We start from the raw sequence: 72,089 nt of genomic DNA, 5'->3' as shown, positions 1-72,089 counted from the left end.
TCCCTGTGATAGCAGAAATACCAATGGCCTGGATCCTTCAGGAATGAAAGTTTGGGTCACATCTTCAAGTAAAGAAACACAACCAGCCGAGGCACTTGTTGGACACAAAATAATACAGAATAGGTAGTAGAAGAAGGTAGTTACAAATTCCAGCTATGATCATATGACAAGTTTTGGATACAAAGGCAATAATTATCAGGAGTATCTTCCTGTTTTGTTAAAATATGTGTGTTTGTGTATATAAATGTGCAATCTTTGTTTTTTGCCCTCTTTTATTCCTTTATCATGTAACATAAGCTGTATTGACTTCATATCACAGTACTTACTGATTTACATGGTAGTATTTAAGTTACAAGATGTCAAGAAGAATAAATGTCACTCAACAACTTTACCCACTATCCTGATGGGAAGATTATTGCACTTTCAGTGGTATGCAGGATATTCATACCATTTAGAAGAAATAATGACCTTTTTTTCATTTGGACACTAAGTATGGTTTAAGGAAGTACTTATGGGTGCCAGCTAGATGGAAAAAGGACATGTAATATTTTATTTTGTGTGTCAACTTGACTGGGTCACCTGGTGCCCAGATATTTGGTTAAACATTATTCTGTGTGTGTCTATGACAGTGATTCTGGATAAGATGAACAATTGGTAGCTTGAGTAAAGCAAATTACCCTCCCCCAAGTGGGTCCACCTCATGTAATTAGTTGAAGGCCTGATTAGAACAAAACAACAAAAAGGCTGAGGAAGAAAAAATTCTCTCTTTCTGTCTCACTGTGCTGGAACAAGAATGTTAGTCGTCTGCCTTCAGACTTAAACTTGAACTGCAACTGTATCATCAGCTCTCCTGGGTCTCCAGCTTGCCACCTGTACATCTTGGGATTTACTCAGTCTCCATAATTGCATGAGCCAATTTCTTTTAATAATTAATTTGGCTGGATGCAGTGGCTCATGCCTGTAATTCTAGCACTTTGGGAGGCTGAGGAGGGTGGATCACGAGGTCATCAAGACCATACTGATCAACATTATGAAACCCCATTGCTACTAAAAATAAAAAGAATAGCTGGGTGTGGTGGCACCTGCCTGTAATCCCAGCTACTCGAAAGGCTGAGGCAGGAGAATTGCTTGAACCACGGAGTCAGAAGTTGCAGTGAGTCAAGATCGCACCATTGAACTCCAGCTTGGCAACAGAGTGAGACTCTCAAAAATACATACATAAATAAATACATTTATAAATATATCTACTATTGGTTTTGTTTTTCCAGATAACCCAAATGAATTCAAATAGCTTGATACAATGGCAGGAAACTGGGTTATAGAGGCAGATGGACGAAAGTCCCAGTTCTTTGCCTATTCATGTCAATTTGCAACTTGTTTTTTCTTAACCTCCCTGACTTAAATTTTCTTATACATAATATATAGATATAATATTGTCCACCTCATGGTATCTTTTTGTAGATTAAATTTAAAAAAATACAGTAAATACTTGAAACAGGGGTAAAGCTGATTGCCCTCCCCCGAGTGGGTGGGCCTCATCTAACTGGTTGGAGGCCTGATTAGAACAAAAGAACATACTCTTCTTTACTCCATTGTGGAGTAGTTGTCTATTTCATTTGGTAGTCAACATTAATCACCCCAGCCAGCATAGCAACTCCCACCTTTCTTGTTGATTCAGAACATTGGTATATAATTAATAAACACTAGGACATCCTTCTCCAAAAACAACAACAATAACAATAAAACACCTCGTTGTAACCCAGTCTGATGTTTTTGTGTTTGGATTTGAAGCTAGCCTTGTGTAAGTGCTAATAGGATTGAATTTGACTATATATTTGCCATAAATGTTACAACCATGCAAGGTGCACTGGCTTGTAAACCTAAGTTCCACGATGTGGATACCTCATAACAACAAAAAGTGGACCAGACCTGTCTTGCATATAGAGGCATAACTTTAGATTAGCTTCACCAACGTGTAAACATACTGCCAGCCTACTTCCCAAACATCACTCCTCCCACAAGTATATTAGTGTTTACCCTCTACATCCTCATGATATTCTATTTCCATAGAGTCACCTATTTACAGAAGTCTATATATACTGAAGCAACAGATTTACAAAAATATCATTGAAATATTTTTTCACCAATATAGTTACCATGGAGGTTCTTGTATAGCTCTTAAGCCAGCTGTTATTCAAGTGTAGTATTGCATGTGTTTAAAAAACATAGACCAGTTGATAAGGATGCAAATATTGAGTTTTTCTTCAGAAAATGTAGATTGCCACAGAAACACACTGCAGAGAATATTATATTTTAAAGGGTCTCTACACATCCAGCCAGAGAATGTGACTTCACTAACTCACGTGGTCGCTGGAATTACATTGACAATGAAAACACTACGTACACTCATGGGTAGGCCTGGCTTGAGTAATTTGATGTGATGATTTTCAGAATGAATGTATCAAAGCCTGGAAGAAAATGGGTAGAATTCTTTTAAAGCCCAACCTCACCCTGAAAGAGAAAACAAAATGGGGGTAGAGCGAGAATGCAAGTGGCTATAAAATGATTACAGAGATAACTTTTGTAATGGATAAATGTATGCTAAATGACTACTCATTTTTAATTCTTCAATCCTTGTAAAACAAGTAATGTATTGGTGATTTCTATGAAAAATTATATCTCTTCTCTTTTCTCTGAAAGCATCTTCCCATTTAGAGAGAGTCCTTAGGTTTGAATTTTAGGCTATTGACCTAGAGCTCCCTCCTGCCAGAGTATTCCTACTGAATAACCTAATCTGAGTCACTCAAGCAGCCAGGCAAATATGCCAATGTTAGTTCTCATAGCCCATTTCATTTCAGGCCATGTAAGCAATCAATACAGAATATACAATAATAAGAGCATACTTGGATACTTATCTCTGTATGCCTGAGTTACCACCTCCCAAACAACCTCAAATGGTGATGACGAGTCCACAATGACAAAATCATGACTCCTTACTATGCCTATTTAGAAAGTTGTCTTTAGTTTTCTTGGATCTCAGTCCTATAGAGATCCACTAATAACCTGTATAGAGCATAATCCCAAGTTTGCAGAACTGGTATGTATTATTATAAATTATTTTCTTATTGATTATTGAATATGGATATATTTATTATAAATAGTTATAAAATAAAAACATACCAATTTAGTAAAACATAAATTGATTTTAAATATATTTGTAAAATATGTATGCATTAATTTTTATTAAAACTGCAAATTTTAACTTAAGCCTTAGATGGTTTCCGGTTTAGAATCAGTCTAATCTAGTGGTTTTGAGACATGTGAAAAGTGTTGTGAAGAGTCCTGCTGATTCTAACTTCTGTTTTGATTGCAGTGTGGGCAATCATCTTTTGATCTTTTGTTTTTATCTAAGACATAAACTCTTTTAATTATACTAAACTTGAGATGATATGCCAGCAATAAAACCACTTGAAATATCTTATAGAATGAAAAAGTCTTATAAATACCCATGTATTCCAAAATCACTCATTGGAATTTCCTTGGTAAACAAAAGCTGGAGTTCGACTACAAAGAATAAAATAAAGAACTGCTCTAAGTCACTTTAAAGCTCTTAGGAGATCGCTATATGTGCAAACTTCTGCATAGTGTTAAAATTCTGTGTGGATGTGTGCTTGTCTCAATACTCTGTGTATGGTTTGTATGGAAATACTAGAGCATGACAATTGTAGTGTTAAGTGTTCAGTTTCTTATTTTTACTCTGTATCAGTTTTAACATATTAGATAAAACATTTAGCACTTACTGCCTTCATCAGTAAAATTACAGTATTTTTTCTTTTCATTCTGATATCTCTCAGAATTATTTATGTTACTCAATTAAATTTCAGATTCAAAGCTCTCAAACTACTATACAAATGCCAACTCAAATTCTTCATTTACTGACATGTTTCCCCATCTACAGTGATTGAGATCCCCACCATTGTATATAAATTTTATTTAAATGTCTATTAGGACATTCCTTTTAGTTAAAAATTTTAGTTGTCACATATTTTCTTCTATTCAGCTCTGAAATTGATGAGTAAAGCAAAACCCCGTGTTGGAGGTATGTTTTAACTCTATGTTCAGTAGATCATCTTTTAAGATATTTTTTTCTAACAAATTAGGTGAGTGTAAGTTAAGAAGAGAAATAGAAAAAGTTAACATATGGATGTTCTGAGCACCTACTCATTTTAATATAGATAAGAATCGTCATAACAAGAGGTAAATTCAGTTTTCTTAACTAATGAGATGTGCATAAACATTTCTATTTACAAGAAATATATGAGCATATTCATGACTTCTTCAAATGACCCTCATATTTGAAACTTGTAAGTGAGTTGCTATATTCTAAAGTTGGTAGGTTAATGTAGTTTAAAATGTCTTGCATTTTTTAGGATTGGTAAAAACTCATGCTGATACTGATCAATTCTGCTGCTGGAGATGGTGGATAAATAAGTCACACTTCATTACACTAGTAAATTCAATATCAATACTAACCTTAAATGTAAATGGGCTAAATGCTCCCACTTGAATAAAAATATAAGGCCTCACCATCTGCTGTCTTCCAGAGACCCATCTTAGATTTGGCAACACCAGCAGGCTCAAAATATGCTCTAGCATTCTGTGGTGTACATATACCATCTTTTCTTTATCAACTCATTGGTTGATGGGCACTTAGGTTGGTTCCATATTTTTGCAATTGTGAACTGTGCTGCTGTAAACATGCTTGTGCATGTGTCTTTATACAATGAATTTTTTTTTCCTTTAGGTAGATCCCCCAGTGGTGGGATTGCTGGATCAAATGGTAGGTCTATGTTTAGTTCTTTAAGGAATCTCCATACTGTTTTACATAGTGGTTGTACTAGTTTACATTCCCACCAGCAGTGTAAAAGTGTTCCCTTTTCACCACATCTATGGCAACATCTATTATCTTTTAACCTTTCAATTCCTGACTGCTATGAATAAAACTACTATGAATAAATAGTCTTATATAAGTGTTTTGTAAACATGTTCTTATTTCTATTTGGTAAACACCTAGAAGTGGGAATGCTAGGTTACAGGGAAAGAATACAATCGCCTCCTAGCATACCTGAAATTCATTGCAGGACCCTTGCATATACCAAAAATCCCCACACATTCGAGTCCACAGTTGGTCCTGCATATATTGTCCCTCCATATACACGGGTTTCACATTCTGTTGATACTGTATTTTCAATCCATTTGATTGAAAAACATTCACATATAAGTGCAACCTTGCGTTTAAAACCCATGTTGTTCAAGGGTAAACTGTATGTTTATTTCTGTTATAAACCTTCAGACCTTTCTAAAATAACTGTATCATTTTACCATTTTACCAAATATGTACACACATTTATATTATTTCATATTCTTCTCAACATTTAGTGTTATCAACTTCTTAAACTTTAGTCATTCTGATGAATGGGTGGTGGAAACACATTTTTTTACATTTGTGTTTTCTGGTCAGGTGCAGTGCTTCACACCTGTAATCCCAGAACTTTGGGAGGATGAGGCGGGTGGATCACCTGAAGTCAGGTGTTCAAGACCAGCCTGGCCAACATGGTGAAACCCCATCTCTACTAAAAATACAAAAAATTAGCTGGGTGTGGTGGCACATACCTGTAATCCCAGCTACTCTGGAGGCTGAGGCAGCAGAACCATATGAATTTGGCAGCTGAAGGTGGCAGTGAGCCAAGATTGCTTCATTGAGATCCAGCCTGCTGGGAGACAGAGTGAAACTCCATCTCAAAAATATATTTATATTTTCTTCATGACTGATACATTGAATATTTTTTAGCCAAATAATCATTTGCCTTTATGGACATGTTTGTTTATATTGTATCATGCAAATTATATACAAGCACCTTTCTGTCTGTGAGAACAAATCATTAAAATGGAAATAGCAAGAAAGAAAAGCAATATTTTTCCCCCTTTTACCTCATGTATACATAGGAGTAAATATACGGTAAATAAAGCATTTTAAGTATAGGAAAATAAAATGAAAAGACAAAGTACAGTCATAATTCTGTTTATATTTAATATACAAACAAAATTATTTATGATATGAGTGGGACAAGATACAATCTTGTAGGTTTTCTAGCTTTCTTTTTATTAAAGCTTTATTTAAAAATTAACATTTAGTGAAAAATGTCAGCTTCATTTATGTTATGTAGATCTGTTTTAAAAAATGATTTTGAAATTACTCTCCAAATTTGAAATGTTGGTATAGAAAAGTTTAATCAGAATATATTTCTATGTATTTGCGGTAATGAGTAAAAATATTTTTATTTTTGTTTTTATTTGATTTTTATTCATTCACGAAAAGTAAATAGATTAATTTCTTTAAAAAAAAAGCAATTACAATTTTACCTCATGTATCTTTTGGTTTTTGTTGTGTTTGTTTGTTTGTTTAAGACAAGGTCTCGCTCTTGTCATAGCTTGGAGTGCAATGGCTCACTGCAGCCTCAACCTCCTAGGCCCAAGTGATCCTCCCACCTCAGCCTTCTGAGTTCCTGGGACCATAGGGACGTGCCACTATACCTGCCTAAGTTTTAATTTTTTGTTTTTGTAGTGATGGGATCTTCCTATGTTGCCCAGACTGGTCTGGAACTTCTGGGCTCACCCTATAATCCTCAATTGGTTTCCTTAAGTGCTGGGATTACAGATGTGAGCCACCACACCCAGTCATTGATAATTTTTCTACCACTTCAATCATTCATCTTTTATTCATTAAGTATAGTCCTGCTGCATAACAACGTGCTAAAAAGCTATTAGATGTTAGGATTATTTAAATATAAAAAATTCTGCTCTCTTCTTTAAAAATAGTATTTAAGGGCATTTTTCGACTGAATTATCCATGCGATTCAATTTTCCTTTTTCTATTTTATATGTAGATGAAAAGAATTAACCAGAAAGACAGCTGTGATATTCTTTTCCCTTGAAAATGAGTAGTAAAGTTCATTTTATGGTTTTTATGTTATGTTGCAAATATCTCTCCATATTCTGATCACAGAACATTGTCAATTGATAGAACTTCAGAACTTCGAAATAGCCTCAGGCATCACCTAATTCAGTATTATTCAACACATGGTTCACAGAAAATCTATTTTAGAATTTGGATCACTCAAGTGTTTGTTAAAAATGAAGATAACTTTGCTGTGTAGAAGCTTTTTAATTTGATGTAATCTCATTTGTTTGTTTTTGTTTTTGTTGCCTGAGAGTTAAAATTATTATCCAAAAAAAATTTCTTCCCTATTCTAATGTTATTAAACATTTCCCATATGTTTTTTTCTAGTCGTTTCACAGTTTCTGGTCATGTATTTAAGTCTTTAATTCATTTTGAGTTGGTTTTCATATATGTTTAGAAAAAAAGAGTCCAATTTTATTTTTCTGAATGTGGATATTAATTTTTCCCAACACCATATACTGAAAAGATCGTCCTTTTCCCAGTGTGTGTTCTGGCACCTTTGTCAAAAATCAATTGGCTATAAATGTGTGGCTGTATTTCAGGGATCTCTGCTCTGTTCCATTGGTCTATGTGTCTGTTTTTATGTCGGTATCATCTGATTTGGTTACTAATGCTTTAAAGTATGTTTTGAAGTCGGGTTATGTTAATACCTCCAGCTTTGTTCTTTTTGATTAAGACTGATGTGGCTATTTGTGATTTTTGTGATTCCATATAAATTTTAGAATTTGCTTTCCTATTTCCATGAAGAATGTCACTGGTATTTTGATAGGGATTAGATTGAATCTATAAGATCACTTTGGGTAGCACAGGCATTTTAACAATACTAATTTTTCAATCCATGAAGACAATGTATCTTTCCATTTATTTGTATCCTTTTTCATTTCTTTCATCGGTGTTTTATAGCTTTCCTTGTGGAGATATCTCATTTTTTTTGTTGTTAAATGAATTCCTAGAGGTTTTATTTTTAAAAGATGTTGTAAATGAGATTGTTTTCTTAATTTCTTTCTTTCTTTCTTTCTTTCTTTTTTTTTTTTGAGACGGAGTTTCGCTCTTGTTACCCAGGCTGGAGTGCAATGGCGCGATCTCGGCTCACCGCAACCTCCGCCTCCTGGGCTCAGGCAATTCTCCTGCCTCAGCCTCCCACCATGCCCAGCTGATTTTTTTTATTTTTAGTAGAGACGGGGTTTCACCATGTTGACCAGCATGGTCTCCATCTCTTGACCTCGTGATCCACCCGCCTTGGCCTCCCAAAGTGCTGGGATTACAGGCGTGAGCCACCACGCCGGGCCCTTAATTTCTTTTTCAAATATTTCACCCTAGAGAAATTTCACTGCTTTCTGTATGTTGGATTTGTATCCTGCTACTTTACAGAATTTGTTAGTTTTTCATTTGTTTGTTTGTTTGAGACAGAGTCTTGCCCAGGTTGGAGTAAAGTGGCATGATCTCGGCTCCTTGTAACCTCCACCTCCGGGTTCCAGCAACTCTCCTGCCTCAGCCTCCTGAGTAGCTGGGATTACAAGTGCAGGCCACCACTCCTAGATAATATTTGTATTTTTAGTAGAGATGGGGTTTCACCATGTTGCTCAGGCTGGTCTCAAACTCCAGCCTCAAACTTGTGATCCATCTGCCTTGGCTTCCCAAAGTGCTGGGATTACAGGAATAAGCCACTTTGCCTTGCCTGAATGTATTAGTTCTAATAGTTTTTGGCAGAGTCATTATGGTTTTCTGTATATAAGATTATGTCGTCTGCAATAATGACAGAGACAATTCAACTTCCTCCTTTCAATTGTGATGCCTTTTATTTCTTTCTCTTGCCTCATTGCTCTGTTGCTCTGACTAGAACTACCAGTACTACGCTGAATATAATCCATAGAAATTGGCATTCTTGTCTTATGCCAAACTTAGAGAAATCTTTTAACATTTCCCTGTTCAGTATGACATTAACTTTTTGATGATCTTACATGGTTTCTATTGTGTTGAGGTACATTCCTTCTGCACAACAAAAAACAGAGTCAACAGAATTAAGAGAAAGTCTACAGATTGGGAGAAAATATTTGTGAATTATACATTTGACAAGGACTTAGTATCCAAATCATATAAGGAACTCAAACATCGATAAAAGAAAAATTAAATAACTTAATTTCAACAGAGACAAAGGGTCTGAATAGACATTTCTCAAAAGAAGACATACAAATGACCAATAAATATAGAGAAGAAATGCTCAACCTCACTAAACATCAGGGAACTGCAAATCACACCTGCAATGAGAAATCACCTCACCCCGGTTAAAATAGTTATTATCGAAAAGGCAAAAGAGAAGCGTTTGTGACGATGTGGAGAAAAGGGAACACTGACACAGTGTTCTGTTGGTGGGAATGGAAATTAGTATAGCCATTAAGGAAAACAGTATGGCAGTTACTTAATTTTTTTGTTTTTTTTTTAGGACCGAGTCTGACTTTGTTGCCCAGGCTGGAGTGCAGTGCCACAATCTTGGCTCACTGCAGGCTCCACCTCCCAGGTTCAAGTGATTCTCCTGTCCCAGCTTCCTGAGTAGCTGGGATTACAGGCCTGTGCTATGATGTCAGGCTAATTTTTGTATTTTTAGTAAAGACTAGATTTCACCATTTTGGCCAGGCTGGTCTTGAACTCCTCATCTCAAGTGATCCACCCAACTCAGGAAGTTTCTTTAAAAATTAAAAATAGGCTGGCGCAGTGGCTCAAGCCTATAATCCCAGCACTTTGGGAGGCCGAGACGGGTGGATCACGAGGTCAAGAGATCAAGACCATCCTGGTCAACATGGTGAAACCCCGTCTCTTCTAAAACTACAAAAAAAAAAAAAAAAAAAAAAAATTAGCTGGGCACGGTGGCGCGTGCCTGTAATCCCAGCTACTCGGGAGGCTGAGGCAGGAGAATTGCCTGAACCCAGGAGGCGGAGGTTGCAGTGAGCCGAGATCGTGCCATTGCACTCCAGCCTGGGTAACAAGAGCGAAACTCCGTCTCAAAAAAAAAAAAAAAAAAAAAAAAAAATTAAAAATAGAACTACCATACAATCCAGCAATTTCACTTCTGGGTATATATCCAGAGGAAATAAAATGAATATACCAAAGAGATATCTACAATTTCATGTTTATTGTAGTACTGTTCACAGTAGCCAATCTATAGAATTAACCTGTGTTCCTCGAAAGATAAATAGATAAAGAAAATGTGGTATAAATACACAATGGGATACTATTCAGCCACACACACACACACAAAGAAATCCTGTCATTTGTGACAACATAAATTAACCTGAAGGACATCATATTAACAGAAATAAGCCAGGCACAGTAAGTCAAATACTATATGATATCACCTATATGTGGGAGCCAAAACAGTAGAAGTAGAAGGAGAGTATAATAGTAGTTACCAGAGACTAATGGTTACAGGGAAGAGACATTATGGGGAGATGTTTGTTAAAAAATGCATAATTACAGTTTATAGAAGGAATTGATTTCAAGAGATATATTGTAAAGCAAGGCGACTATAGTAAAGGAATATATATTATATTGTTGAAAAATGTAAAAAAGTGGATGTTACATGCTGTCACCACAAAAATTTTAACTATGTGAGGTAATGTATTTGGTAATTAGCTAGATGTAACTATTCCACTATACACATAGGTATTTAAAGTATATATATTTACATATATATTTAAAGCATGTGTATGTGTATATATATTTAAAGTATACATATATATATATACATTAAAACATCATGTTGTACTCCCCCTAAATGTACCACGTTCATATATTCCACTGAAATTTGCCATGTCAACTTTTAAAAAACTAAAATGAAAAGGTAATTAAAGCACTTATTGAATTTTTAAAATGAAAGCATATAATCTATACTTTAGACATGATAAATGAGAATCTTATAAAACATATTAGTGGCAAAGCTCGGAAAAAAATTAGGGTTTTCAACTTTTATTACTATTATTTCCTTTACACTTTTCTACTACAAATAATGTATTCACATTTTGTGATATAAAATTTTTAAGTTGTCAATTTTTTTTTTTATCAAAATAAAAATATGGGTTGTGTAGATAGGATCAAAATATTTCTGAAACTATATTAATTTAATCTTTTTCACACTCTTGGATTTAGCATAATTCCTCTAAGTAGCAAGATTTGAGTACAAGGGTATATCCAACCTTTTTAATATTTATTATGATTTTTACTAAGCTTTTCTTTCTAGTTTATACCTAGGTCAAAATGAAAGCATTTGATTAAATTATTTATATTATTTAAGTGCATTTAATCTGTTAAAATTGCTAATTAAATATTTTAGCATCCTTGTGATAAAACTCATAACCAAATACATTTTATACACAAATAGAAGTGTTTCCAGCAAACAAGATACGCAGGGGATGTTACATTTTAAAGTCATCTCCTTGTTTATTAAATGAACATTGATATTAATAATTTTATTTTCAAAAATATGAATTCTTGACAGCCTAATGAATCATCATACAGCATCTTTAAAGAGAAAACTTCAAGTGCTTAAGAAATAAAGACTTTTTATTTTTCTTCATTTTTAAATTAAATTAATTCCTTTTTTTTTTTTTTGAGACAGAGTCTCCCTCTGTCATCCTGGTTGGTGTCCAGTGGTGAAATCACAGCTCACTGCAGCACCAACCTCCCATGCTCATGCAATCCTCCCATCTAAGCCTCCCTAGTAGCTGGGACTACAGACATGTATTACCACATTTGGCTAATTTTTGTATATTTTGTGGAGCTAGGGTCCCACAATATGCCCAGGCAAGTCTTGGACTCCTGGGCTCAAGTGATCTGCCCTCCTCAGCCTTCCAAAGTGCTGGGATTACAGGTGTGAGATACTGGCCAAGACTTTTTAAAGAAACACTGGAAACTCTGTCATTAACAATCAAAATTTAAAAATTTCAAAGTTAGAATGGCATATAAAAATTCTTAAATATTCAAACATATATTTAAATGATTCTTATAGAACACATATTTTCTCCTGTTGTAAATATTTATAAGTAGATAGATGAATAAAATAATGTTTTCTGCTTTGATCATGTAATGTTTTTAATGTACTAAACTATTTTGATTCGTATCATTTGTTCAGTTTCTTTCCTAATGAGTTTAGTCTTGCTGCACAAATTGTTCAAAGAAATATAAATGCTCAATTCCTATGTGTCTTTTTGAGCTATACCCTCATTGAATGTTTATAATTATTTTATAAATTCCTCTGTCCTAAAGGGATGAAAAATGCAGATGTTAAATTAGCTGTACTGTAAATACTCAAGGATTCAAAGTGTGTTAGGAAGTCAAAATGAATTTTATTTAGGAGAAGTGAACATAAAACTGATACAAAAAATAAAATAGCTCAAAACCTACCAGTCTTTAAAATAAGTTCTGAGAGATAGACATGCATAATAAACATTTCTTTAACTGATTTAAACTATATTATGTAACATACTATGGGAATACTTAAATCAGAAATATTTTTGAAGTATAATTTTAACCATATAATATTACAACTAAGTGAGGAAACTGAAGTCAGTGTTGACAATGATTCCAGAGCTAATAACAAAGGACTAAATTCCAAGTCTGTATATTTTAAAGACAATTCTTCATTCACTGTCTACCCGCCCGCTCCTTAAGAACAGGATAATGCACAAGGCATTTGCAACACTTATGAAATGAAACCATGTAGAACTCCATCACATAAAATTTTAAGACCTAAATACGTAGAAAAATAAGCATCCAGAATCAATCTTTTTTCAAATATTTTATAACTAACCATTCTAAATATGTATTTTAAACCAATGAATATTACACATGGATCAATTTCGGTATGCCCATATGTGTAACACTGCCTTTCCTCTAGCTAGCCCTTTAAATTATTTTCTCTATTGAGTTGTTAAAAGAAATTTTAAAGCAAGCTAATATCCAAAACTCATAACAATTGACCTTCCAATATGGATCTTGATATTGGATCTTTTTCCTTTGGTTTCAAAATCTTGCTTGAACACCCTTCAGGCCCTTTGTAGATCTTGCCCTGTTTTCTGATCTAGCCCCCATATTATCATTTCTTGTTTATCTCTGTACTCAAAGTTCAGCATCTTCCATTGTGGATGAGACTCTAATACTCCAGTCCACCATGACCCAACTCTAGCCGCATTTTATCTGTTGATAACTCTATCCCTACTCTTACTCTTTTAATGAGGAAGGACCATACTGATAAAACATCATCCATAAGGGCTTTCAGTACATACAGATATGAGCTGTATTTAGCTACAGAAGTAATTTTGCAAGTGCCTTCCTGGTGTTTTCAACTCAAGAACTACAAGCATTTAAATTCAAATTAATACATTTTATCAAGTACTTTTTACATTAAAGCCAATATAGGTGATAGGCAATTGTATGGTATGGTCCCTCCAAGATTATATTTTAATATAACATGGCAATATATACATAAATATACAAAATGCATATAACTTTATTTCTATATATAACTTTCCATATTCTTTATCTATATGTAAATTCTTTGTGTGTGTGTGTGTGTGTGTGTGTGTGTTTCAGCTGTAACACACACACACAAACACAAACATTCATGTTTAAAAATGTTATCTATAAGCCTTGTGATTCAAGGTCACAAATAAAGTGTATACATGGATCTACTTTATGCAAAGATACAAATAAGATGACAATGAAAGGTTTTTAAAGTTATAAACTCTTGGCAATAAAGACCAAGGGGAATCATAAAATGAAATATTTCAAATATTTTCTGGAAGGTGAATATAAATGGAAGTACAGTGACTAAAGAAGCAAATTAAAATTTCACAAGTGAGAATGCGTGCAGGAAGATTTTAACCAAAGAGGGAATTCCTCTCCTTGAAAGAATTCCAGACAAGTTTAAGGATGAAGGACAGGATAGGATGCAAGCATAAGATGTAGGACTAAACATTAGGGATTCCATTGCAGCAGTATTCAAGAATCCCTTGTCTGCATGGTCTATATCCAGACAGGCAACCAACATTCAATATCAACTGTAGCAGAAAACAGTCTGTCTCTAAGCACTAATCTTGAACAAAGAAAAAACAAAATTAGTTATTTTAAAAATAAATTCAATACACTATTTTAGGAGAAACAGAGCAATTCATGTAAGTGAAGTTTTCTTAATTGTGTTCTTTATGTAAACACCAGCCTAATGGCTTGTTAGCTGTTCAGTTGCCCTAGACCAATGTTACAGGTAAGTAAGCTTTGCCTTGCACTGAGTGCATTACCATTCTTCCCAATGATTCACTTTAGATAGAAATAAAAACCATGAATCAATATATATATGATATATCTTCTAAAAAAGGAATTATAATAATAAACAAATTTTAAAAAAACAAGAAAAAAAGAAAATCTTGAGATGAGAATTTAAATATCTTAAAATTTCATTTTGAAAACATCAATAAAATGTATATCTACAAAAAACATGTTAATATGAGAAAGAAAAAGAAAGTATTTTAAAGGATTAGAAATTTATATAATATTTTAATGAAATATACATACAAAAACTGCTTAAATCAAGCCATACACCTCTATGATGTTAGCAAAGTGAATATATCCTTGTAATAAGATAAAGATCAAAATATCAACACCACAGATGCATTTGTCATCTTCATTTCCAGCTTCTTTCCCTTTTGCAAGCCAGCAAATAAATTACTATATTAAAAAAAAAAAAAAACCTTACAACTTTACATGTACTTATACAGTAGGAACTCTTTTGTGATTGGCTTCTTTTGCTCAACACTTTGTTTTTGTGATTATTCCCTGTTATGTTGCTCAGTGATAGTTGTGTTCAGTTTCACTCTGAGTAATAGGTGTATTTATTAATTCTCCTTATGTTTACATTGTTTTCAGTTTGGGGCTATTATAAATAATGCTGTTATAAACATAATCTAACTTGTCTTTCAGTGTACATGGGTACGCATTTCTGTTACATTTACACCTGGGAGGAGATTTGCTGCTTCAAACAGTATGCAGATGCTAAACATCAGCAGATATTGCCAAACTATTTTCCAAAATGTTTCTAATCATTTATATTCTCACCTTCAGTTGTTCCACACCTTTGTCAACACTTGGTGTCAGCCTTTTTCATTTTTACAATATGAATGAGTCTGGAGTAGTATTACATTGGGACTTTAATTTGCACCTCCTTAGTGATTAATTAAATTTAGCATTAGTTGATATGTTTATTGGTCATTTAAATGCTGTCTTTGTAATAAATTTAGTCAAGACATTTGCCATGTTTCTTTGGAATTTTCTTATCAATAAATATACAGGATATGAGTTCTTTGTCAGATAGAAGCATTGTAAACATCTTCTCCCAAGGTGTGGCTTGAATTTCTATTCTTCAATTATGTCTTTGGAGGAACAGAAGCACTTGATGTTTAATGTTGATAAAGTTCATCTCCTATAAGTATTTTTTGTGTGCTTATAAATAGGTCTTTATATAATCTAATGCCATTAAGATATTTTCCTTGATTTTCTTATAGAAACTCTAAGAATTAAAGAAAGAATAGAAACATGAAGGGTGGCTTTACAGTTAACACAGACAGGTTTATTTTAAACAAAGCTGAGAGGGGCTGCTGGCTGAGTTAGGTTTTTTACAGACTAAGAGATTTTAAGGATTTAGGGTGGGAGAGTTGAGGATTGAACTGCTTTTGTGTCTTTGTTGTGTTTATCTGAGAGGGAGAGGTGCATGTTTGTTCCCATATATCTTTCTGCAGCTGCATGAATATCCCCTGAGTTTGCTTTTAGCTTTCCTACCTTAGTGCACCTGAAGGGAAAGGAATGTGCTTATTAAGACCCACTGTTTTACTGGAGCCCTGAATGCACGTGAAGTTTGGCAGTAACCCAAGAGACTTTCCTCCTACTTCCCTCTGGCTTGAGCTGTCTTATCTGTGTTTCACTTTCTGCTTGTAGTTAGAGAAGAAGTGATTTCCTTGAAATGCATGAAGCTAGAAAGAGAGCTGGAACTTAAAGTGGCACTGTTTGTCAGAGATGATTGTGCTCCTGGTCTGTCATTAAAAATTATAGTTTATTTGATCAATTTTTATTTGCAATATTTCTGTATCTGTTTTTGTATGTTGTATTAAGTAAGGTCATGATTTTATTTCATATTTTCAGCAATAATTATCAGCAAAACTGTTATTTTTCCATCACACTACAGTGTCACCTTTGTCATAAGTCAAGAGACACATATGTATGTCTTTTTTCGAATCTCAGTTATGATTTATTGGTCTTTTCTATGTTGGTATATACACTATATTCATTATTGTATCTTTATACTAGGTTTTAATCTCTAACACTATGAATGCACCAGGTTTGCTTTTCTTCAAGATTGAATTGACTTTTAACAAATTTAAAATATAACTTCCAGAATAATTTTTTAAATCAGTAGAAGCCTTTGAAGTTAAAAGAAAAGGAATATGGCACAGTGGATAATTTAAAAATAAAACATAAAAAGTGAAACAAAATATACCAAATACCCTGGTGCTAATTCCCTAAAATATAAATTTATGGAAAAAATAAGAGATGAGGGAGGCAGTTGGCAATCATAGAATAATTTTTTAGAACAATTAATGGTATTTTAGTGAAAATTCTAGGGAGCTCCACTTTCAGCTCAAACTTCATTCCCATCTTTAGTGCCTTGAAATAAGACCAGCTCAACCAACACTCATCTTGCTATTCTAAGTATCTGAGATTAAAAATAATTTTTAAAGCTAAAGTAATAGCTCATTCTCCTATGGATTAAGTGAAGAGATATATGACAAAAAACTATTTGATTTAGGATAAAGATATATCTTTATTCAAAGACGTAAGTATATCAACACTTTAAAACTCAGGGTTTTAAAGTTTTGTAGTATTTTAACACATGAGATTTCACTTCACTTACAAACTGTGCTTCCTGTCATGTATTAAATTGCTCTCCTGAAATATAGACATAACATGAAGAATCAAGTTGCTAAAGTATGTATTCAAAATGTGCAGAAAATTAAATACGTTCTATGAGTGGATACTTTGCCCAATTCTTCTTATATGACTTTATATAATTTAAAGTAAGTCAGCTTCACTGTAGCAAGCAAGCAAAGATAATATTTTTGAAATCTTGATTGTTTTTGTGGTTTGTATGTTTATTATATTTCTCTTAATAAAAAGCCTCATATGACATAGACAGTGCTTTAATAAAATCTGTTTGAAAGTTCAAACTAACTTCTACATGCTTGTGTTAACAAATTAACAGATATGTGAAAACCTTTAAGGTTCATTGCACTGCCCTCAGTTGATGCCACAGGGCTTCACATTTGAATTATGCCCTTGTCAAGGAGTCTGGACTATTTGATCTGAGGTGTGATTGTAATGTAGTTTTTCAATTAATGTGTACTAGTTTCATGACATAACTCTCTCTTTCAATGTTAAGACTTCAACCTCATTAAAATATAATGTTATATAAGTAACTATTGTTAGCCATAATATTAATTTTCGGTTCTCAAGTACTTGAACCTAATAGCACTGGCACAGAAAGAATTACTAGTTTAATTTAGGTTATTTGTTAGTGAACATCTTATGCAAAGTACAATATAAACTACCTTGAATTGACCTAAGATGAATACAAAAAATGTTATATTAAAATAAGAGATCATTTCCTTGGAAAATGTTGATATTATAATTGTTGATATAATTGTTCAAATTATAGGGGTAGTGCTAATATGCTTTTTCACAATTACTATCAATACATTATATATTCAGACTGCTTTAAGTATGAAATCTTTGAAGTTGGCATTTGTACTTTATCCTTTTGTACAACTTTCTTCTTAGTTAAGCTAAAACTGGGTTCTTGTCACATGATCGAAAATGATTAGGCTCGTGGACACATAGAAAGATGAGGAACGAAATTTACTGGGCACATAGAAAGACGAGGAACAAAGTTTATCAGGTGAAAAGGAAAAAGGAAAAAATAATTCAGCCAAGTGAGATGGAGTCCTGCTAATAGGCTCTCCATCTCACAGATTGAATCCCAGGTCACCACACAAGAATGGAAGAGGCCAGGTTTCTCCCTGCAGCAAATGGCATGAACTTCTGGAGGCTCCACCCTATCCTCCCAGGGTGCAGGTGGGCAATAGTTACAAAGCATCAGTAGGGAAAGTGAGGGCTTCATTCAGGAGCAGCAGTTTAATTTTTTAGTCTTCAGGCTGTTTTAAGCTAGAAGGCAGGGTTTTGCAGGAGACCCTTGGCTGTCTCCTGTCTGTATCAATCCTACTTGCTCTAGACTACAGATGTTATGAAGGAATATGGAGAAAAGAAGTCTAAACAGGAGAGATTCTAACAGATTTATCCAAATTTTAAACGATTCTTACATTTTGGATAGAATAGAACTGTACCATGCATTTGATATTGGTTAAGAGAGCAAGGAGTCAGAGGAGATATAGAAGAAAACAAAACAGTATTATTTGTTGAGAACTTATTATATGTGATATGCCAAAGTTACAGAGATTGCCTGTCTCATTTAATGGGCATGAAAACCCTGGAAGATAAATATTACTATTCCTGCTTTATAGTTAGAGAAACTGAGAGCTACAGTGCTAAGTAACTAGTTCAGGGGCACATTGCAATTGGGTTGTATGTGTACATGTTGTTTTTGCCAGTCTTGCATCTTTTCCTTCTATCTTTCGATAGTTATTAACTAGTTTTCTTCTAGTGACCATGGCACTTTGGCTTAAACTCAGAGGATCTCAGTGAACTTCAGGGAGACTCGACTTCTATCCCTGATAGTTTTTGAGGTATACACATGAATTAGGTTTGGCCAATTTCAAACCCTGGCCATAGTAATTGGGTCAGATATAGGGCCATGACCTAAGACATAAGAATTAGTCTTTTATTTGATGTATCAAAAATATGTTCTTTCTAATCATAGTGAACTGGAAAATTAACTGGGACCTGTTAGCTCTTATCTAATGCAGCTTGCCAGAGAATTGCACCCAATGGATAAAAAGTAAGTGATCACAAGGAGAAAACAATATTTAAATATACCACTTGATCACCTTGGTTGCTGTGTCTAAAGTTTGACCACTAATAAAGTTCCTCTCATTTTATTTTTTACATTTCTGCTTAAACCAATTTGGGTTAGATTTTCTGTAAATGACAAGCTAAAGAGTCCTCATTAGTCCACAAAGTTAGGATTCAAACCCAACTCTGTGTACTATATGTGTGTACTTGCTACAATTGACCATGTTAAGTAACTTTAATTCCTACACACTAAGTAAATCTAATTATCACAAGTTGAATTAAAAGCAAGTGAATATTTTCAGTTAAAAAAAAGTTATATTTTTCTCATTCAGTAAATATCACAAAAAAGTTTAGTGAGACATTTCACAATAAATAAACATAAAGCATGGTTCATATTTTAGAGCTTTGAGTTTACTATCTACTTAGAAGGATATAAAATTTCCTAGATTCATGGATTAGTGTTAAGAGGTCTCTTCTGAAATTATATGCCAAAAATTATGTGTGTGTGTGTGTGTATAGGTATATATATGCATTTCCCTGGGTTGAAATTAGTAGCTATTATTTAAACAATTCTTAAAAGGGTTCATACTCCTCAACAAATTTAAAGACCATTAAATCAAAGCCTAGCTCATATTGGTGATAATCAAGGAAGAGCTACTGATTACCTGAGCTGCTGATGTTGGCCTAATTCCAGAAAAGAAATGGAATAGCTTTTGTACCTACCACTGCTAACTGAGACATTACTGAAATCCACATTAGCAAAAGTTCAAAAAAAAACCCACAAAAAGTTACATAATATTTTGATAGCAATAATTTTAAATATTATATCTAGATACTTTATATGAAAATAAAAGCTTTTATTATATAAAATATATGTTTATCCATGTTATTCATGGGGCCAAGGGGGCTGACATCTTCCTCTCTTGAACTGCCAAAGCCTCAGCCACGTGCAGTTACATAAAACAATATCAGCTCTAACTTTGCCTCCCTAGGGTCCATGAGTGTAAATTATGCAGCTTGTGATTACCACATGCTTAGTCAGGGCATGGGGAGATTATTTTCATTTTCATTGCTGATTCTTGACCATGTAATCCCATCATCTTTCATTACATTTTCGATAGAAAACAAAATCATTTCTATCTCTTTCCCAACCTCTCATTCTTGCACCTCCATTATTGCTACTATTGAAAGATGTATGAGAATCTTTTTTTCTGGTGAAACTGAGCACAAAATTTGGCATTATTTACTAGTTTTATTTGGCCTCATTGACTGGTCTACCTTCCTGATTTATTTAATTAAAGACCACAATGGGCACATTGAAATTCTAGCATTGAACATGCATTGAATAAATATTTATGAGGTGAAAGGTTTATACTAATAGAATGCCATGAAAGTGTTTCACTGTCACTCATCTCTATATTATTCACTTTAGTTTTGCAAATATTTATATATTCATTAATTCTTCCAAAAAATGTATATTGAGTGCTTACTATGTGTTAAGCAGTGCTCTAGGCATGAGCTATAAAACATTAAAGTTAAATAGAGTTCTAGCCCTCATAATGTTTATATTCTAGGAAACACAAGAGGAAATTAGACTTGTAAAACACAATGCAATTTCTGGTAATCAACAGAGAAAAGGAACTTATAATGAAAAATGTGTGGATGAAATTTCAACTAATAAGAAAGGCCAAAGTCAAAGATTTGAGCCTATTCTGAATCTCAGCCTATTCAGAAATTATCTACTATGCTAGTAGTTACACATATTTTTCACCAGGAAAGAAAGTGAGACTCATATAAATTGTATGACCTTGCTCAAGACCACACATTTTGTTGGTAAGACGCCTAGAATCAGAGCTAATATTGGTGACGGGTAACTCACAGCTCATGCAATGAAGATGGTCCTTTCTAATGAAAAGGACACTCAGTGAGGCTCTATGACGGAAAATTTGGCAGTGACATAGTAAATAAATACAGGCTAGGGACATACACTGTCTTTCCAATATCTCCTTAAGACAAAAGGGTTAATTTTATGCATTTTAAAAATTTATATGCATTAGGGCAATGTCTACTAAAAAGCAATTAATATAAAGCAAGATGGCTTTTAAGTCTGAGATTTGGAGTTTGGCATCCTGTGTTCAAGGACATATCACTTCATAACAAAACACTCTTGGTAAATCACATTGTTTTCCTGAGTCTTTATTTCCTTGAAAAAAATAACATATACTTGTAATAATTAAATAATATGGTGCATATGAAAAATTTTTATTAAATATCATATTCAAGGCATATATCATAACTATTAAACTATTATACTTTCACAGATAGCAGTGCCTAAGAGCATAAGAAAAACACCCATATTGTCAATGCTAAAGTATAAACCCAACTGGGCATGATGAATATAATCCAAACTGGGCATGGTGAGTCATCACTAAGTAGTGAATATTTGATAAGTCATCAATAAGTAGCCTATATTTTGAAGCACTTGAGAATAATGCAGGCTGTGTCTTTGGGAATATTAAGGAATTCTCCCATTAAACATAAATATATGTGGTAACATCAGGGTAAAGAATAATAGAGAAGACAATAAAAATGAAAAGTAGAAAATTTAGAAAATTCACAAGTTCCTACATACATACAACATACCAAGACTGAACCAGAATAAATCCAAAACCTGGACAGACCAATAACATGTAATGAGATTGAAGCCATAATAAAAAGTCTCCCAGTAAAGATAAGCCCAGGACCTGATGACTTCAGTGTTAAATTCTGCCAAACATTAAAGGAAGAACTAATAATACCAATTTTATTCAAGCTCTTCTGAAAAATAAAGAAAGGAATACTTTCAAACCTATTATATAATGCCCATATCTGATACCAAAAGTAAAGATGCATTAAAAAAAAAAAGAAAAGAAAAACTAGGGGCCATATCTCTGATTGTTGCAAAAATCCTCAACAAAATACTAGCAAACCAATATGTTAGAAAGATCATTCATCATGACCAAAGGAGATATATCCCTGGGATACAAGTATGATTCAAAATATGCAAATCAATGAATGTCATACATCACATAAACAAAATGAAGGACAAAAATCATGACCATTTCAATTACTGCTGAAAAAGCATTTGATAAAGTTCAACATTCCTTCATAATAAGAAAGACCCTCAAAAATCTGGGTATAGAAGAAACATAACTCAAGGTAATAAAAGCCATATCTGACAGATCTACAATAAGCATCACACTGAAGAGAGAAAAACTCAAATCCTTTCCTCTAAGATCTGGAGCAGGACAAAAATGCCCACTTACATTACTGCTAATCAACACAATACTGGCCACAGCATTCAGACTAGAGAAAAAAATAAAGGGAAGTCAAATTGGAATGGAAGAACTCAAATTATCTTTGCTTGCAGTTGATATAATCTTATGTTTAGAAAAGCCTAAAGACTACACACACACACTTTACTGAATTGTATCAATTAGAGTTGATACACAAATTCAGTAAAGTTTCAGGATACAAAATCGACATACAAAAATCAGTACCAACTCTATATGCCAATAGTAAACAATATGAAAAAGACATTTAAAGAGTAATCCCATTTAGAATAGCCACACATAAAATTAAGTACCTAGGAATTCACTTAGCTAAAAAAGAGAAAGATCTCTACAAAAAAACTATAAAATACTAATGAAAGAAATTGAAGAGGACACACAAAAAATGGAAAGATATTTCATATTGATAGATTGAAAGAATCAATATTGTTAAAATGCCCATACTACCTACAGTAGTCTACAGATTCAATGCAATTTCTATTAATATACCAAGGACATTGTTCACAGAAATACTAAGAAACAATTCTTAAACTTACACGGAACCACAAAAGCCCAGAACAATCAAATCTATCCTAAGCAAAAAGAAGAAAACTGGAGGAATCACATTACCTGACTTTTAATTATTATACAGAGCTATTACAAAGAAAACAGGATAGTACTGGCATAAAAACAGACACATTAACTAATGGTCAGAATAAAGAACACAGAAACAAATACACACACCTACAGTGAACTCATTCTTGACAAAAGTACCAAAGAACATATACTGGGGAAAAGATAGTCTCTTCAATAAATGATGCTAGGAAAACTGGATATCCATATGCTGGAGAATAAATCTAGACCCCTAACTCTTTGTATATACAAAAGCCAAATCAAAATGGATTAAAGACTTATATCTAGGACCTCAAGCTCTGAAGCTACTATAAGAAAACATTAGGGAAAATCTCCAGGACATTTAGTTGGGGCAAAACTTCCTTGAGCAATACCCTGCAAGCATAGGACACCAAAACAAAATGGACAAATGGGATTATATCAAGTTAAAAAGCTTCTGCACAGCAAAAGGTATGATCATAAAGTGAAGAGAAAACACACAGAATGGGAAAACAATATTTGCAAACTACTCCTCTGACAAAGGATTAATATCCAGAATATATAGAAAGTTCAAACAACTATATAGCAAAATAATCTAATAATCTAATTAAAAATGGGAAAAATCTTGGGGCGTGGTGGCTCATGCCTGTAATCCCAGCACTTTGGCAGGCCAAAGTGGTTGAATCACAAGTTCAAGCATTTGAGACCAGCCTGGCCAACATGGTGAAACCCTGTCTCTACTAAAAATACAAAAATAAGCTGGGCGTGGTGGTGCACACCTGTAATCCCATCTACTCAGGAGGCTGAGGCAGGATAATTGCTTGAATCCAGGAGGCAGAGGTTACAATTAGCTGAGATCGCACCACTGCACTCCAGCCTGGGTGGCAGAGCAAGACCTGTCTCAAAAAAAGGCAAAATTTTGAATAGACATTTTTCTAAAGAAGACAAACAAATGGCAAACAGGCATATGAAAAGGTGCTCAACATCACTGATCATCAGAGAAACAAATCAAAACTACAGTGAGATATCTCTCCCCAGCTAAAATGACATATCTAAAATACAGGCAATAACCAATGCTTGCAAGGATGTGGAGAAAAGGAAACCCTTGTACACTGTTAGTGGGATTGTAAATTAGTACAACCAGTGTGGAGAACAGTTTGGAGGTTCCTCAAAAAACTAACCATAGAAATACTGTATGAGTTAACAATCCCACTATTGGGTATATGCCCAAAAGAAAGGAAATCATATTTAAGAGATATCCACACACATGTTTCTTGGAGCACTAGCCAGGATTTGGAAGCAAACTAAGGGTCCCTCAACGATTAATGGATAAAGAAAATGTGGTACATATACACAGTGGAGTACTCTTTAGCCATCAAATCAGAATGAAGTCCTGTCATTTGCAACAACATGGAGGGAACTGGAGATCATTATGCTAAATGAAATAAGCCAGGCACAGAAAGACAAACATTTCATGTTCTCAATTATTCGTGGTATCTGGAAATCAAAACATTTGAATTCATGGATAATAGAGAGTAGAATGATACTTACCACAAGCTCAAAGGGTAGTTGGGGGGCTGCAGGCAAAGGAAGTGCAGACAGTTAATGGTTGCAAAATAATAAAAAGATTGAATAAGACCTACTTTTTGATAGCACAACAGGGTTACTATAGTCAGTGATAACTCAATCGTACATTATAAAATAACTAAAAGGATATGATAGGATTGTTTGTAACACAAAGGATACATGCTTGAGGGGATGGATGCCACATTCCCCATGATGTGATTATTATGCATTACACATCTGAATTAAAATGTCCCATGTAACCCATAAATATATGCACTTACTATGTACCACAAAAGTTAAAAATTAAAAAACCTAAAATTATAAAATAAAAAATTATTAGAAGTAAACAATGATTATAAAGATCTCAGCCTAGAGAAACCCAGATTTATTGTTAAAATGTTGTTTTAATAAACTGCCCGTGGCATGCTTCAGTTATTCTAGATAAAAATATGAGTCGTCTTAGGCACATAGAGAAGATAATAAGAGCCTACTGGTGACTGGTGATTTAAAACAATGACTGCAGTATCATAGACCAATAGAACCTGATGATTTTAAAAATACTATTGGAGAAATTCAATAGTAAACTATGAAACCAAATGCACAGTTTTTTTTTTTAAACAGATAAAAGCTGTATTACTTTGGTGGAGTAACCTATAGAAATTAGCTTGGCTGAAGCACTACAGTGAGAATCTATGTTTGGTTAACTTTGGATTATATCCTATGTGCAAGCTGACTTGTTTAGTCATGGATGCTGGCAGAGGGTATGAGGCTCTTGGGTCAGTGACAAAGGATCTTCTTATTCTCATGACATAGCAGTAGTTTAAGCTTTAGATTTACTTTGTCTTGCTCTGTTTATCCCCAAGCACCATTAACATAATCAGAGTGGCCAAATGCAGGGAGCTTGTGTTATATAGTCAAGGAACCCTGAATCTGAGAAACGTCAACTTTGCCCCGGAAAGAGACATTGTCTTTATGATTCTCAACAACAAACAAACCTGTTTTTGCTCCAAATGGAAATCCAGCCTTTATTATCTGTCAAGAATTTCTGCTATACAAATATCTTTGAAAAGATAATCTAGAACGAAAGCTGTCAATGCTTCTGCTCAGAAAACATATGGAAACTCAAGATTCTTAAAGAGTTGTCTCCAACAGGTAAGCTAAGAAAAATTCATGCAGTCCTTCAACGGTTTTAAAGGTTAGACCTAATTAATGATCTGTAAAAATTTAAGATTTTAAGTTGCTATTTGGCATAAAGAGGAGGAAGAATGTTTTATTTTAGCTTTATGCTAATAGGAAGATCAGTTATAAAACAAAGAATGGAATTGTTAGGGTCTGTACTTAAATGATAACAGTGGGAGTTAAAGTTTATTGGAAAATTCAATGTAAATTGTGGAGTATTACTAATGGGACTTAATAATACTATAGGAAATCAAAGATATGGAATATTTTAAGTGATGTCATCCCTGCATATAAAATTTAATATATGAAAACGGTGCATTGTAAATTAACTAACAAAAAAGCATACTTTCCAGAGGTGTTCAATCTTTTGGCTTTCCTGGGTCATATTGGAAGAAGAATTGTTTTGGGACACACATATAATAGACTAACAATAGCTGATGAGCTAACACAAGATCTCATAAAGTTTTAAGAAAGTTTATGAATTTGTATTGGGCTGCATTCAAAGCTGTCCTGGACCATGTGCAGCCTATGGGCTGCGGGTGGGACAAGCTTGTTTTAAAAGCTATTACAGCAATTGGTTATTTATTTGGGGAAAAATAACTTAGATTTTCACCCTTTAACACTTTCCAACAACATGCAGATAATTTTTAAAAATTACTGAGTTTTTAAATTTAAAAATGTATAAAGTGGATGCATTAGAAGAAAATATCATTTTGTGTGTAGAGAGGTGTGTAGAAGAAATTAACATAAAAATATGTATTTCTCCATATCATAAACCATAAAAACAAACATTTGTGTCATTGTGAGAAAAACCTTCCTAAGTATGCAAATATGGAATTCACAAATTACACCGTCACTTTTACACTGTCAAAAGTGCACTATTTGAGATATATTTTCAACCCCCAAAAATATAATTAGTTTTATTTTATGCAGTGAAAAATAATTTGTATTTACTCATATATTTATCTTTTTCAGGGTTTTTCATCCTTTCCTGAATTTTCTTATTTCTGTCTTTTGATCATGTAGCTTTTGATATGAAACAGACAACTCAACATTTTATTGGTTGACTTAAAAACAACTTATTAGGCTCAAGTTTCCATATATCAGCTTGGTTGTGACCTGGCAGCTGGGTTCTCTCATGCTTTTGTAGTCAGTTGGCAGGCCAACTGATTGCAGCATAATCTAGAATAGCCTGCCTCGTGTATGAGACAGCTGACAAGCTCTTGGTCTAGGATGTGTCTGAGTTGGGAAGACACAGCTATGAGACTTTAGGGGTATTTCATCCTCCACTATGTTAGCTCACTATTTTTCACATAGTAATTTCAGAGTTTCAGAGAATGATAAGAAAGCAGTTCCCATAAACTTTTCCATAATTTCCAAAAGGTGCAAAGTCTTTTCAAGCCTCTATTATGTCCTGTTTGCCAATTGCCATTGTCTAAAGCAGTACGCCTGTGCAGTAGTTTGCTAGAGTTGTCATAACAAAGTACCACAGTCTGAGTGGCTTAAACAACAGAAATATGTTTTGTCAACTTTCTGGATACTAGATGTACAAAATCAAGTTGTCAGTAGGGTGGATTTCTTCTGAGGGCTGTGAAAGAAGGTTTTGGGTCCCTCTCCATAAATTGTAGATGACTATCTTTCCACAGCATCTCATCACATAGTTTTCACACTGTTCATTTATCTCTGCCCAAATTTACCCTTTTTATAAGAACATCAGTCATATTGGATTAGGACCTAATGACCTCCCTTTAACTTGATACATATATGAAAACTATCTTCAAATAAAGTCATATTCTGAGGTACTTAGTGATTGGAACATCAACATATGAATTTTGGGAATACACAATACAATCAACAACAGCCTAGGATACAGGTTCAATTGGTGGTTCCAACAGCCTCCAAATCCTGATGGGAGAATCAGCAACAACAAATTGCAAGGAGATAGGTGGAGGGAGGGGTAAAAAATTGGCCACTTTTACAATCCATGACAATCCAAAATCATCTTCTTTCCTGAAAAATTACTTAATACCTCTTCTGGTGGGCTGTCATTAATATCAAAATTCCTTTTTTCCTGAAAATGTATTTATTTCACATTATTTAAAGATATATTAATTATATTATATATTTTATTTATATATTATTTATAGTTTATATTAAATATACATATATAATATATTTATATATAAATATATGTATTAATATAATATATTTAAATGAGGTGAAATAAATACATTTTCAGGAAAGTATTTATTTATATAAATAAATGTATTTCTTTATACTATATATAAATGTATATATATATATATATATATATATAGAGAGAGAGAGAGAGAGAGAGAGTCTTGCTCTGTTGTCCAGGCTGCAGTGCAGTGGCATGATCTTGGTTCACTGCAACCTCCACCTCCCGGGTTCAAGCGATTCTTCAGCCTCAGTATCCTGAGTATCTGGGACTATGGGTGCATGCCACCAGGTCCAGCTAATTTTGTATTTTTAGTAGAGATGGGGTTTCACCATGTTGGCTAGGCTGGGCTCAAACTCCTGACCTCAGGTGATCCACCCACCGCTGCCTCCTAAAGTTCAGGGATTACAGGCGTGAGCCACCCTGTCCAGCCTGAAGTATATTTCAAGTGAATATAGAATTATAGTTTGCCAGATTTTTCAGCACTTTAAAGGTGTCATTGTGCTATCTGGCTTCCATGGCTTATGATGAAAAGTTGGCCATTATCTTTATTATTATTCCTTGAAGGTAATGAGTCTTTTATCAATAATTGATTTTATAATTTTTCTTTGGCATTGGTTTTTGATAAGTTCACTTTTGGAGAATGGATAAAATATGTAAAGATCATCATGAATAAGTTCTATCTCAACTTCTTGTTCTATGGAGTCTGCTATTATTCTAATTTATTTCATCTTCAGGGAAAAACTGAAATTGAATCTCAAACTAAAAATTTGGTGTGTTTACAAGTGCTCCTACTATTTGGTAATCCCTGAGTTCCAATTTTTGTCTTCCCAGCTCTGTTTACTTAACATTTTATCCTCTAATCAACTGTGTTCTGCTTATGTTCTCACTAAATTGCCCTGGGCATATGCAGTTTAAGAATCAGTAAATGCCTCAAAAGGAAATTGCAAGAAGAATATCAGGCTCACTTCTCTATATAGTATTTTTCTTTTCTCCAAGATTTTGACTCCTCAAATCATGTTTGCTTTGGCAGCCTTGAGCTCCAATTTTTGTCTACAAAGCCCACAGAGACTGCCACAGGCTCCAGAATGTTGTTTTCTATTTGACATTTATGTCCAGTGTAGTGAATGAGCAAATGCACCCAGAGGAAATGTAAATCTCACCTCACTGTGTTTCTTCTCTGCAGAAAATGCGCCCATCAAGATCTGACTGCCTTGATCGCTTTCTAATATCTGCAAACAGGTTTAAAAAATTTTTTTGAGTCTTATTTTTACAGATCCTGTTAGTAGGTTATTTTTACAGATCCTGCCTGTTAGTCTGATATATTACATTTAGTCATGGAAGCAAAAGAACCCATAACAAAATTTAAAGGCCAAACAAAATTTGAGGGTGTGTGTGTGTGCACTCAGACACAAAGACATACATACAAACACAAAGACTCTCACACACACACACACACACTCTCTCTCTCTCTCTCTCTCTATCTCTCTCTCTCTCTCTCTCTCTCTTTCTCTCTCTCCCTCCATGAGTTAATTATGGATCATATGACACCATGGAATAGACCTCAAGGTAAATTTGCTTATGTTTAGATGGAGACTTGGGACTTCTATGCAACTTAATCACTAAATGTGAAGTGTAGAACTGAGAATGTCATGTCAAACTCATCTATTAAAGTATTGTGTGCTCCACTTTTTAAAAATATTTGTTAGAGAAGATTCAAGATGGTGCTGTAGGAGCAGCTTGGGATTGCAGCTCCCAGTGAAAGCACAGAGGGTAAGTGGACGCTGCATTTCCAGATGGATTTTTATTGTCCACAGACCAGGAGATTCCCAGGTGGAGGAGCCCCACGGGTCACCAGCATGGCTGTTTTGGCCAGTGCTGCTGTTTTGGCCGATGCAGCTGTTTCAGCAGGCACCGCAGCGTAGCAGCTCTCCATACAAAATACACTGGTCTGGTTGCCCTGTTAAACTGGAAATTAGAGATCTGGGAAGGCAGATTAGCACACTCATCTGATTAAATGGGACTGAAATATAAAGCCAGGCCAGGAGAATCCCGGGCAGCGACATTGTTTCAGCCGGCACGGTGGGTCACCGCATGGGAAATCACACAGATTCCGGCACCCTTTCAGCAGGCAACTGGAACACCTGGGAGAGAGTCAACTGTTCAACTTAAAAAAAAAGGGCTCTGAGGCAGGGAGCCAGGTGATCAGGCTCAGCAGGTCCCACTCCCACAAAAACAAACAAACAAACAAAACCAGCAATTGGAAACACTCGGGTTGAGAGTTTCACAGCAAGCACGGCTAAACCAGGGATGGTCCAGCTCTGTGGGGGAGGGGCGTCCGTCATTACTGAGGCACTCCAACCCTACAGAGGTAGTCTGTCATTGCTGACACAGCCTGCCATTGCCGAGGCAACCCACCTTTCTGAGGCAACCCACCATAACAGAGAGACTCCACCATTACAGAGGCAGGCCAACATTGCCGAGGCAGTTCTAACCACACCCATATAAAGAGGACTTCAGGGAAATACATATGGCAGCAGGGCAGAGCCAGCATCAGGGTGGACCCCACAGAAGCTCAGCAAAGCCTCTGCAGGCTGTGACTAGACTGCTTCCTTGCTGGGCAGGACAGCCCTGAAAAAAAAAGGCAGCAATGCAATGGATACTCATAAATAAACCCCTAACTCCCCAGGACAGAGCACCTGGGGAAAAAAAGGGGGTTTATGAGTCCTGCTGCAGCAGACTTAAACGTACCTGCCTAGCAGCTCTGAATGAACAACAGAGCTCACAGCTCAGCACTTGAGCTCCTATAAAGAACAGACAGTCTCCTCAAGCAGCTCCCTGACCACCATATATCCAAAGAGTCACCTCACAAAGGACTGATCAGACTGACATTTGGTGGGCATCATTCTAGGTCAAAGATAGCAGAAGAAGAAACTGGTAGCAACCCTTACTGTTCTGCAGCTGCTGCAGGTGACCTGCAGGCAAGCAAGGCCTGGAGTGGAACTCAGCAGTCCTACAGCAGAGGGGCCAGACTGTTAGAAGGAAAACTAAGAAACAGGAATAACTTCATCATCAACAATCTGGACGTCCACTCAGAGACCCAATCTGAAAATCAGCAAATACACAGACAACAGGTGGATAAATCCACAAAGATGGAAAGAAACCAGTGCAAAAAGGAGGAAAACACCCGAAACCAGAACACCTCGCCTCCTACAAGGGATCACAACTCCTCACCAGCAAGGAAACAAAGTTGGACAGAGAATGAGTGTGATGAAATGACAGAATCAGACTTCAGAAGGTGGGTAATGAGAAACTTCCGTGAGCTAAAAGAACATGTTCTAACTCAATGCAAAGAAACTAAGAACCTTGAAAAAAGATTTGAGGAAATGATAACAAGAATGGACAACTTAGAGAGGAATACGAGTGAATTGATGGAGCTGAAAAACACAAGATGAGAACTTCGCAAAGCATGCACAAGTTTCAACAGCCGAATTGACCAAACAGAAGAAAGGATATCAGAGGTTGAAGATAACTCAATGAAATAAAACGAGAAGGCAAGATTAGAGAAAGAAGCACAAAAAGGAATGAATAAAGTCCAAGAAATGTGGGACTATGTGAAGAGACCTAATCTACATTTGATAAGTGTACCTGAATGTGATGAAGAGAATGAATCCAAGCTGGAAAATAGTCTTCAGGATATTATCCAGGAAAACTTCCCCAACCTAGCAAGGTAGGCCAATATTCAAGTCCAGGAAATACAGAGAACACCACAAAGATAATCCTCAAGAAGAGCAACTCCAAGGCACATAATCTTCAGATTCACCAGGGTTGAAATGAAGGAGAGGATGCTAAGGGCAGCCAAAAATGTCAGGTTACCCACAAAGGGAAGCCCATCAGACTCACAGCAGATCTCTAGGCAGAAACACTACAAGCCAGAAGAGAGTGGGGGCCAATATTCAACATCCTTAAAGAAAAGAACTTTCAACCTGGAATTTTAGATCCAGCCAAACTAAGCTTCATAAGTGAAGGAAAAATAAAATCCTTTGTGAACAAGCAAGTACTCAGAGATTTTGTCACCACCAGTCCTGCTTTACAAGAGCTCCTGAAAGAGGCACTACACATTGAAAGGAACAACCAGTACCAGCCATTCCAAAAACATACCAAATGCTAAAGTGCATCAACAAAATGAAGAATCTGCATCAACTAATGGGCAAAACAGCCAGCTAGCATCAAAATGGCAGTATCAAATCCACACATAACAATATTAACCCTAAGTGTAAATGGGCTAAATGCACCAATCAAAAGACACAGACTGGCAAATTGGATAAAAATCCAAAACCCATCGGTGTGCTGTATCCAGAAAACCCATCTCACATGCAAGGATGCACAAAGGCTCAAAGTAAAGGGATGGAGGAAGATTTACCAAGCAAATGGAGAGCAAAAAAAGCAGGAGTTGCAATTCTCATCTCTGATAAAATAGACTTTAAAGCAGCAAAGATCAAAAGAGACAAAGAAGGACATTACATAATGGTAAAAGGATCGATATAACAAGAAGAGCTGCTTCTTCTCCAATAAAACACCAAATGGCGGATGATGCCAGTGCAGCAGGGGGGCCGGAGGCCCTGGGGGCCCCAGGATGGGGAACTGCAGTGGCATCCGTGGAGATTTCAGCAGTGGCATCCGGGGCCGGGGTCGCAGCTGTGGATGGGGCCGGGGCCGAGGCCGCGGAGCTCGCGGAGGCAAAGCCGAGGATAAGGAATGGATGCCTGTCACCAAGTTGGGCCGCCTGGTCAAAGACATGAAGATTAAATCTCTGGAGGAGATCTATCTCTTCTCTCTGCCCGTCAAGGAATCTGAGATCATTGACTTTTTCCTGGGGGCCTCTCTCAAGGATGAGGTTTTGAAGATTATGCCAGTGCAGAAGCAGACCCGTGCTGGCCAGCACACCAGGTTCAAGGCGTTTGTTGCTATTGGGGACTACAATGGTCACGTTGGTCTGGGTGTTAAGTGTTCCAAGGAGGTGGCCACTGCCATCCGTGGGGCCATCATCCTGGCCAAGCTCTTCATTGTCCCTGTGTGCAGAGGCTACTGGGGGAACAAGATTGGCAAGCCCCACACCATCCCTTGCAAGGTGACAGGCCGCTGTGGTTCTGTGCTGGTGAGTTTCATCCCCATGCCCAGGGGTACTGGCATCATCTCAGCACCTGTGCCCAAGACGTTGCTTATGATGGCTGGTATCGATGACTGCTACACCTCAGCTACTGGCTGCACTGCCACCTTGGGAAACTTTGCCAAGGCCACCTTTGATGCCATCTCTAAGACTTACAGCTACCTGACCCCCAATCTCTGGAAGGAGACTGTGTTCACCAAGTCTCCCTATCAGGAATTCACTGACCACTTTGTCAAAACCCACACCAGAGTCTCCATGCAGAGGACCGAAGCTCCAGCTGTGGCTACAACATAGGGTTTTTATACAAGAAAAATAAAGTGAAGTAACATTGAAAAAAAAAACAAAAAACAAAAAAAAAACAAGAAGAGCTAATGATCCTAAATATATATGGATTTAATACAGGAGCAACCAGATATACAAGGCAAGTTCTTAATGACTTACCAAGAGATGTAGACTCCCACACAATAATAGTGGGAGACTTTAACACTCCACTGTCAATTTAAGATAGCTTGACAAGACAGAAAATAAACAAGGATATCCAGGACTTGAACTCAGACCTGGAACAAGCAAACTTGATAGACATTTACAGAACTCTCCACCCCAAATTCACAGAATATACATTCTTCTCAGCACCACATCACAGCTACTCAAAAACTGACTACGTAATTGAAAGTAAATCACTCCTTAGCAAGTGCAAAAGAACAGAAATCATAACCAAAGTGCAATCAAGTTAGAACTCAGAATTTAGAAACTAACTCAGAAAACTAACTGAGAAGCAAAGCTTCATGGAAACTGAACAACTGGCTCTTGAATATTGACTAGATAAACAATGAAATGAAGGCAGAAATAAAGAAGTTCTTCAAAACCAACGAGAGCAATGACACAGCATACCAGAATCTCTGGGACACATTTGAAGTAGTCTGTAGATGAAAATATATAGCAATAAGTGCCCACATGAGAAATGTGGAGAGAACCAAAATTGACACCTTATCGTCAAAATTGTAAGAGCTAGAGGAGCAAGATTAAAAAAACTCAAAACCTAGCAGAAGACAAGAAATAACTAAGATCAGAGCAGAACTGAAGGAGATAGAGACACAAAAAACCCTTCAAAAAATCAATAAATCCAAGAGCTGGTTTTTTGAAAAGATCAATAAAATAGACCACTAGCCAGATTAATAAAAAAGAAAAAAGAGAATAACCAAATAGATGCAATAAAAAATGATAAAAGGGAAATCACCACAGATTTCACAGAAATTCAAACCATCATCAGAGAATATTACAAACAACTCTATGCACATAAACTAGTAAACCTGGAAGAAATGGATAAATTCCTTGACACTTGCATTCTCCCAAGCTCAAACCAGGAAGAAGTCAAAACTATGAATAGACCAATAACAAGATCTGAAGTTGAGGCATCAATTAAGAGCCTACCACAAAAAAAAAAAAAAAAAAAAAAAAAAAAAAGCCGAGGTCCAGATGGGTTCACAGCCGAATTCTACCAGACACAGAAAGAGGAACTGTTACCATTCCTTCTGAAACTATTCCAAATAATCCAAAAAGAGGAAATCCTTCCCAAATCATTTTATGAGACCAACATCATTCTGATACCAAAACCCGGCAGAGACACAGCAATAAAAGAAAACTTCAGGCCAATATCCATGATGAACATAGATGCAAAAATCTTCAATAAAATAATGGCAAGCCAATTGCAACAGCACATCAAAAAGCTTATCCACCATGATCAAGTAGGATTCATCTCGAGGATGCAAGGCTGGTTCAACATACACAAGTCTATCAACGTAATGCACCACATAAACAGAACCAAAAACAAAAACCACATGATTATCTCAATTGACGCAGAGAAGCCTTTGACAAAATTCAACAGCTCTTTATGCTAAAAACGCTCAATAAACTCGGTATTGATGGAATGTATCTCAAAATAATAAAAGCTATTTATGACAAACCAACAGCCAATATCATACTGAATGGGCAAACACTGGAAGCATTTTCTTTAAAATCTGGCACTAGACAAGGATGCCCTCTCTCACCACTCTGATACAATATAGTACTGGAAGTTCTAGCCAGAGCAATCAGGCAAGAAAAAGAAATAAAGGGTATTCAAATAGGAAAGGAGGAAGCCAAATTGTCTCTATTTGCAGACAATATGATAGTATACCTAGAAGACCCCATCACCTCTACCCAAAAACTGCTAAAACTGTTAAGTAACTTCAGCAAAGTCTCACGATACAAAAATCAATGTGCAAAAATCACAAGCATTCCTATAAACCAATAACAGACTTAAAGAGAGCCAAATCAAAAACAAACTGCCATTCACAATTGCTACAAATAGAATAAAATACCTAGGAATACAACTAACAAGGAACATAAAGGACCTCTTCAAGGAGAACTACAAACCACTGTTCAATGAAATAAGAGAGGACACAAACAGATGGAGAAACATTCCATGTTCATGGTTAGAAAGAATCAATATCGTGAAAATGGCTATACTGCCCAAAGTAATTTACAAATTCAATGCTACTCCCATCAAGCTACCAATGACCTTCTTCACAGAACTGGAAAAAAACACCTTAAACTTCATATGGAACCAAAAGAGAGCCCGCATAGCCAAGTTAATTCTAAGCAAAAAGAACACAGCGGGAGGCATCCCACTACCAGACTTCAAACTATACTACAAGGCTACAGTAATCAAAACAGCATGGGACTGGTACCAAAACAGAGATATACACCAATGGAACAAAAGAGAGGCATCGGAGGCAACACAACATATCTGCAACCATACAATCTTGGATAAACCTGACAAAAACAAGCAATGGGGAAAGAATTCCCTGTTTAATAAATGGGGTTGGGAAAACTGGCTAGCCATGTGCAGAAAGCAGAAACTGGACCCCTTCCTGACACCTTACACTAAAATTAACTCCAGATGGATTAAAGACTTAAACATAATACCTGGTACTATAAAAACCCTAGAAGAAAATCTAGGCAAAACCATTCAGGACATAGGAGTAGGCAAGGACTTCATGACCAAAACACCAAAAGCATTGGCAACAAAAGCCAAAATAGACAAATGGGACCTAATCAAACTCCACAGTTTCTGCATGACAAAAGAAACCATCATTAGAGTGAATCGGCAACCAATAGAATGGAAATAAATTTTTGCAGTTTACCCATCTGACAAAGGGCTGATATCCAGAATTTACAAAGAACTCAAACAGATTTACAAAAAAAAAACAAGCAAGCCCATTCAAAAATGGGCAAAGAATATGAACAGACACTTTACAAAAAAAGACATACATGAGGCCAACAAACATGAAAAAATGCTCATCATCACTGGTCATTAGAGAAATGCAAATCAAAACTACATTGAGATACCATTTCACGCCAGTTAGAATGGCGATCATTAAAAAATTTGGAGACAGCAGATGCTGGAGAGGATGTGGAGAAATAGGAACACTTTTACACTGCTGGTGGGAGTGTAAATTAGTCCAACCATTGTGGAAGACAGTGTGGCAATTCCTCAAGGACCTAGAAATAGAAATTCCATTTGACCCAGCTATCCCATTACTGGGTACATATCCAAAGAACTATAAATCATTCTACTATAAGGACACATGCACATGAATGTTCATTGCAGCAGTTTACAATAGCAAAGACCTGGAACCAACCCAAATGCCCATCGATGATAGACTGGACTGGGAAAATGTGGCATATATACACCGTGGAATATTATGAAGTAATCAAAAACGATGAGTTTGTGTCCTTTGTAGGGACATGGTTGAATCTGGGGAACATCATTCTCAGCAAACTGACACAAGAACAGAAAATGAAATACCACATGTTCTCACTCATAGGTGGGTGATGAAAAATGAGAACACATGGACACAGGGAAGGGAGCACTACACACTGCGGTCTACTGTGGGGAATAGGGAAGGGACAGCTGGGGGGGAGTTGGAGAGAGATAGCATGGGGAGAAATGCCAGATATAGGTGAAGGGGAGGAAGGCAGCAAATCACACGGCCACGTGTGTACCTATGCAACTATCTTGCATTTTCTGCACATGTACCCCAAAACCTAAAATGCAATTAAAAAAATTTGCTATTCCTCCTTGTGAATTTGCTTCATTCTTCCACTTTTTAATGCAAGCCATCTCTCTTAGTTTATTTGTGTTGCTATAAAGTAATATGTGAATCTGGTTGATTTATATGTAAAAAATGCAAAAAAAAAAAAAGGTTCATTTAGCTCATTGTTCTTCCAACTGGAAGCTCAAGACTGGGCATTGGTGAAGGCCTCAGCTGCTTCCACTCATGGTGGCAGAAGTCAACAGGTGGCCAACATATACAGGCATCATATAATGAGAGAGGAACAAGATGGAGAGGACGGAGGTGCCAGGATCTTTTTAGCAACCAGCTTTCAGGAGAACTAATAGAGCAAGAACTCACTCACTACAGAAGAATAACAAAAATTAATTGAGCAAGAACCTGCTCATTACCAAGAGGATGGCACCAACACATTCATGAGTTATCTGTCCCCATGACCCAAACACCTTGCATTAGGACATACCTTCAATATTGGGGCTCAAATTTCAACTTGAGGTTTGGCAGGACAAACATCCAAACTATAGCACCATCTGATTTCTGATTACTTATACATTTACTTGGCCAAAAGTTGGAGGCAGATTCCAAGTCCATTGACTTTATGTCTACAATACCTATCTCCAGCTGATTATATTGATGTTTGTATCCATTTTTAAATAATGTTAATTCTTAGTGTTGACCAAATGTATGAAGCAAGCTTGCTTACACTTTTAATTTAATGGGTACCAATATTCTCTTCATTGCTCTCTTCTTTCAGTAGATGGATTGTGTCTGCTCTCACCTGATAGCCAGTTCCTCCATCCCTTCTCAAATATATGTGGCGGAGTTTCACTATTGTTGTCCAGGCTGGAGTGCAATGGTGTGATTTCACCTCACCGCAACCTCTGCCTTCCAGATTTAAGCAATTCTCCTGCCTAAGCTGCCCAAAGAGCTAGGGTTACAGGCATGCATCACCATGACCTGCTAGTTTTTTGTATTTTTAGTAGAGATGGGGTTTCTCCAAGATGGTCAGGCTGGTCTCAAATTCCCGACCTCAGGTGATCTGCCTGCCTGGGCCTCCCAAAGTTCTGGGATTACAGGCATGAGCCATTGTGCCTGGCCCATTAAAATATTTTTTATATACACTCTCACTATATGTGTTCCCCAATCTCATAGCTTCAGATTTATATTCTGAAGACTTCTACCTTCTACCTCTCCCTAATTCCCAGCACATATATAATTGCCAACTGACATTTCTACTTAAGCATCTAATAAGCATCTCAAATATAACACACACAAAAACCCACTTTTTATTTCTCTCCCCAAATATTCCCTGTCGTTTTCCATAATTATCTGTGAGTTAATAATTCTATTATTTCACTTTCAGAGGCCAAAACCTTGGTGTTATTTATACTTCACTATCTACCATCATATCTAATCAAAAAGAAAATCTTATTACCTCTATTTTAGAAATATATTCAAAATTTGACCAGTTATTGCTACTCATACTATCAATAATGTAGTCCAAACCACTACCATGTCTCTAAAGTATTGCAATAGTCTCTTAAGTGGTATGCCTATTATACCCTTGCAGTTCTCCAGTATATTCTCAGCAGAACAACTGAAGTAATTTTGTTAAAATGTGTGTCATATCATGTCATAATTGTATTTGTCAACCTGACTGGATTAAGGATGTCTAGATAGCTGGCAAAACATTATTTCTGGATGTTTCTGTGATGGAGTTTCTAGAAGAGATTAGCATTTAAATCAATAGACTGAGCAAGAAAGATATAGCCTAGCCAAGTGTGGATAGGCAAAATCCACTCTCTGGAGGGCCTGAATGCAAGAAAAAAGGAAAAAAACTAAGAAAGGGTGATCACTCTCTGTTTTTTGAGCTATGAAGTCCATCTTCTCTTACCCTTGGACCATGAGACTCAGGACTTAGATCAGCATCCCCCATCTCTACCTCACTTCAACCTCAGATAGGGAGTTACATCACCTCCCCTGTTTTCTGTTGCATAGGACTTTCGACTTGAATTGAATTATACTACCGGCTTTCTTATCTTTTCAGCTTGCAGACAGCATACGATGGGACTTCTCTGCTTCATAATCATCAAAGCTGATCCCCTTAATAAGTCTCCTCTTATATGGATAGATGATAGATAGATAGATAGATAGATAGATAGATAGATAGATAGATAGATAGATAGATGATAGTAGAGATGAGAGAGAGAAATGTTTTACTGGAAAACCCTATTACACACAGAATTAGATTAAAGCCTAAGTCTTTACTACGTTCTGTATCATCTTGCTCCAAAGATGTCTCCAATCTCATCAGCAACTATTCTTCCCCTTATTTGGTGTACTCTAGTAGCACTGCCTTCCTTGTTGTCTCTTGACTACATAAGGGGCATGTTAAACTCAGGACCTTTACACTTGTGTTTCTTCTGCTTAGAAATGCTCTTATCCAAATATCTGTATGCCAGCTTCCTTATTATCTGAAGATATTTATTCACATCTTATCAGTGAGACCCTTTCTCAACACTCTATAAAACTGCAGCACCCTTGACAACTCATATTGCACTTTCTATTGACTTACCATTTGTATAAATATTAACTACAGAAAATGATATTCTCACGGTTGCTGGAAGTCTGGCATCTGGTTTCCAACATGGTTGTGTGGTTCGGTTCTGGTGTGGGTTTCTTCCTGTCTTACGGACTGTCCCTTTTTTGCTGTGTGCTCACATGGCCATTTCTTGGTTGATGCCTGTAGAAAGTGAGAAAGAGCTTTCCCTTTTCCTCTTCTTATAAGACTGTAAATCCTGTAACAGTAGGATCTGATCCTTATGACCTCATTAAACCCTTATAATCTTTTAAAAGTTTTTCTTAAAGTATAATAATATTGGAAGTTTGGGCTTCAACATATGAATTCAGTATACAATTCAGTTCATAATGATTGTACAATGTGTATGTATAAATAAATCTATTTATCTTGATGATTTTTGCTTTCCTTCTATAATCTAAGCTCCATGAAGTCCTAGATGTTTGTCTGTTTAATTAACTGCTGTATTTGCATTACTAAAAATGGGTCTGGCACAGAGAGTTCAAGCATATGTGTGCAAATGTGAACCAATACCAAATTACCAGAGCACAGTTTGGCAATATACATTCAAATCACAAAGAAAACTATATTCTCTGTTGGTAATTTCAGTGTTAGGTACTGATACTAAGGAAATAAGCATTTGCTTATATTCAGTATTTCTTATGAGAACCAAGATTGAAAACAACCTAATAAGCCACATATAATGGATTAGTTCAATATATTCTAGCAATATATGGTAGGATATTATGTATCAGTTAAAAAGATTATGCTGAAGTATATATAACATCATGGAATAATTATATATTATTATATAATATATGAAATGAAATATATATTTTAAACATTATTCCATGATATTAAATACCAAGCATAATCTTTTTGTACTATTAGTATTTGGGAAAGTATCTTATAGAAGTATTAAAATATCTGCTTATTTTTACATTAAAATAACAGAGAAATACTTAAATCTGTAAACAGTGGTTTCTCAGGTTTGCTATTACTTGCAGAATATATTTTAGGGAATGGTTATTGATATTCTCCAAATTGTTCACAAAAATATATTGATTGTATAATCATAACATATATTAAGTAATTTTATATAAGGATCAAATTATAAATAATTAAAATTATTATTAACCTTTTCATTTTGAAAGACTTATAAAAATTAAAGGCAATATATTTTATAGGTGAAAGTTAAAAATTACTTTTTGGAGAAAGACAAATCTAAGAACATTGTTACAGAAAAAAAATCTTGGATTTGGATAAACTATTACGTTGGTCTGTGTTTATTTAAAAGTTAGTGAATGCCCTTCCTTTGAGAGAAGATTCTAAACTATTATTGCACACAAAAATATTTTACAAAATATAGACAAAAAGGAACTTAAAAAAGATTGTACTGTGGGATACTTGAAGTTTATACAAACATTAAAATGTACACATTTTATAGTTTGGACATTTAGATTGAAACAGACTGCCAACATGGTAGGTCATCCTGACCAAAACTCTTTCTATAATTGGCTTATACAGATATTTCATTCAATTTCTTGTCTATGCTCGAACTGAATACCAAATCAGTTGAAAAAACTATTATGACAATATAAAAGAAGTCCTCAGTAAATGAAACAGATTCACATGCTTGGAGGAAAAGACAGTACTGTAAAGACGCCAATTCTTTCAAAATTAATACATAAATTCAATACAAATTCACCCCAAATCCCTTTTTGATTTGTTTGCTTTGTGGTTGTGGTTGTTTTATACCTTGACATACTGACTCTAAATTTCATCTCAGAGATTAAATGTGTGAAATAGCCAAGGAAATAATGAGAAAAAAAGAAGTATGGAGAGAGGCTTTCACCTAAATCTTTATTAATGGAAAGTGTGGTGCTGACAGAGGAATAGGCAAATAGATCAATGGAAAGCATAGAGAATATGTGTATATGATAATTTACTATGTAGTAAAGGTGACATTTCAAATCAATGAAGAAATATTTGATTATTCATGAAATGGTTACTTGTTTGGAAACAAAAAAGTATATTTCTTATATAACATTAAATACAAAAATAAATTTCTGCAAGATTATGAAAATAAACTATACAGTATCAAGCAAAATATACTTTTTAATTAAAAAATATAATTTTTCTAATTTTGAGATAAGAAAACATATTTAAACCTTTCATAAAATCTAAGTAAAATTAAATATATAAGACCAGATAATAGTTTTAAAAGGTTATGTAGTACAATATTTAATAAACTGAATAAACTAAGAATTTATTATATGAACTATTTTAAAGCAATTTTAGCTGTTAATTAATACAGCTAAAATTAAATCAGCACTAGTTGCAACTGTAAAAACAGTTTTGAAGAGATATATCTTAGAATATATAAAGAACCTTGAAAATTGTGACAGCATTTATATTAGATACTGTGGTATGCCGGCCCATCAGGGAAGAACTTAGTTCTCCACTTTTTCTTGGTAATGTTGGCAGCAGAAAGCCCTCTTTGGGAAAACCTATGTTGCATAAATTCTTCTTACCTGAAGTCTTGCTCCCTTTTTTCAATCATGTCACAACCAATAACTAGTAAATGCATTGGTTAAAATCTTTAAATTAAAATCTTCCTACCTAAGTCAGGATAAATCTGAAGGAATATTTCAGTTTACAATTTCACATGAAGTTCTCTGAGATCACTTTGATCATGCATCACAGCCCACATTCTCCCTCTAACCAAGTCAGTGATCTTCACTGACACCTACCTTGATAATAATCCATCTCAAAGTTAAACATCTGGGAAACTGACCTACAACACCTTTACATTAATTAACTACAAGTAGAAAATAAACCAAGATACAGAAAAAAATATACAGATTCATTGAGGGATTGCTTACAATAGGAAAAAGCTAGAAAATACTTATTCATATATCATATGAATATGAATATATATAAGATACACACATGTATGATATGTATATATATACACATATACATATGCCATTGTAATATAATATAGCAATTAGATTCACTTCTAAATTATTTGTGATAACATGGGAAATTTTACTGTTACAATGTTAAATGAAATAAAAAAGTAACTTTCAGACCAGTAAAACTATGCTTCATCGTACTATAATAAAATGTACATGTTATTATCTATGTTCAGGCCCACAGAGCGTACAACATCAGGAAGGAGCCCTAATGTAATGTATGGACTTTGCATGATGAAGATGGGTCAATGTAGATTCATCAATTATTTTTAAAAATTTCCTCTCTGATGGAGAATGTTGATAATAGGGGAGTATACATCTGAGAAGGCATTTGGGATATCTTTGTACCTTCTGCTAAATTTTTCTATGTATCTAAAAATGCTCTAGAAAATAGTCTAAATAAACAAACAAATTAATTAACCACATTTTTTAAAAAATTTTTTATTGGATTTTAGGTTTTGGGGTACATGAGCAGAGCATGTAAGACAGTTGCATAGGAACACACATGGCAGTGTGCTTTTCTTTCCTTCTCCCCTTCACCCATATTTGGCATTTCTCCCCAGGCTATCCCTCCCCACCTCCCCCTCCCACTGGCCCTCCCCTTTTCCCCCCAATAGACCCCAGTGTTTAGTACTCCCCTTTCTGTGTCCATGTGTTCTCATTTTTCATCACCCACCTATGAGTGAGAATATGCGGTATTTCATTTTCTGTTCTTGTGTCAGTTTGCTGAGGATGACGTTCTCCAGATTCATCCATGTCCCTACAAACCTCACAAACTCATCATTTCTGATTGCTGCATAATATTCCATGGTGTATATGTGCCACATTTTTCCAATCCAGTCTATTATCAATGGGCATTTGGGTTGATTCCAGGTCTTTGCTATTGTAAACAGTGCTGCAATGAACATTCGAGTACATGTGTCCTTATAGTAGAACGATTTATAGTCTTTTGGATATATACCCAGTAATGGGATTGCTGGGTCAAATGGAATTTCTATTTCTAAGGCCTTGAAGAATCACCACACTGTCTTCCACAATGGTTGGACTAATTTACACTCCCACCAACAGTGTAAAAGTGTTCCTTTTTCTCCACATCCTCTCCAGCATCTGTTGTCTCCAGATTTTTTAATGATCGCCATTCTAACTGGCGTGAGATGGTATCTCAATGTGGTTTTGATTTGCATCTCTCTGATGACCAGTGACGATGAGCATTTTTTCATATGATTGTTGGCCTCATATATGTCTTCTTTCGTAAAGTGTCTGTTCATATCCTTTTCCCACTTTTAAATGGGCTTGTTTGTTTTTTTCCTATAAATCCATTTGAGTTCTTTGTAAATTCTGGATATCAGCCCTTTGTCAGATGGGTAAACTGCAAAAATTTTTTCCCATTCTGTTGGTTGCCGATCCACTCTAGTGACTGTTTCTTTTGCCGTGCAGAAGCTGTGGAGTTTCATTAGGTCCCATTTGTCTATTTTGGCTTTTGTTGCCAGTGCTTTTGGTGTTTTGTTCATAAAGTACTTGCCTACTCCTATGTCCTGGATAGTTTTGCCTAGATATCCTTCTAGGGTTTTTATGGTGCCAGGTCTTATGTTTAAGTCTTTAATCCATCTGGAGTTAATTTTAGTGTAAGGTGTCAGGAAGGGGTCCAGTTTCTGCTTTCTGCACATGGCTAGCCAGTTTTCCCAACACCATTTGTTAAACAGGGAATCCTTTCCCCCTTGCTTGTTTTTGTCAGGTTTATCAAAGATTGTATAGTTGTAGATATGTTGTGTTGCCTTCGGTGCCTCTGTTTTGTTCCATTGGTCTATATCTCTGTTTTGGTACCAGCACCATGCTGTTTTGATTACTGTAGCCTTGTAGTATAGTTTGAAATCCGCTAGTGTGATGCCCCCCGCTGTGTTCTTTTTGCTTAGAATTGACTTGGCTATGCGGGCTCTCTTTTGGTTCCATATGAAGTTCATGGCGGTTTTTTCCAGTTCTGTGAAGAAAGTCAATGGTAGCTTGATGGGGATAGCATTGATTCTGTAAATTACTTTGGGCAGTATAGCCATTTTCACAATATTAATTCTTTCTAACCGTGAACATGGAATGTTTCTCCATCTGTTTGTGTCCTCTCTGATTTCGTTGAGCAGTGGTTTGTAGTTCTCCTTGAAGAGGTCTTTTACGTTCCTTGTATGTTGTATTCCAAGGTATTTTATTCTTTTTGTAGCAATTGCGAATGGCAGTTCGTTCTTGATTTGGCTTTCTTTAAGTCCGTTATTGGTGTAGACGAATGCTTGTGATTTTTGCACATTGATTTTATAACCTGAGACTTTGCTGAAGTTGCTTATCAGTTTCAGGAGTTTTTGGGCTGAGGTGATGGGGTCTTCTAGGTATACTATCATGTCGTCTGCAAATAGAGATAATTTGGCTTCCACATTTCCTATTTGAATACCCTTTATTTCTTTTTCTTGCCTGATTGCTCTGGCTAGAACTTCCAGAACTATATTGAATAGGAGTGGTGAAAGAGGGCATCCTTGTCTAGTGCCAGATTTCAAAGGGAATGCTTCCAGTTTTTGCCCATTCAGTATGATATTGGCTGTTGGTTTGTCATAAATAGCTTTTATTACTTTGAGATATGTTCCATCGATACCGAGTTTATTGAGGGTTTTTTAGCATAAAGGGCTGTTGAATTTTGTCAAATGCCTTCTCTGCGTCAATTGAGATAATCATGTGGTTTTTGTTTTTGGTTCTGTTTATGTGTTGAATTTTGTTGATAGACTTTCGTATGTTAAACCAGACTTGCATCCCCGGGATGAATCCTACTTGATCATGGTGAATAAGTTTTTTGATTTGCTGTTGCATTCGGCTTGCCAATATTTTATTGAAGATTTTTGCATCTATGTTCATCATGGATATTGGCCTGAAGTTTTCTTTTCTCGTTCTGCCGGGTTTTGGTATCAGGATGATGTTGGTCTCATAAAATGATTTGGGAAGTATTCTCTCTTTTTGGATTGTTTGAAATAGTTTTAGAAGGAATGGTACCAGCTCCTCTTTGTGTGTCTGGTAGAATTCGGCTGTGAACCCGTCTGGACCTGGGCTTTTTTTGTGTGTGGTAGGCTCTTAATTGCTGCCTCGACTTCTCACCTTGTTATTGGTCTATTCATAGTTTCAGCTTCCTCCTGGTTTAGGCTTGGGAGGACACAGGAGTCCAGGAATTTATCCATTTCTTCCAGGTTTACTAGTTTATGCGCATAGAGTTGTTTGTAATATTCTCTGATGATGGTTTGAATTTCTGTGGAATCTGTGGTGATTTCCCCTTTATCATTTTTTATTGCATCTATTTGGTTGTTCTCTCTCTTTTTTTTAATCAATCTGGCTAGTGGTCTTTCTATTTTGTTGATCTTTTCAAAAAACCAGCTCTTGAATTTATTGATTTTTTGAAGGGTTTTTCGTATCTCAATCTCCTTCAGTTCATATCGGATCTTAGTTATTTCTTGTCTTCTGCTGGGTTTTGAGTTTTTTTGATCTTGCTCCTCAAGCTCTTTCAATTTTGACAATAGGGTGTCAATTTTGGATCTCTCCATTCTCCTCATATGGGCACTTATTGCTATATACTTTCCTCTAGAGACTGCTTTAAATGTGTCCCAGAGGTTCTGGCATGTTGTGTTTTCGTTCTCATTGGTTTCGAAGAACTTCTTTATTTCTGCCTTCATTTCATTGTTTACCCAGTCAACATTCAAGAGTCAGTTGTTCAGTTTCCATCAAGCTGTGCGGTTCTGGGTTGGTTTCTGTATTCTGAGTTCTAACTTCATTGCACTATGGTCTGAGAGGCTGTTTGTTATGATTTCAGTTGTTTTGCGTTTGTTGAGCAGTGTTTTACTTCCAATTATGTGGTCAATTTTTGAGTAGGTGTGATGTGGTGCTGAGAAGAATGTATATTCTGTGGATTTGGGGTGGAGAGTTCTGTAAATGTCTATCAGGTTTGCTTGCTCCAGGTCTGAGTTCAAGCCCTGGATATCCTTGTTGATTTTCTGTCTGGTTGATCTGTCTAATATTGACAGTGGAGTGTTAAAGTCTCCCACTATTATTGTGTGGGAGTCTAAGTCTCTTTGTAAGTCATTAAGAACTTGCCTTATGTATCTGGGTGCTCCTGCATTGGGTCCATATATGTTTAGGATCGTTAGCTCTTCTTGTTTTATCGATCCTTTTACCATTATGTAATGTCCTTCTTTGTCTCTTTTGATCTTTGTTGCTTTAAAGTCTATTTTATCAGAGATGAGAATTGCAACTCCTGCTTTTTTTTGCTCTCCATTTGCTTGGTAAATCTTCCTCCATCCCTTTATTTTGAGCCTTTGTGTATCCTTGCATGTGAGATGGGTTTCCTGGATACAGCACACTGATGGGTTTTGGATTTTTATCCAATTTGCCAGTCTGTGTCTTTTGATTGGTGCATTTAGTACATTTACATTAGGGTTAATATTGTTATGTGTAAATTTGATACTGCCATTTTGATGCTAAGTGGCTGTTTTGCCTGTTAGTTGTAGAATTTTCATTATGTTGATGCTCTTTGACTTTTAGTGTGATTTTGGAATGGCTGGTACTGGTTGTTCCTTTCTATGTGTAGTGCCTCTTTCAGGAGCTCTTGTAAAGCTGGCCTGGTGGTGACAAAATCTCTGAGTACTTGCTTGTTCACAAAGGATTTTATTTTTCCTTCACTTCTGAAGCTCAGTTTGTCTGGATATGAAATTCTGGGTTGAAAGTTCTTTTCTTTAAGAATGTTGAATATTGGCCCCCACTCTCTTCTGGCTTGTAGTGTTTCTGCCTAGAGATCTGCTGTGAGTCTGATGGGCTTCCCTTTGTGGGTAACTCGACCTTTCTCTCTGGCTGCCCTTAGTGTTTTCTCCTTTATTTCAACCTTGTTGAATCTGACGATTATGTGCCTTGGGGTTGCTCTTCTTGCAGAATATCTTTGTGTTGTTCTCTGTATTTCCTACATTTGAGTGTTGGCCTGTCTTGCTAGGTGGGGGAAGTTTTTCTGGATTATGTCCTGAAGAGTATTTTCCAGCTTGGATTCATTCTCTTCGTCCCCTTCTGGTACACCTATCAAACGTAGATTAGATCTTTTCACATAGTCCCACATTTCTTGGAGACTTTGTTCATTCCTTTTTGTGCTTTTTTCTCTAATCTTGGTTTCTTGTTTTATTTCATTGACTTGGTCTTCGACTTCAGATATTCTTTCTTCTGCTTGGTCAATTCGGCTATTGAAACTTGTGCATGCTTCGCGAAGTTCTCGTGTTGTGTTTTTCAGCTCCTTTAATTCATTCATATTCCTCTCTAAGTTATCCATTCTTGTTATCATTTCCTCATATCTTTTTTTAAGTTCCTTAGTTTCTTTGCATTGATTTAATACATGTTCTTTTAGCTCACAAAGTTTCTCATTATTCACCTTCTGAAGTCTAATTCCGTCATTTTGTCACAGTCATTCTCCGTCCAGCTTTGCTCCCTTGCTGGTGAGGAGTTTTGGTACTTTCTAGGAGGTGAGGTGTTCTGGTTTCGGGTGTTTTTCTTTTTTTTTCGCTGGTTTCTTCCCATCTTTGTGGGTTTATCCGCTTGTCGTCTGTGTAATTGCTGACTTTTCGATTGGGTCTCTGAGTGGACACCCAGATTGTTGATGATGAAGTGTTTCTGTTATTTGGTTTCTGTTACTTCTACCAGCCTAGCCCCTTTGCTGTACGACTGCTGAGGTCCACTCCAGGCCCTGCTTGTCTGGGGTGCACCTCTAGCAGCTGTGGCACAGTGAGGGATGCTACCCGTTTCTTTTTCTGCTATCTTTGTCCCAGGATGATGTCTGCCAAATATCAGTCTTTTGGATATAGAGGGGTCAGGGAGCTGCTTGAGGAGACAGTCTGTACTTTTTTGGAGCTCAATTGCTGAGCTGTGAGCTCTGTTGTTCATTCAGGTCTGTTAGGCTGCTATGTGTGATTCTGCTGCAACAGAGCTCATTAAAAAAACCCTTTTTTTCTCAAATGCTCTGTGTTGGGGGGTTCGGGCTTTATTTTTTGATGTCCGATGAGGTGTCCTGCCCAGCTAGAAGGCAGACTAGCCACTGTTTGACTGCCAAGGCTCCACCCTGCTGTTGTGTGACTCGCCCTGTTCCTGAAAGCTCTGCTGTGGTCTCCGCCACGCCCTGCAGCGGAGTCTGTTCGTTGTAGCCTGTTGCCTCAGCAACGGCAGGCTGCGTCAGCAGTTGGCATGTATCTCAGTAGAGACAGGTTGCCTTGGCAATGGCTGGCTGCGTCAGCAGTGGGCGTGTATCTGAGTTGGGGCGGGTTGCCTCCGTAGTGGTGGATGCCCCTCCCCCACAGAGCGTCTCAGACCATCTGCTCGGGATAGTTTGAAATCGCGGTTTTGTTCGTCCCACTGGGTGTCCAAACGATCTGTTAGTGCAATCCCCTGGGCTGGCCTACTGTCCAAGTCTCGTTCAGTCTCAAGTCCCGCCCTCTCAAGTTTCAGGTTGCTGGTTCAACAGGGCACCCGGACAAGCGTGCCCTGTGGGGATTGCTGGGTAGGGCCGGCTGCCAGCTTCGCCAGGCAGACTTACTGCCTGGCGTCCCATGTCTTTTTTATAGTTGGGAGTTTCCTTGTTCTGTGGGCAACAATGATCAGTCTGGAAATGCAGCTCCGACTCACCATTTGAGGATTCAACGAGAGCTCCTATCCTGGTTTGTTCTCACAGTGCCATCTTGAGTCCTCCCCCAATTAACCACATTTTTAAAGGTAAGTAACAAAACCATTTATGTACTGTGATTCCTATTATGTAAACACATGCATAGGAATAAACAGAAGAAATAAATATACAGTGAGTAATTCTTTTTCTTCCTACCCTTCTAAATTTTCTGTTTAGATAAATGTCATATATAAATTAGAAAAATAATTCATATTTTTAATAAATCTGTTAAAATGGTGACCCAGAAAGATAATTATTGCCTTCAATTTATACGAGTTTATTAAAGTGTAAATTAGAGACTTATTAAGGCAAATCATGTCCCAATCACATAATACTATCACAGATTAAAGCCTTTCTTCTTTATAGCAGATTTGAGAGTCTAACTTAAGTTGTTCATTTCATGTGCAGTAGTTTTCCACTTTATCTTCATATACTGTAGAAGAATCATAATATATTCTAAAGAATTTATCATATATATATACTCAGAATGGCTTAGTCAACATAAACATGGCCTGAGTGATATAAAATATTGTTATTAAGATTAAAAAGTTAACAAGAATATTACATTGGGTTAAATATTTTTCTTAGATTCATGATCTTTTACCAGAAGAACATGTATGTCTTATATCTAATATAGAATACCTTGTGCAGAAGACTACAATGTATCTGGCTCTGAAAGATACTCACTTAATTTGCTTTGTTAAAAGCAAATTCAAACACCTTAACTTTTTATCTTTTTATTTTAAAATCATGTTGGACTTAAAGCATTTCAAAGATAGTGAAGAGACTTCCCTTATCCTCTTCTCCCAATTCCCCCATGTTAATATGTTAAATAATCATCTTGCAACAATCAAAGCTAATAAATTAATTTTGATACAATATTACTAACTAAACTATATGCTTACTCAGAGTTCACCAGTTTTTCCACTGACATCTTTTTATCTATTCAAGAATCTAATCTAGAGTCCTACATCACATCATTTTGTCTTAGCTTCTTATTCTTTTCTAATATGTTATAGTTCCTTAGTCTTCCTTTGTGTTTTTATGACCTTGGCACTTTTGAAAAACTCTGGTCAATGTTTTATAGAAAGTACATCAATTTGTTTTTTTTTTTCCTTTGGTGTCCCCTATAATATTGAGGATAAGGTAGAATCAACAACTCTTAGAAACAGAAGGCATCTGAAATTTTTTTATTTTGAATAAGAAAGAGAGAAAGAAAGAAAAAAAGAAAAGAATGAAAAAGAGAAAGAGGAAGAGAAAGAGGGAGAGAGAACGGGATTCTTGTTTTATTGCCCAGGCTAGAATGCAATCTAAAAGTGGGTATTAAAAACTTATTTTAAGCCAATAAGTGTGCTTAACAATGGAGGCAGGAAGGAATACGGGAAGAAAATAACAAACAAGCAGGCAACAAATATTTCATTTAAACCTGTGAAATGCTATGCAATTGCTGAGGAGTGATTTACTTCAATTATGTGGTCACTTTTAGAATAGGAGCGATGTGATACTGAGAAAAGTGTATGTTTTGTGGATTTGGGGTGAGGAGTTCTGTAAATATTTGTTAAGTTTTCTCATTCCATGTCTGAGTTCAAGTCCTGGATATCCTTGTTAATTTTCTATCTCGTTGATCTGTCTAATATTGACAATGTAATATTAAAGTCTCCCACTATTATTCTGTCGGAGTCTAAGTTGCTTTGTAACTCATTAAGAACCTGCCTTATGTATCTGGGTGCTCCTGTATTGGGTGTGCATATATTTAGGATCGTTAGCACTTCTTGTTGCATTAATCCATTTACCATTATGTAATGTCCTTCTTTGTTTCTTTTGGTCTTTGTTGCTTTAAAGTCTATTTTATCAGAGATGAAATTTGCAACTTCTGTTTTTTTTTTCTCTCTCTCTCCATTTGGTTGATAAATCTTCCTCCATCCCTTTGTTTTGAGTCTTTGTGTATCCTTGCATGTGAGATGGGTCTGGATACAGCAAACCGATGGGTTTTGGCTTTTTATCCAATTTGCCTGTTTAAGTCTTTTGATTGGGGCATTTAGTCCATTTACATTTATGATTAATATTGATTTATGTGAGTTTAATACTGCCATTTAATGCTGGCTGGCTGTTTTGCCTATTAATTCATGTAGATTCTTCATTATGATGATGCTCTTTACCTTTTGGTATGTTTTTGTAATGGCTGATACTGGTTGTTCCTTTCTATGTGTAGTGCTTCTTTCAGAAGCTCTTGTAAAGCAGGCCTGGTGGTGATGAAATCTATGAGTGCTTGCTTGTTCATAAAAAGTATTATTTTTCCTTCACTTGTAAAGCTTAGTTTGACTGGATATGAAATTCTGGGTTGGAAGTTCTTTTCTTTAATGATGTTGAATATTGGCCCCACTCTCTTCTGGCTTGTAGGGTTTCTGCTGAGAAATCTGCTTTAAGTCTTATAGGCTTCCCTTTGTTGGTAAACTGACCTTTCTCTCTGGCTGCCCTTAGTATTTTCTCCTTCATTTTAACCCTGCTGAATCTAACAATTATGTGTCTTGGGGTTGCTCTTCTTGAGAAATATCTTTGTGATGTTCTCTGTATTACCTGGAGTTGAGTTGCTAGGTTGAGAAAGTTTTCCTGGATAATATCCTGAAGAATATTTTCCAGCTTGGATTCATTCTCTTCATCACATTCAGGTACACCTATCAAACATAGATTAGGTCTTTTCACATAGTCCCATATTTCTTGAAGACTTTGCTCATTCCTTTTTATTCTTTTTTTTTCTAATCTTGTCTTTTCATTTTATTTCATTAAATTGGTCTTCGACCTCTGATATCCTTTCTTCTGCTTGATCAATTCAACTGTTTTGTGCATACTTTGCAAAGTTCTCATATGGTGTTTTTCAGCTCTGTTAATTCACTTAAATTTCTCTCTAATTGTCTGTTCTCATTAGCGTTTCCTCAAACCGTTTTTCAAGGTTTTTAGTTTCTTTGCATTGGGTTAGAACATGTTCTTTTAGTTCACAGAAGTTTCTTATTATTCACCTTCTGAAGCCTGATTCTGTTAATTCATCACACTCATTCTCCATCAGGCCTTGTTCCCTTGCTGATGAGGAGCTGTGATCCCCTGTAGGAGGAGAGGCATTCTGATTTTGGATGTTCTCAGACTTTTTGCACTGGTTTCTTCCCATCTTTGTGGATTTATCCACCTGTTGTCTCTGTAACTGCCGACTTTCATATTGGATCTCTGAGTGGATGTCCAGCTTGTTGGTAATGACATTTTTTTTCTGTTTCCTAGCTTTCCTTCAGCGGACGCCCCTCCCACACAGAGCTGGACTTTCCCAGGTTCAGCTGTGCTTGCTGTGAATTTCCCAATCCTCAGCACTTCCAATTGCTATTTTTTTTGTGGGGGGGGTAGGGGGGTGGGACCAGCTGATCCCAATCACCTGGCTCCCGGTCTTACAGCATCTTCTCTTTTTTTTTTAGTTGAACTGTTGACTCTTTCCCAGGTGTTCTAGTCACCTGCTGAAAGGCGCCAAAATTTGTGTAATTTCCCCTGTGGCGACCCATTGTGCTGGCTGAAACAGCGACATTGAGATTCCTGGTGCTTTTCTGCCTGGGAATCTCCCAGTCTGGCTTCCCGCTTCAGTCTCTTTTTCAATCAGCTGAATGGGTGACTCTGCCTTCTGGGAGCTCTGAACGCCAACTAAAAGGGTGCCCAGTCCCGTATACTCTGCAGCAAGAACCACCATGCCTGGGCACTGGCAAGACAGCCTTTCCAGCCAAAAGAGTCACACTGACAACCCATGGGGCTCTTCCGCTGGGAATCTCCTGGTCCATGGGCAGCAAAATTCATCTGGAAGTGTGGTATCCACTCACTCTCTGTGCTTTCACTGGGAACTACAATCCTGAGCTGTTGCTAATCAGCCATCTTGGGTCTGTCTCCAATTTGTTTTTTTTCCTCATGTTTTCCAATAATTATATTGAAGTAATGAATCTGAGCAAAGAACACCACAATGGTGAGGTGCCTGTTAGTGCTTTCTATAAGATGTGTGTGAGTATAAGACTTAATACTGGCAATCATTAAAAAATCTGGAGATAACAGATGCTGGAGAGGATGTGGAGAAATAGGAACACTTTTACACTGTTGGTGGGAGTGTAAATTAATTCAACCATTGTGGAAGACAGTGTGGTGATTCCTCAAGGACCTAGAAATAGAAATTCCACTTGACCCAGCAATCCCCCTACTGGGTATATATGCAAAGGATTATAAATCATTCTACTATAAGGACACATGCACACAAATGTTCATTGCAGCACAGTTTACAATAGTAAAGACCTGGAACCAACCTAAATGCCCATCGATGATAGACTGGACAGGGAAAATGTGGCACATATACACCATGGAATATTATGCAGACATCAAAAATGATGAGTTTGTGTCCTTTGTAGAGACATGGATAAACCTGGAAACCATCATTTTCAGCAAACTGACACAAGAACAGAAAATCAAACACCACATGTTCTCACTCATAGGTGGGTGTTGAAAAATGAGAACACATGGGCACAGGGAGGGTAGCACTACACACTGGGGTCTGTTGGGGGGAAATAGGGAGGGACAGCAGGGAGTGGGGAGTTGGGGAGAGATAGTATGGGGAGAAATGCCAGATATAGGTGAAGGGGAGGAAGGCAGCAAATCACACTGCCACATGTGTACCTATGCAACAGTCTTGCATGTTCTTCACATGTATCCCAAAACCTAAAATGCAATAAAAAGACTTAATACTGATAAGATTAACTTTGATTACTTGGTTAAAATGGTGTCTTTCAGGTGTTTACCTAGTAAAGTTATACTTTTATACTTTGTAAATAATATTTATTTGGGGAGACATTTTGAAACCACGTCTCTACACTGTTTTAGCTAAACACATTCTCTTTCTTCTTAATTTACACAATAATAGCTGTTTTATGCCTATAGTTATATGATTATAGTGTTCTGATGATGATATTCCATTTCTTTTGTTTCTTCTAAATTGATTAAAACTATTCTGTAAGAAAAGATTATTCTTTCCCTTTTCTTTATTTTTTACTATCAATATGGCATATGAATATTTATTTTATTTTATAAGCAAGTATTCAATTATACTACAATTTAACATTATCATTATTTACCAATCAAATAGTTTCAACTTTGGACATTGGAACCTCTTTCAGGTTAATTCTTATGTCTTTCAGAAGGCCCCATCTTTTTAAATTGAAACTTCCTTCTAGGAACACAAAATGATCCAGGTTTAATTTATATTTCTCTTGCATATCCCTAGTATCAACCACTTCTTTAAAGAGTCCTGGTTCTTTGTACAGAAGAATACGTTTTAGAAATAAAGATATGGAAAGGGGAGACACCAAGTTTGTTCATGGTCAATAGGGTATCACTTCTTATAGGCTGCTCAGAAGACAAAGCTAGAAAACTTATATAGGTATATATACTAATCCATGTCTACACCCATCTATATCCATCTGCTTGTGTACGTGTATGTATACATGTATAAATATTTTATACAGCTATTCCTGACTCTACTTCAGGAGTACAGGATTTTTTCCATTCCCTCTTTGCTTAATTATGACTTCTACCTTTAACAGTTTTCTCATCTATATTTCCCCATTAATTCAATCCAAGTATAGCTATAAAATAGTTTCAGATTTGCTGACCCATTTCCTTGTGAGAAGTAGCCTTTTTAATCAGAGTACAGAGTTCGTATACAATTATTTGGCTTTCAGCTTCACAATAACCAGTCAAAACACTTTTTTCTAAAGTTACTTAGGCCAGAGCTTTTCTTCTCTATTCCCTATATTTAGATATGTCATTTATTTGTAATAAGGTTGAATTCATTTGTCACCATCTACATTTTTTCTTGGATTTTCTATATATACTGATGAATTTTTAATTTGCATGCAATAAAATTATCTCATTTTTGTACAGTTCTATGGGCTTTGGCAAATGCATATAATTTTTGTCTACTATCATAATGTCATACAGAAGAGTTTCATCACCCCCAAACCCTGGAAACAAGCAACTCATTCCTGTTATTTTGCCTTTTCCAGAATATCACATAAATGGAAATATCATAAAACAATTACCCTCAGGGTTTTGTTTCTTTCACTTATCAAAACGCATTTAAGATTTATTCATGTTGTTGTATAAAACAATACATCATGCTCTTTTTGGTTGCTGAGTTATATTCCACTGTATGAGTGTACTACCATTTATGAATTCACCCATTTAAGAACAACAGGGTTCTTTCAAGTTTTTGTTGTTATTATAAATCTGCTTATACAAAAATTGATATACAGGATTTTGTGTAACGGTAAGTTTTGAATTCACATGGCCAAGAAACAAAGATTAATATTGATGGGTTTGGATGATAAGTTGTATTTTAACTTTATAAAACACAACCATGCACAAGTTTGTTACACAGGTAAACTTGTGTCAGGGAGTTTCTTATACAGATAATTTCATCACCCAAGTATTAAGCTTAGTACCCAATAGTTATTTTTCCTGAACCTCTCTCTCCCACCCTCTATCCTACGATAGGCCCCAGTGAGTGTGTGAGATTACTTAAAATGAAAATTTAAAAAAACTGGAAGATATCAGTCGAAAGTATGGTAAAGCTCTCTGAATATCTTAACCATGATGGAACAAGATAAACGAACCACTTAAGAGAATTTTAAAAAAATAATGCAAACAGTTTTCTCAAAGTGGTGGTAATTTCCCATCACCGCATGGCAGTTCTAGTTGCTCTGTATACTCACTGATTCTTAGTATTGTCAGGTTTTGTTATTGATTGTTTTGTTTTGCCACACTGACAACTTTGTAATAGCATCACATTGTAGTTTGAACTTGCATTTTTTTAATGATGAATAATACTGTGCATGTTTTAAAATACTCATATGTCATATGTATTAGTCATATGTATTAGTCTCACTCTGGTAATAAAGACACACTTAAGACTGGGTGATTTTTAAAGGAAAGAGATTTAATTGACTCAAAGTTCCACATGTCTGGGAGGCCTCACAATCATGGCAGAAGGTGAAGGGGAAGAGAGACATGTCTTAAGTGGCAGCAGGCAAGAAGAAGTTCTGAGAAAAAGAGGGAAAAGCCCTTTGTAAAACCATCAGATCATGTGAGAGCTCACTCACTATCACAAGAAGAGCATGACAGTAACCACCCCTATGATTAAACTACCTCCCACTGGGTCATGGAAGGGAACTACAAGATGAGATTTGCGTGGGGACACAGCCAAACTATATCACAATATTTATAATTTCTTTAGTCAAATGTCTGCTCTAATTCATAACCAATTTTTTAATCTGCTGTTTATTTTCTTATTGTGAAACTTTGGGAGTTAATCTGAATAAAAGTCTTTTATCAGATATATAATTTTCAAATATTTTTTGTTGTGGCTTGTCTTTTCATTCTCTTAAAAGTAACAGTAATAGAACAAATATTTTTAATTTGGTTATGATACTATTTTGTTTTTCTTTCTGTTATAGGTTGTTCTTTTGCTAAACTATATAAAAACCCTTTGCCAAAACCAACAACACACAGATATTTTGTGCATTTTTGATGTTTTATACTGTATAAGCCATTTAAAATTTTTTTTAAAAGAAACTATAAAGCTATTTAAAGGTTTTGCCTCATTTAGCTTTGTTTTGCATATAGATCTCCAACTGTTTTATTGGTGTATGTTGAAAGACTATCCTTTGTCTCTGACTCTTGCTCTCTTCTGCCAGGATTCATGAAGCAGTGACAAATTAATTTGTTAGCCTGCCATCAGGGCAAAAACTCAAACTCTCATCATTTTTTGACAACAAAGAGTTCTTATGCCTTGAGATGGACATGCATTTCCTTGTGGTAGGCCTTCAGTGAGTTGGATTTAGTTGATCTAATTAAGACTTGAACTGGGTTTTAGGTTTATTGTTGTTATGGTTAGTTTAAGTGCACCACAGGCTTTAAAATCTTTCAGGGATTATTTTGTGTAGGTGTTGATTTGCCAGAATTTTCCTCCCATTATTTACTCTACTCTGAAATTTAGGTTTTCTTTTTGTACTGCACCTCAGAGAATGCTTTGTTTCTTGCAAGTAATTCTTTATTGACTGAACAGTTGTTAACCTGATGGCAAATGTGGGGAATTCATTGTTGTTCTGATAAAATTTAACTACAATTTAGGCAGGGTGTCCCTGGGTCTCTGGGATATTACTGTAACTACCCAATGAGTTCTCCTTGCCCACTGCCCAGACAGAGTCAATTTATCAAGACAGGGAAATTGCAATAGAGAAAGAGTTTAATTCACACAGACATCCGGAGTTTTATTATTACTCAAATTAGTCTTCCCGAAAACCAGGGGATGTGAGTTTTTAAGGATAACTTTGGCGGAAGGTGATCAGAAAGTGAGGAGTGCTGAATGATAGGATCAGAGATAAAATCATGGTAAGCAGAAGCTGTGCTTTTGCACTGAGTCAGTTCCTAGGTGGGGGCCGTAAGACTAGATGAGCCAGTTTATCGATCTGGGTGGTGCCAGCTGATCCGTGGTGTACATGGGTCTGCAAAATATCTCAAGCACTGATCTTAGGTTTTATATTACAGATGTTACCCGCAGAAGCAATTTGAGGAGGTTCAGCATCCTGCAGCCTCCAGCTGCATGACTCCTAAACCACGATTTCGAATCTTGTGGCTAATAGTCCTGCAAATCCTTTTGGAAATTTGTTTTGGGAAAGGGCTCTTAGCATCTCAGTTTCAAAGTTAAACTATGAACCAAGTTCCACTTCTACTCCCCACAAAGTTAGTTTGGCCTATGCCCAGGAATGAACAAGGATAGCTTGGAGATTAGAAGCAAGATTTAGTCATTAACATCCGATTTTTTTCAGTCATAATTTTCTATTAAAATTTTTGCAGAGGTGGATTCATTACCTCTTTAATGCTTCTCTCTCCAGCACAGTTTTGAGCCCAGTTCTGAGCCCAGTTCTTATTTCCCAGGGGTACATGGTTCATGCCCTGTCCCTTTCTCCCAGCTGCAAGTGCTTTCCACCAGTACCTGAGAACACTTTGTTTTCTTTGTCTCACAGATTATAGCCTTTCTTCCTTAGGGGAAATTGGGAGAATGCCCCCAGATTTCCTTACTGCTTCTGCACTCGTTTCTGTTCTCCTCTCCTTTGGTTTTCTCTCCCCATGCTACATAGTTTTTCTGGCTCTCTCGATTTTATTTGGTGGGGTATGTGCACACTGAGCCTTCAGAAATTTGCCAAACATCTTACCTGAACTCTACAGGCATCCAGAAGCAAGGTAGGCCAGCGTTCTAGTTTTATGCCACACTCACAGGTGCCTGCCTTTCCTTAGATTTGGGGCCCTGCAGCTGCCTTGCTCTGATGTGTTTAAAACTATACAAACTTCTTGTTTACTTGACTTTAGTGGTTTTTGTTGTAAGGCTGAGAATGATAACCTTTCCGGTTCCCTATATCCCTGAGCAGAAATTGAGAGCCAATTTAATTATTTTGTAAAATTTAATTTCAAAAAGCAACTGACTGAAAATTTGTAACCCTTTTTATTTTGAGAGACTCTCAGTAATAGAGTTCTAAATTATGATTATTTTTCTCAATAATTCATTAATTAGGTAGGGCTCTGTCGATTTAATGAAACAAGTAAATTCATGAGTCCTTGGAGCATCACAGCCTTGAGAAATTTGCTTAATATTTCTGTGACTCTGTGACTGAATTAGTAAAGTCATAATAACAAATTTTCCATCTAGTTCCAGCAATACGGTGAAGGTTTAAGAACTAAAAGCGCTTTGATATTTTTAAAAGGTAATTTTAATAGTTTACATATAAAATATTTGTTCTTCTTACTGATTATTAACTGCATTGCCATGGAAGTTTTATCTAGAATAAGTAATGTTATGACTAACTAAACTTGAACAGAAAGACTGAGGACAAAAGTAGATTCTATACAACAAATGACACAAAATAACAGCACTTAAAAAGGTAAATTATTGTATTTTTAAAAAATAAAATTATTTTTTGACCTTTAAAGTACACTTACATTTGAAAAATACAGAAATAATTCTAAAATTAAGGGGAAAAGTTCTGAATATGGAATAAAAACTGTCACCAAGATTAACCTACAAAAATTTAGGGGAGACAACCTTGCCCTAAAATTCTGTGTGAAATTTCACAAAAAAACTCCAAAATTTTCTTCATTACCCTGCATATCTGCTTTACAAACCGCATTCTTGTTAGAAGAAATATCACATGTTAATAATGACAGTTATGAGATGAAGCAGAATGCTCAAAGTTATAAAGAAGCTGACTAAACAACAACTTTGAAAATTGTTTCACAGCAAATGGTAAGAAGGCTTAAGGAGTCATTAAAAGAGAGGCTTAAGAATAAGTAGGAGGATAATGATGATTACCATTTAATCCTGGATAATAAAACAAAGGTTAGAAGTCCTATACAGTAACTTGCAGTATATTATTTTAATGTGTCATTACTGTGATGGAGAGGATCTGACATAAAGATTGATTGGATGCTGGTCACCCCATCAGCTCTTCTGTCTAAGTGGGTAAATCTCTTTGGGAAACTATGACTGCAGCCTGCCTGACTCTGACCTACTGTGTTAACAAAAAGTGTCCTGTACCAGATGTCTTTCATTCTGCTTATTATTGTGACCTGGAAATTTTTTAATCTTACAAAACTTCAGCTTTGAATATTAGGCCTGATGTGAAACAAGGAACCACTGTAAGGAATAAATTCCAAAGGCCTAAATACTCACACCTATAACACACAGATTTAATAGGAGGAATTATTTTTATAGAAACAGGAAAACTAATTTGTTCCCCACAATTGAAGCAATGAGCTGTTTTTTTTAAATGAATTCAGACTAATGAGCTCAAGTTATTTTCCGACTGTGAAGAATTTACTTTTAAAAAAACATATTTGAATAAGAAAAAATTTTTTACCTCTGAAATAAAGTCTCAATCCTGATTCAAGGTGTATAAAAAATCTGGGTACTATTCTGGATTCGATGCCTTTCCAAGTCAACTTCACCTGATTTTCTTCAACAAAAATCTACTGCAAAAGAAAAAAAATTAGAATACTACTAACCATTCTATTTAGATTTTCTTTTTTATATTATGCTTTATTGTTGTAAAACAATTTATGAATAAATTAATAATACAAGAGCAGTAATATACTTAAAATGAAATACAACGGTTTCTGCTCTATTTGTAAACATTTCAAATCAGCAACCTATTATAGTTAAAATTTTTCTTTTGGTGTTTACCAACATATGCCACAAAGCATAACCTATTGTTTGGCTATCTCCCTTGTTTGGGGTACTAAAAATAACTGGCATAAATTATTTATTGTTTCTCAATTGTTTATATTTATTAGAGAAACTCCAAAAAAGGTTCATGCACTTGCTATCACAATTTTCCCAGTCCTGTAAATAGCATACTAATTGACTAATTTGAAGTTGTGTCTTTTGAGTATATCTGGTTTACCATGATTCACACTTCTATTGCTACAAAGTTTCTCCAGAAGCTTTTAAGATTCTTATTTACAACATAAGTAGTCATTTACAAAATGTCATGATAGTCTACATAAAGCTATAAATATAAATAGTTGAAGATACTGTTAAGTAATTTTTAATAATAAATGAGAAATAAAATAAACTTTTAGATATGTTCAGACAGCTGAAAGAGAATTTGTATTTTGACAAAGAAAACATACAATTTAAGTATTTCCCTATAAATTGTTAATAAAGAATTATTAGCAGAGTTGAGATGTTGGTATTTTTGACTTGATTTCCCCATGGATAGGTTTCATCTTGGCTTATTTAATGGTGTATTTTTTCTTGCACATATAGCTACTTTCGTCTTTGAACACCAGAATACTCCATCTGTGTTTTCATTTAAATAAGATTACATTAAGATTCTAGATGATCAAATTTCTTTATAAAAAGAGATACAAATAAATGAAAATATCCTATTTTTTAAATACTAGATACACAATGTGAAAAGTGCAACCCTTGCATATCAGTTTCAACAGTGGCTTCTGTTTACATATTCTTATATTTTACTTGGATGATAGACCTTGTACAACCAATACTATAAAGTCTATTTTAACTACATCAGAGCTGGTTTATTCTAAAATGTTTGTTTTAAATCTAAAATCTTAGTGCATCTGTAATAATCCTGACTTTGTCTAAGTCTGCATATATCTAAGTTTCATCTAGTAAATTAAAGTAAAAACCATAGGGTAACTTATGTATATGTTGACTTAGCATCATACATACGTGTACGTTTATATAGATATATGTGGGTGTGTATAATTTTACTCATAAGTTAAATATATGGAACTCTTACAATACATAAGACATTATCTTTGATAATTGTCTCAGAAACCCTATAAAGTAGTATCATATCTATTAACCTTCATATCAGCACAACTCAGAGAAAAGGAACACTATTAATAATTTTCCTGGGGCAATAGGCAAAATCCAGGATGAATAATCATCCCACCTAGAGAGTAAACATTTTCCAGACTAACTCATCTGAAAATGATTTCTTTTCGGCAATTACAAATGAGAACACTAAGTTAAGAGAGACAAAGGAATTTATTCAAGCCACACATCTATTAAGCATATTAGGTAGAATTCAGATTTAGGATATATAATGAGAGAAACTCCTGTTATATCAAAAAGAAAAAATACAGTAGTTACAGAACAGAAATCATAACATATTAGCATTGATTAAATGTACAGGTGTTTTTTTTTCCTAATTCTGAAAGATATATGTTTGGAAAGACATATAAGCAAACTGCTAATAGTGGTTACCCATGAAGAATGAGTGGTTGGAAATGGGAAAGCTTTCACTTTGGTATGTATAAATTTCTCTATTGTCAATTACCAGTCAACCCATCCCCCCATGATATCCTGACTCAGCCAAGGAGCATGTGTTATTTTAGTGAAAGAATATATGTCAACATTGTTTATATTTTAACTTTTTAAATAAAAGACACACAAACATTGACTTGACCAAACATTCTATACACATAAATGATATCCTGCTTTGAACATATTAGGTAGGATTACACTGATTTCAGGTTTATCATAACTTGAGCCAGTATTTTGAATTTTAAATAAAAAGCTTTAAAGCATTTTAGTTGTCTAAAGCATTGAAAGTTTGAAAGTATATTCATATTTTAGTGAGGATAAAATAGGTTATATTAAATAATTTTAAAATGCAATTAATTAAATAATAGACTACTTTTCAAATCTAATTGAGATTTTATCCTATTATTTTGTCACTTTAAAAGTTTTTGGCTTAGATAAATGAAATGATTAATGCATTATTAAGCTTGTATGTTTCTGTAGAAACACAGAAAAAGTTTCACAAGGATAAAAAGACCTTATATTACAATTACTGAAGTAAATCAAAGGCCTTTATAAGTGAGTCTTAGTTTTCATAAATTCCATGCCTCAGAGGCTTATCTAAATTATGACTGACTTTGTTGTAAGTGTATTGGAAAGTTTACAGTCTTAAAAGAGAAGATTATTTGCTTAAACAAAATTTACATAATATTTTATATCTCATGTATTATACTTTTTATAAAAATACAAATCCCAAATATCCAAAGCCACACAATTTTTGCTTACTTTTCTGTGCAAGGAGAAGAAAGAAAGAAACCTTAAGTGGACAATTGCTTGAAAAAAATCATAGGTAACTCACTAGGGAATTATAGCTACTTGTGACACTCTGTAGGATTAAGGTTAGTTAATCTTTCCCTAATACCCAGTATCTATGTAGTAAAAAGTTTGGTAACTGGAAGCTATTAACTTGGAAGTGAGGAATTGATAGAAATTTTATAAGCATTTGTGCTTGATTGATAGAAGTTAGGATGTGAGAATTGCTGTTTTAACAATCAAGGGCCTTATCCTGTCCATTCTTCTCCAAATGAAACTGATGACTCCAGAGGCTGAAACTATTGTTTTATCCACCTGTAAAAGGGAGCTAAAACAGAATTAACATCAAAGGGTTGTTGTAAGTGTTGAAGACACAAAGCATGGAAATAGCATATATGTAAATGAAAGGAGATAAGTGGTATCATTAACTCTTTTACTAGTATTTAAAAATAAAAACAGAATAGTCTTAAGGAGTAAACACTAATACATTTTACTTATAAAAAAGTCTGTATTTCAGTTACTTTAAAAAGTGACAGCTATTAATGACCTTTTATATGTATAGCAGAATGAAACAAATTCCATCATATTTTGGAAAAACACAGAGTACTGATGAAAAATAATATTGTGTAATTATTTGCCTTTAGTTTTCTAGTTTAAGTATGAAAATATATGTTCTTTGAATAAGGTGTTTTTTTTCTGGCACCCTGCACTATAGAATCTACCACTAGTACTGTGTCAATGAGATGTTGAACTTTAATTATTACTGATTATTGATGATGGTGATTATTAAAGGATGACTAAAAAGTGATGCTCAAGTGATAAAATCGGAGAGAAAGAAAAAAAGGAATTTTGATAAGAATGAAAAAAGGAAAGTAGGAGAACTGTTTCATATGTAATTTACAACACCTGATTATGTGAAAGTTGAAAGCAGTTCTACTGTCTGACATTTAATCTTTTTTAAAAGAGCCTACCCTGACATGGACATGGTTGATCTGATACATAGGAAAACTGAAGGGAGGATACTGGTGTCAAAGAACTCACTTTCCTTCAATCTGTAATTGCATCATTATCTGCCATGCTTCCAGAAAGGAGGCAAGTGAGAGAGAAGGGAAGATAGATGGCTTCTTGGTCTCCCTGCTGTGCCTAGATGATTGTACATTTAAAAACAATTAATAATCTGATTTAAACAAAATCCTCACCCACATTTGATCCTAAGCTAAATATTTTTGAAAGTGACACTTTTAGGTTAACTTTCATTTCTTTCCATTATACTACCCTCTGCCCCAGTTTTCAGTTGAGATTTCAAAGGTCATACTCCAAAAAAAGCACTTTATTGTGATATTCCTAGTCAAAATTAAAGTGAAAATTGTGACTAGTTTCATAGGAACCCCCTAAGGGAGTAGCACTTTGTCTTCTTTTAAACACAGTATGTTTGAGGGAACTTCAAAGGTTGTTAGGAATAAAAATTTGTTTTGAAATCACATAAAATTCTTATCTCTACCTTAAATTATCTGAAGAGTTTTCTGCCTCTACTCAAAAGTCCTATAATTGCTAGACAATTAAAGCTAGAATGCAATTTAAGGTAATTTGGAAAAAATGACTTTCATATAACTGAGGGGAAAAATGATGGTGCTGAAGTGATTTTTGTGATTTGTTCATTTCTCCTCTAACAGTATGGTAGCATGTTGTTATAGTAAGCAGGTGGGTAGCTAAAGAAATAATACCTGTTAAGTAATATACTTTCCAGTTGTCATTCTTCTGCTGCCAATAATTACTTTTATTTTTTTTTTAAGACGCCTATTTAACATTTTGAGTTTGGGGATTACAATCATGTACTTAACGTTAAAACTCATTTTACTCAAATAACAGGGAGGAAGCATTATAATTAAATTATGCTTAACCATGGCTTTCATAAACTCACCAATATTAGTTGTTAATTTGAACTAAATTTTACATGTATAATCATATTTCTACACAAATATAGAGTCACAAAGTCATTGTCACCTCCCCTAGTTTTATTAACACTCCCATTCATAGTTAAATGGAAATCAAATTGTTTATGTCTATCATTTCCATCTCTCACTGGTCCTTCTCTTATTTTTAGTTGTCATCCACAATTAAGATTTCCCTTATTGTTAGCATCAACTTTTTTCAATAGCTAAATGCAGTGTTCTTCTTAGATGCTTAGCTCTGTGCTAAGAGCAGATGATCTCTTTAAATTTTTCTGCTATCCCACTTCTAAAAATTAAACAAAAACAATGTCTCATTTTGGTGTCAATAATTTGATATGTGTATTTAAAAAGGCTTGTGGACTAGGCCTACTCCCACCTCATTTTCACCCTGAGAAGTGTTTCTACAACAGAACCACAGATATTAGACATCGAGGTTTGTGACTTTGCTGTGAGGACATTACCTTGTCCCTCAGTCCAGCTACCTAACAGGGGCTGTCAGTCAACTGCTTGGACATCACTATCGTGTCTGGTATTCTCATTGCTGATTTGATGAGATTTAAGATGATAGCCTAATCCTCAACAGGAGCAGTCAGTGCTATAGCACTCAGTGTATGGCAAATCTTCCTGTCACCAAAATAAGCCTCCAAGGAAGCTCAGCAATCGATCTTCTGCTATTCTCCACTGCTTCTGAACTGGTGGGCCCTTGAGACATCCTATATACCTGGAGCCCCTATCTTCTATATGCAGGTATTCAGGTTGTGGAGTATTTTTCACATGTTCACTACACTATTGGGCCAAGGTACAAGCTTCCCTTGCCTATTTTTTTTCTCTCAAGCCAACTACTGCTCCTTAGTCTTGCTGCCTTTTGGGGTTTGAAACTCATGTGTAATATCCCTGTTTTATTTCTTGACCCTCCTTTCCAGTGTCTCAATAGCTTTCCCTTCTCGTGTTATGAGAACTCATCCTATTTTATATATTTTTCTTTCTAGACGGTTTTTGCGTTTCCAATATCTAATGCAACAATGGGATAGTGCTGAATGAAAAGGAGTAAGTTACCAAGAAAAGAAAAAAAAATATGGGGGAGGCAATGGAGATGCAATGGAGGGATCAATTGTACTATCTCATTAATAGGAATGTCAAATTTTATATATCATTCTAAGGAACATAGGAAAGTACAAAGACCAAAATGCCAAGACACTTACTTTCAACCCCAGACATTGTTTTTATGGGAAGGCCTTCACATCTGTCTGACAGGAACTCTCCCTATGTCAAATATCCCTTCTTCCCTAAAAGCACTTACCTGTTACCTGTAAGTGCTATTGTTACCTTGAGGTAATAATAGCTGAAAAGGCCAGGTGTGGTAGCTCACACCTGGAATCCCAGCACTTTGGGAGGCTGAGGAAGGTGGATCACAAGGTAAGGAGTTCAAGACCAGTCTGTCCAACACAGTGAAACCCCTTTTCTGCTAAAAATACAAAAATTAGCTGGGTGTGGTGGGGAGTACCTGCAATTCCAGCTACTGGGGAGGCTGAGGCAGAGAATTGCTTGCTTTTACCTGGGAGGTGGAGGTTATAGTGAGCTAAGATCTTGCCACCGCACTCCAACCTGGGTGACAGAGCGAGACTCGGTCTCAAGAAAGAAAAAAGAAAAAAATCAGATTACTATAAGGGGGGATGGAAACCTTATGGTGGAGTAGAAAAATGTATCCTTATCACATTTTGGAAGTATATAAACCCTACTGAAGAATAAAAAAAGAGAAATAAGAATATCGATTAAGGACCATAAATGTGAGAAAGTAGTGCTGCAGATGAAATAATATCAAGATTTTGATAAAGAAGCTAGAGTCTCAGAAGTATAAGCATATAGTTAAGTAAACTTTCTTAAGTTGAAAGCAATCTGAGCTTACAAGGAAAAAGGAAGCATAGTGTTTATCAGTAAGACGTTAGTAAAAGGAGAATTATCTTGAATATAATCTTGAATGAAATGCAGGTTCTATAAGCATATCAGAAAAAAAAAATGACACCTGATACGGTGGAATGTGTTCCGTCACAAATTCAGATGCTGAAACTTGATGGTCAATGTGATAATGTTAGGAGATGGGGCCTTTAAGAGGTGATTACGCTGCTTTCGCATGAATGGGATTAAGGCCCTTAAAAAATGCTTTATGCAGCATTCAGATCTCTTGCCCTTTGACTTTTTGACAAGTGAAGACACAGCATTTCTCTCCTCTGGAGGATGCAGCCCTCACAACTGAACCTGCCAGTACAGTGATCTTGGAGTTCCTAGCTTCCAGAACTCTGAAAAATAAATTTCTGTTCTTTATAAATTATCCAGTTCCAGGTATTTTGTTATAGAAGCATGAGCAGACTAGACACTAGAAAAGCACACAATTCATGATAAGCGCAGATTTTCCCCACAATACTAAATGTTAGAATTATTAAAATAAATAACTTGAACTGACTCTTTTTCATGTTTTACAGACTGAAGTAAGAACCTCATGAGAATGATCTCACATAACCCCCATTAGAACTCTGCATATAGTTAAAACTTTGTACCTGTTTACCCCATTTAAGGTTTCAGTTATATAGGATGATTACTTTCCAAAGATCTGATATATTACATGGTGATTATAATCAATGATACTGTATTGTACAGTATCATTGATTTGTAAGAAAGTAGATCTTAAACATCTCACCACACATACACACAAAGTGTAACTATGTGAAGTGATGGATATATTAATTTGCTTTATTGTGGAAATCATTTCACAGTGTACAGGTATATCAAAATATCACATTGCATACCTGCAATATGTATAATTTTATATGTCAATTATGACTCAGTAAAGCTGGGGGTAAAAGAACCCTATACAGTATTTTCTGTTATAAACACATTTCACAACAAAAAGAAACAAGTTCAGGAAGCACTGTGATTTGTCCTTAATCATAGAGTACATACCCAGCAAGTTAGGATTGAAGGTTTTATAGGTCAATTATTGAATGCTGTCTACCTATATGTATAATTAAAAGATGAATTAAACAAATATTCACTAAGCCTTGTGTGACACAAAGAATACATTAGATTTTCCAGTATAGCATTTAACTTCCTGCCAAGTTACAGGTCCTTGCTAGATTTTCTCACCATTCCACAACTCCCTTTCTGTAGAAAAACAGTCGACTAAGCTTTCAGGGCACTCAGGTAAACCTCTCAGGTCTGCTTTGAGGGAGTGATTCCAGTATCATCGACATTTTTTATCTGTCTTTGTCAGACTTTTCCGCTCATCTCAAGACCATTAAGTCTGCCTCATTTCCAGTAAAAAATCTTAAACAAAAAAAAGCTGAAAACCTTTATTAACCCAATAATTGTTCCTGAAGGAAGAGGAAAGAAGAAAGGAATTGTTGCTAGTGCTATATAGAATTGCCAGCATTTTATTTTCCCAAAATTACTAAATTAAGAAAAAAATTTTACTATAATTTATATGTATCATGAACACTTTTTTCATAGAAGAAATATAATGCTAAAAATAAGTTAAATGAATTTAGCCTTAGAAAAACTTTTTTCTTATTTTGCTAAAAATTAACAAAATCTTTTATATAAATCAGTGTTCTCAGATTACAATTTGGGTAATATTCATTTCTTTTGTAGATCTAATGAGAAAAGAGCTGAAAGTTCAAAAATAAGAGGCATCACAAAAAGCATGCATCAGGTTAAAAACTGCAACTGTATATATATGGAAATTGCAAAATATCAACATCAAAGACATATGTGAAATAAAGGTTATCTAGTAAAATGCACAATTGGATATAACTGCTTAATGATAGCTAAAGGACTCATTGAATGTAATAGAAAGCAGCAACCCTCATTGTATTTGATTTAAAATAAGCTATGATATTAGAAACTTAAATTTCATGAGGCAGGTAATACCAATAGAGGAGTGCCAAGCTACATAGATTGTGAAGTAAGAAAGTTGAAGAACAGTAATGAAGGTATTTCTCCAGCATTGTCCTAATAGGCAGGGTCAGCTGTGTCTAACGAACACATAATAAAGCAGGAATAAGACTTTATTTTCTGTTTTGGATAAATATGAACATTCAGATTGTTTGCTCTGATTCCACAAAACTTGATTCTTATTTCAAGACAAAATAGGAAAAAACAAATATATTACAAAAAATAAAAAAGTGTTTTCCTGAATTCAGGTTAATAAATTGTGTTGTAAAATGTGATTAGCATAATAAACCATGAGACAATTTATAAAATACAATGTTTGTGCAAGATCAGAAGCACCTCAGTCACATCACATCGTAATGCACAAAATCGTATCCTATTTCAAGAGATTTTAACCCCAAGTTTATAAAAGCAATTGCCTTATTTTGTCTCATAAATCATGTGATCTTACTTAAAGAATGAAATCAAGGGCTTTTTGCTCTTAATTTTAAAATAGACACAAGAATATAACATATTAGTATTAATGTTGATCATTAATTTGCCTAAAATTTATATCATATTATTTTAACTTTAATATGTGAAACTATTTCATTAAGATACGGAACTTAGTACAAAGGTATATGTAAACAAATTACCTTTTTCTATTAAATTTACAGACAGGTAAGAATGTTAATGCTTTTTCCTACTTACCAAATACTAATTCAAATATAAGGTTAAAGATTTTCTTTCAGCCAAATAATAGACAATCTTACTGTAATATAAATTAGATTATAAATATAAATACCAGTTGACAGTCAACTTCTGATATTTACAAACATCACAGTTAAATCATTCTGGAACATAAAAGTTAAGTGCGTGCAATAAAAAGCAGTGTAATTACATATATAGAGAAATTGTACAAAACTCAGTGAAGTGCTATTAACCACTCTTACTTCAATAAAATAAGGAAAAATTAAGACTTTGATGCTTTTTAAAAAGTGATGTCTTATGAAGAAAATCTGCTTTTAAGTATTTTTTCAAAAACCAAATTCTTACATCTCCGAAGTAGTATAATTTTCCATAATCACTTTATTTCTACATAGAAAAGTAGTCTTCTATGTAGACAAAGTTGACATAAATACTCAGGCAGATTTATTTGAAATTAAAATAACATTCACGAGATTCTAATTTTTATATACATGTGAATAGTATCTGCCAAAATATTATTTTTTATGGAAGTAAGCTAACACCTCCATTTGATTGGCACTAGATATGTTGACAAAGCTAAGCCAATATTTTCCAATTGGGAAATGGAAAAGGTTAAATTATTAGATAAACAGAAAGGCAGATTAGAACTTTCTCTAGGCAATTTAGTTAATAGCCACAATTTATGACGCAAACCTAAGTGTCTTTAGTTTTGCCTTGTTAATTCCACATTTACAGAATACACTTTGATGATTTCCCCCCACTAGACTATTTAAAGACATGGAACAGCAAACAAAAGAGTTTGTGTTCTTATCCCCAAATCGATTAAAAACTAAATCCTGATTAAATGGGAACATTTTCTATTCTTTGGGCTTTAAAAATCCTCTACTGAATTCTAATCCTCATTTCATTCCATCCCATTCTCCATGGCAGTCCAGGAAGCCGGAAGTTCTTGATCAGCTTTGTAACAAGAAAAACGCACAATTCTTCCTGTGATGCACAGAAATATTTCAGAAATTATTTTACCTGAAAATAAAGGAAAAACAAAAACATGCAGAGCTCTATAAATTTAAAAGGATGGCTTTATATATTTTCCTAATCACATGGTTTCCTGACATCACAATGTAACTCAAGCATCCAGTTTAAACTATTCATTAATTTATATAATCTGATTGTCAGTAAAGTGATAAAATTTACAATGATGTAACTAATTTCATATAAAATAATAGGAAATATTACAGTGCTGGTTCTACTATTGAATCTCATTACCTTTTCTCCTTGCTTTTTTAAAAATAAGATTGTTTCCAACACTACTTTTTATGAAACTGCATGTATATAGGTACATCTGAACTATAATTTCAAATCTATTTTTTATTTGATAATATATAATGATTCTAGTATTATACTATATCTTATTTTTCTTCATAATTATCTTCACATATTTTGTTTTCTAATTTTACCTAATTGCTTTCAGATCCTGCCCCTTTTTAAATTATAATAAGCTATCTTTAAAACTATGAAAGACTCACCTTTTTATCTTTAAAAATGAAAGGCTATATCATAATTGAAGTGAGGCCATGGTAAAAGATATATTTAACAGTCTCACCATACCACAATAGCAGATTTTAAATAATTTTTTTCAGTGAAGATTTTAAATTTGCAGCAAGTTATTTTTCATACATTGTATTTTTTATTTTATTTTACTTATTTATTTATTTTGAGACAGAATCTCACACTGTTGCCCAGGCTGCAGTGCAGTGGCACAATCTCCACTTATGGCAATCTCTGTCTCTCAGATTCAAGCTATTCTCCTGCCTCAGCCTCCTGAGTAGCTGGAATTACAGGTCAGCACACCACGCCCAGCTAATTTTTGTATTTTTAGTAGAATCAGGTTTCACCATGTTGGCCAGGTTGGTCTCCAACTCTTGACCTCAAGTGATCCGCCTGCCTTGGCCTTCCAAAGTGTTAGGATTCCAGGCATGAGCCACTGCGCCCAGCCTATTATTCATACCTTTTAAAATCCACTTAAACAAATGAAATATATACAGTATTTTTATTCTGCATATAAATAAATGGGAATTTGATTAATTATCTACCATTTTCAGTATTTTTTTAAGTGGATGTTTTTAGATCATTTTTTTTTTTGTTTTACTTGATCAAATAATTATTTTGCTCTGAACTTTAATTAATTCTAACACATATCCATCATGTTAATATATAAATTTTTTCATTTTTTGTCATGTTCAATTTTTGTTTGTTCTGACCCAAATAGTCAAAATGCTCAATTGACAACAAACTTATTTTGACCATTGCTAATTTTTC

At 35.3% G+C, this 72,089-nt stretch overlaps 1 pseudogene; it reads left to right on the top strand.

The window, feature by feature from the left end:
- Positions 1 to 32,511: 32,511 nt before the first annotated feature.
- On the top strand, positions 32,512 to 33,411 carry LOC100401091 (small ribosomal subunit protein uS5 pseudogene; annotated as a pseudogene).
- The last annotated feature ends 38,678 nt before the right edge of the window (positions 33,412 to 72,089 follow it).

Source organism: Callithrix jacchus, chromosome 3 (genome assembly GCF_049354715.1).
Source record: "Callithrix jacchus isolate 240 chromosome 3, calJac240_pri, whole genome shotgun sequence".
NCBI lineage: Eukaryota > Metazoa > Chordata > Mammalia > Primates > Cebidae > Callithrix > Callithrix jacchus.
Note: the sequence above shows the minus strand (reverse complement) of the source record. Positions and strands in the feature narration are given on the sequence as shown.